Genomic DNA, 72,089 nt, shown 5'->3' on the forward strand with positions numbered 1-72,089 from the left:
CAACTGAGTATTAAATAGTATTAAATACATCCATGCATTGTTTGAGAAAGTGAAGAAAGACATACCTGACAAAAACCATTCACAGGCCAACAGAACATGCAAAATTCCTCACTGTTAGGGTGTATGTAGCTTAGTGATTAAGGTACTGGATTAGTAATCGAAAGGTTGCTGGTCCAAGCCCCACCACTGCCAGGTTGCCACTATTGGGCCCTCGAGCAAGACCCTGTCACAGTACTGCAAGTCGCTTTGGATAAAAAGCGTCTGTTAAAAGCCGAAAATGTAAACGTAAATGTTCTCAGTAAGAGTACTAAAGGCCAGGACTAAGCCCTGAAGACACATATTGTTTTACGGTACTGGCACCTAACATATTATGCCACGGTCCCTTTAAGGGTAGCAACTACGTCACTTCCGTCTGGGCGAAGGTCCAGACTGACTCTGGAGACTCAGTAAGAGAGTTAAAGAAACGAGAGGCCTTCAGCAGCAGTCATGCACCCGTGTCTCAGGTTGTGGCGGCCAAGCGGGAGCTTGCAGGACTCCGTCCGGACTTGCTGTTGATATTTTATCGTGCGGGAGGTGGATTGTTGGGGAAGGAACGAGAAAAACAGGCAGATTTTGTTTCTGTTAATGCACTTTCGTTGCAGATTGCGTGCAGGGTGAGTAGAAATAGTTGCGGTTTAATTGCTGCTACAACAGGCTGTTGTGTGGTTATATTGTGTCAGATGGCTTGTTTACTCTCTGATCTGATCAGATCGGATGTGTTTCAGTTGTTGGCATGCTTTGCTTTAGCTGGTGCTCTTGTCTGTGAGTCTGTATCATTGGCGGCGCATCTGCTCAACATCTGTCACATTGTTCTATTCTGCTGTTGTTGTATGCCTGCAGGTGGGTTGGGTGTGATGTAGAGACTCTGGATATGTTTCATAATGAGCTAAATGCCAGAGCTCTGTTATATTGTCAGATCTTTAAATACATTAGCCTGTTGAATATCCTGGAAAGACAAAAGGTTTACAGTGGTTTAACATTTCACACCTGGTCTGATTGTGTTTATTCCTGCTGGACTAACAGTTAGTACCATACTCACTGCTATAACATCTGGATTCGCTGTAGTAAAAAAATGTACGGATTAAAACTGCAGACTGAAGACAGTTACTAACATTTTTAAGTATCTATAAATATTAAAAAAGGTGCAAATGGTTACCCAATAACCGAAAAGCTTGTAGCTTCCCATCAAAACATAAAACACATCACAGATTTATACCAACAAGTCACACATTATATATTTATTATTTGTGAACATGACAGTAATGTACAACAGTTAGATAAACAAGTTCAACATCATGAATGTAGATTTACTATAATAGTCTAATCAAATAATAGAAATACAGTCTGTATATCGTATGTTTTAACCTTATTAGTATAATCACTATAAAATAAGCAGATTTCTGTCTCTATACTGGAGTAAGATGCAAAATATCCATATAATGTTTGTTACAAAACAAACAAAAAAAACCTGAAACGTTACACAGAGATAAACATGCTGTCAGGCTCCATACTGATGCAAACCGGCTTCACTGTTTGTGATTTTACTGCCTAAAAGTCCAGTGTTCATCATGTAAATTACGTAAATGCATGAACAAATGTCTGTTTGGATTAAAAACTCCAAGTTCTGCTGCACACAGAGCTGGCGCATCCACACTGAGGGTTGGTCTTGGTGTATTTCAAATTGGTGTTCTTTCTCTCTAGCTTCGCTGTCATTTGGAATCAAAGGTCAGCAGTTGGAAATAAATTTAATGATATTTTTAATTGAACAGTAACTTTTGTTAGTTAATGTTTAACTGGTTAATTATTTATATCCCTAGTTAACAATCAAGTAAATATAAAATTATATTAACATGGTTTTGTAGGGCAGTGGTAGCTAAGTGCTTTAAATACTGGACTAGTAAGTAATCAGAAAGTTGGTGGTTCAAGCCTCACCACTGTCAAGTTACCACTGTCAAGTTACCACTGTCAAGTTACCACTGTTGGGCCTCTGAGCAAGGCCCTTAAACCCCCAATTGCTTAAATTGTGTTTGGTCACTTTTAGTTGCCTATAAGTATCTGCTAAATGCTGTAAATGTTTTCAAGCCAATCGAATAACAGCAGATATACAGAAAAGAAAGAAGTAGCTTTAATCGACAATTAACAAAATTTATTATTAAACAAAAAAGCTTTGGAAGCTTTTTTGTGACAAAAACATGTATGTACTTAAGGACACTTACTTAGGTTTACCTACCCTGTACACCTTGTAAATCTTTAGCCATTTTATTAGTTATACCTACCATAAAGATGCACTTTATGACAGTACATTAGTGACTGTTCCTGTTCATTACTCATATTCATATTTTGTCTTACCACTTTTTCCCATCCGTCAGTGAAAAGAGCCCTTCCACTAAACGGCTGTTATTTGAGTGGTGGACCATTTTTAGCACTGCAGCGACACTGACGTGGTATTGACAGGGTAATGGGTTGTTCTGGTATTAGTGTACCACATGCAGCAGGATATCTAAGGTTTTTAAAATACTGTTTATGTATACTGGCCTCTTAATGAACACAAATATCCCATTAGCACATGTTTCAGATGTACATTTAGAGTCTACAGTATAACTCTTTCATGACCAGTGTGTGTTAATCATGATGTATCATTTCATTTGTGAACAGTTTTCGATTACAGAATGCTGTTGGTTTTTTTTATTAGGACACACTTCTCTTTCTGACATCAGTCCCAACAACACTGCTGTACTTAGTCATACTAGTAAAACACACCACAATGTCATTTCCAGGTTTTTTTGCAGGCCTGAAAGTGACCTAGAACCCAAACATTATCTGGTCACTAGTGAGATGCATTTCCAGTACTTGATTGGGTTGAACAGATGACAAAGTGTACAAAGCAACCAATGGACTGCAGTCATTCATTATATACCCACAAAGTGCAACCCACAATGCATTCACATACAGCAACTGAGTAAAGTAAAATATGTATACATATAGCAACCATCTGGTAGATTATCTTAACCTAGAATACTTTAACTACACACCACTGCCAAGTTGTCATTGTTAGCACATGTGCAAGGCCCTTAATCCACAATTGTTTGTATTGGCTTGTATTGTAATGGCAATTGTATCCACAATTGTAAGTCAACTTACATTTTAGGTCCCAGGATCATCTGTTCAAATGATTCAGGTCAAGTAAAAGCTAGATGGAACAGTGGTCTCTCTGCCAAAGTTGTGGAGAAAACCTCAGATGTCAAGTTATGCTCAGAGGATTTTTTTCTGCAGTAATTTTGGAACTTGTTTGCTTTTACCCTAGTAAAAAGCATTAACAAATGTTTATTTGTTGGTTATAAACAGTGCCCCTTGCTAATGAAGAGATTTTATTCTATTCCATCCACTATTTTCACATTAAAGGGTTCAACATAACCTGAAATAAAAAGATGTCTGCAGCATCAGCAGCCTTTTATTGGTAACATTAATCCACACTACTAAAAGCCCATTAGAAACTAAAACCTTCAAATACCTCACAAATGGTGATTTCCAACCAAAACTTCTCATATCTATTAATAAGGTGTGTGTGTTTGTTTACATTAAAATAACAGATTATATCAATATTCATGATAATGTACTGGTGTTGCATTGCGTTTACATGTGTATGTGCATGTTGTACTCAGTCATTTAGTTAAATAAAGTACTGGTAGTAACATCTCCAAAAATTGCTTAGACCAACATGTGGAGGACAACCAAAAGCGAGTACTCAGAAGCAACCCATCATGTAGTAGGTGTAGGAAATTAAGTTTTGGGAGAGTTCACATTAACTGATTCAGCCATTATGTGAAATAAATTACGCTCTTCACGATTTGCAAATATTTTATATGTAACTCAGATCTGCAACATTAAAAGTCTGAATGAATGAAGTCAAAAATTCAAAAAAGTCAAATACCCTGAAGAACCCCTGTTATAATATATAATTATTCTTATTATAGAAACTAGGAAATAAATGCATATTGATGAATATGTGTTGGGATTGCATTTATTTAGTATGCATTAAGATGTATTTATGTAATTTGTGTTCTGTGTTTAATTATTGGTCCACTGCTGCTAATATTTGGATGCCACCATAGAGAAAAAAAGTGTATGTTTATCTGTATTAAACACATGCTGATGAAGTGAAGTAAAGTAAGTTTTGTACCATGTTTATGTTAGTATCTGGCATCACTGGCAAAAGCTCTTTCTGAGATCCAGCCTTTTATTGGCAACATTTATCCACACTAATCAGAATCAATTAAACATTGATTCAAAAATGGAAAAGCACCAGGTTTGTTCAGAGTCTGTCCAGGAGTCAGATGTGACACCACTTTGCCACTGAGAGCTTATTCACGTCTTCATCTATATTTAAAAAAAGCTTCTGCTGAACCATTGTGGCTCCAGACTGAATGACCACATGAGTACAATCAAGTGTTCACTGTCAAAGATTGTGCAATAAAAAGAAGCTAATTGATTAATTCTACTGTAGCACTGAAATAAATGAAACATCAGTGCATGTGGTTAAGAAAGCTAAGTTTATGTACATGTACAGGAGGAGAGCCGTGACTAACACCGACACGTGTGCAGTAGCCGACTGCATCTTTTCACCTGCACGAGACGAGTTCAGCACAAAATGTTTTCACTGAGAGTCACACACTGATCTTCATTACCCCTCGCTTCTGATGCTGGCGCCATTAATCAGCAAAGGTAGTAATGGCATTAGTTATAAGGAGTCCCCTTCAGCATCCAACTCTGACAAATGAGCCAATCAGCTTGCCGGTAGCAGGGCTGAGATTTGAGATGTCAGCTCTAGTGTGCTAGCGTGTTTTACCGCTGTACCATCTGAGTGCTGGTTATCCTGTTATCATTATGATTATTGTTATAATGCTAGTGGTGGTGATTCTTTTGATTGACAAACTGAGTACAATAGGGTGACAAAGTGTACAGAGCAATATAATGTAATCTATCAAATATATTATCTAATATAATCAATAAAGTATCTCTGTGATGCTTGTTGTGGTCAAAATAATGGAAAAAGAATGGAAACAGTAATCATTAAAGAAGTCTACAAAGCAGAATCCTTTTTACAGACTGAGTGCTATGTGGTGGGATAAAGGACCTTTCTTTCATTTCATTTTTTCACACTATATTTTCATATTCGCACTCGAATCTCAGTGGTGGTGATGGTAACGTAATTGACTGCTGTGCCACCTGAGCACCTGGACCCTTCTCTTGGGAGTAAATATTGCCCTTGATTTCTTAAAGAATGGTTAGATGGTTCGGCACGGTAGCTCAGTGGGAGGCACTGTCACCTCTCAGCGAGAAGGGTTAGATTAATATCTGGGTTAGATTAATATATTAATATGCCTGTACCCTAGTGTCCAAAAAAGGACACTAGCTGATATTTTAATCTGGTGATTAAAATGTCATGGACAGAGCTTTCAGTTTAATCAGGTTCATTAAACAGAGACATTATCATCATTTTGGGGCATGTATCAACTGTTCTGTAAATTTCTCTTTCAGCTTTCAGATCTGACCAAATATCCAGTTGTTTGATACAGAAACCTTTAAACCTATTATTATTTTTTAGTTTTTGTAAAAGTCGACATCGGTTATTTAGTCACCTTCTGTGAAACTTTGGCTGCTTCTGTTTGGCCTTAATTTGCTTTCAAATCTTATATCAACATGCATCTGTGTTTTAATTCCTATTTAGGCACTTTAAAATTAAGTCCACTCGGTCTTTCAATTACTTGGTTTATGTATGTGAAAGATCCAGTAAGACGGTGACTGGTCTATTCTAGGAGAACAAAATCTGATTTCTGTTGAGTACAGAACAGATAGCTATTAATGAAAGTGATTTATTTTAAGCATTTTCATAATCAATTATTTCAGTCTTCATTTGCAATTAATAAATAAAGCTTTGCAGCATCTGCAGGCTAATATTGGCATCATTAATCCAGATTAGTGAGAGATGTAAGTGGAATGGGCACCAGTGCATCACATACATTAGTCTGATTTTGGAGATCAAGTATCTGCTGTTTAACTGTATTAGGGAGCCTCAATATGTAATGTTGAATGTTTTTGAGAAAACAACACTGCAAAGGATTGGGCTTTAAGTGTTCTTATTTTTATAATCATATAAATTGATCATTGAAAGGGAGTGTGTCAAATAAAATCATGGCTGTAATTTAGCTAGGGCCAAAGGTCACTACAGCTGTGGTATTTATGTGAATGGTAACAAAGTAGGACAAGTAAAATACACACCATTTGGTTTGCTATAAGTGCGTAAGTAAGAATAATTTTGTTTTTAAAGAATGTTTTTGGTTGAACGAAGCAGAAGGTGTTCGCTGTTTCATACATGAGACAGACTATGAGCTGTAGATTGTTTATTGCTCATGCAGCAGTCAGGTTGTACTGAAAGGTCTGTTCATCTCTGTATATTGTATCTGTCTCTTTTTACTCTTTTTATTGAACCCGGTTCCAGTTTTAGTAGCATCAGGTAAACTCCAGGTGCTTCTGTTTGTGGTTAGGTAAAGAAAAAATATTTAATCTATGGTAGTTTTATACTTTAAAGGTATGTACTGCATTGTCTGGAGATAAAGTCTTATAATGCTGTATAGTTGCTAGATTGGAAATATGGAATTATGTTACGGGAGACATTTTTAGATTGTGATGTGTATAGTTAGGTGTGAAGTTTTAGGTAGTGGTTAAGGGTTAAAGAGGAGGCCGGTTTGTTGGAATTAAGCATGGCAGGATAAGTGGCTTTCATTAATTATCCATCAGAATTTGAAACCGCTTTGTCCTCTTAACAAAGAGTTTAATCACGCAAGTAATGTTGAGGTGTTACCATGGATTCTTTGTCTGTTTTTGTTTAGATACTCTATTTAAGCAATAATCAAACGTACAGTGTGTTCAGAAACTTTTCAGTTTCCTTGAGGTTTTGTGCACTTGGCTGCAGTTTATTTGAAATAAACATATTCACCCATAATGATGTAACACAGACATGTTTTAGTGGTTGTCAAAAATCAATTAAAAATAAAAAAACGAAATTTACTATAAGTGAGTATTCAGACCTATTGTTTAAGGAACCTAGTTATCCAACATCTGTACCACTCAATCAGCCTGTTAACAAATTAAATCTGTAATGCTGTTTGGCTAAATGAACACGGCCAGTCGTCATGATATAAATTATACTCAACCTTACTATCAAATAAGTAAAAGGAGTCATCTTAAAGTTTTCATCAATTTTCAATGACTTGTTGATATGTTTTGATGGGGGGTTATTGTTATCTGTTATGTATCATTGTCTGCTGAGGTGATTAATAATCAGGTTTCGTTGTCAGTATTAAAAGGGGACAAAATGGTATCAATGCATCATTAGTTTTTGAGGGAAAAATGGTCAAAACAAACAAAAACACATTTTAAATGGCTTTATGATAGACTTCAGATTATACAGAAGTGTTTTAGTAGTGCATTTGACATATCCTGCTTGTTAATACCTTGTTAAATTGTGTTCTGAAGTTCTGAAGTCTACACTAATACTTCTCAGTCTTATCTCCAGAAGTTCTCTCTCTTTCATTTTACATATCTGTGTAAGAAACCTGTCTATAAACAAATCTGAATAGCTGTGCCTCATCACCAAACTCTTTTCTTATTCATGAAATTCCAGCAGCCGTCCAGTACTGAATAAGGATGTTGCTACATTGCACTAAGTTCTCTCATTAACATGAGAAGCACGATGTTCCTGTTCAGGAGGAAAAAGAGAGAGCAAAGCCAAAGCTTTGTAGCATACGGGCTCCGTCCCACATGCTTTATTTCCCGGGTTCGGGTTTTTTTTGCTCTGAGGTCAGACCTCTGAGCTGAGTTGTGACTCGGCACAACAATGCCATTTTCATTGTGGACTTTTGTTGCTGAAAAGGATTAAATTTTTTTTTCCAAGCTGTGTTTGGATTTGTGTTGCAACATGACTGAAGCGATCACGGAAACATCTAGAACATTTCAGATTTGCAGTTTGGTTATGAATTCTGTGGCTTCTAGAAAATAAATACAGATCCTTAATATCTTGGTTTTCATACATGAGGAACTGAAAGGTTTGATTGTATTGTTAATGTAGCTGTGTTTAATAATTAACTGAGTGCTTTTCTGTGTTTAAATGATTAACTTCTGTTCAGTCCCACAATGATTTTTTTGGCCTTTTTGTGATTGTACAGAGAAAAGTGTTAGTGTTAACCTGCACCTTTTTTGTATATTCTCATCACTATTTGCACATTTGTCCTTTGGGGAAATGATTGCAACTAAACTGTGTAAGTAACTGTTTGTAAGTCTGATAATACTTTTGTTTATTTATCTTGAATATTCTTTTCACCCTGATCAGGATCACAGTGTCTACCACCAGCTGGAAACATTGTCATACATTATTTGTGAGAATATACAATAGTAGTGTTAAACAGTAATTATTTACCTCCTGATAGCTTCAGTAAATGCACATTTGTACCATTTTAGTGACAATGACTGCAACTAAACACTTTAATTTTATATTAGTCTTTTCCTTTGGTGTGGACACATTTCAACCCATTCCTGATTAAATTCACCATTATTTCAACCAGCCATAATTTGAAGTTAATTGCTAGCAATGTGGTTCAATTTAATTAGATCAGAAAATAATGATTCTGAAACAACTCTAAGGTGACTGATTGAGTTTGATATTAAGTTTGAAGATGAATGAGATTTCTGTTCTAGGCTGGCTGAATGAAAGCCTGACTAATCAATTTTATTTGGTACACTAGTTGTTTGAGTAACCAAGGGGGAAACCACTTTTTCCATAAGGGTGATATGTGTGTTGTTAATGATTTTTATTCTTTTAAAGAGCAGTTTTATGTTTTACAAAATGTGTTGCTCTTAGGATCTGTATAATGATATAAAACATGAGCAGATTAGTTTTTACACCTGTGTGCACAGCTTTACTTTTCTTATTATTATTATAACTGAGAATCACTGTTGTGTATTTCATATTTCTTTTTTGGGCTTTCCTACAGGGTTGCAGTTCACCATGTTAAGATAAAGGTGTGGAGTCGTGAACTGAAGATGCTAAAGCGACTGGATAAGATAAGGTTTCGAGGACAGAGGCGAGATGATTTCCTGGACATCGCGGAGTCGCCCAACGTGTCGGATAGTGAGTGTAATGACGACCTCCTGATAAAACCTTCGGCCTCCATTAAAGATGCAGAGGAACTCCGTGACCCTGTAAGTGTCTATAAATGTCAAGTGGAAGCTAATCAGGGCAGTTTGCAACACATTCCTTCTGTAGCTTTGGCAGGCAGGGACTTAACTGCGTAAGTGCTGTGTGGGAAATAAAATGTCTTCTCATTGGTTTAGACCCGTTGACCTTGGCTAACAGAGAGCTTGATAAAGCCTTTAAAAAAGATAAAATGGTTGTTATATTAATATTTGGTTTGTGTGTTTTGTGTTGAATAAGGAAATATATATTCTCATATATATGATATATGTAAATATATATGGTAAATATACAGTATATTGTTATTTATGTTTGTCTGTCATTGGTTCTTTTTTTAAAGAAGATGATAACACCTCTGTGTGTGAGAGAGAGAGAGAGTCGTGAGAGTCAAAGAAGGAATCTCTCTACCTTTTCACATAACTTTTAAAATTATTTTACTGATGGACACAACAACGTCATTTCACTTACTTAAAGTATTGGTTACCATGACAATCATTTGTGTTTCTGCTCAACAGCAGCAGATGACGATAATGTAACACAAGTTAAAATGTTTTTTTTCTACCACTGAGGACAGAATTTGAATTTAGGGCTTGTATCTGCATGGATAGCGAAGGGGTCAACCAAAAAGCGTATGCACTGATTACACCATAGCTCTAATTCAAGAACTGCTGCTCAGACCAATTGTGAAAATGATCATTTCACAAGGTATTGTAGCTACTCGCCTGAGGTGTGGTGAGCAATATAATAATCACTTTGTTGCAAATTTAATTCTGAACGGCCAGTGATAGCTCAGTGGTTAAGGTACTGGACTAGTAAACAGAAGGTTGCCGGTTCAAGCCCCGCCACCACCAAGTTGCCACTGTTGGGTCCCTGAGCAAGGCCCTTAACCCTCAATCGCTCATCGTGCTCCGCTCATTGTGTAAGTCGCTTTGGATAAAAGCGTCTGCTAAATGCTGAAAATGTAAATGTAAATGAACGCAACAGTGAAAGAAGTTGATACAAATGGATGAAAATTGATCCCCTCACAGTATGGCCAAAATCAGGGGTGGGCAATTAAATTTTCTGAGGGGCCACATAAGAAACTGGGACTGTTGTGGAGGGCCGGACCAATAGGGTGAAGTTAATTCTGCTCAATATTAATTTGATCTCTTTATAAAAAAGCAGTAAATTGTACAGTTTTGATAAACTGTTACTGTTAAAAGGAGATGCTACAATTAGGCAATGAAAATGAGAAGCAGGCAGAGTAAAAAACATCAACATTATTTCACTATTTAATCGTAATTTAAACTTTTTCGTAAATAGGTGTGAACAAAATTTGCAGGTTTTAAATAAACTAAACACAAAGTGCTATTGCTATTTTTTTTATTACCTTATTTGCTGTTTTTCAGTCCTTTGTTGTTGTTGGATATTCTTTTGGATATCACAAAGCTGATCGTGACTGTGAAAAACTTAATAAAATGTTCTTGTTGATTTTGCAGCGAAGCTTCAGATGTGACGCTCTGCATCATTCTTGTATTTCTCTGTGTTTAGTACTGCAATGGCGATAAATACTTAGAAGTTTTGTTTTGTTAAAACTTTACCGTTTCTATCAGTCGCATTTAGTTCTGTTCGTTTACGTTACGTTGAACCTGGATACACTCGTACACATGTACATGCGAAACTTACGTAAATGTAAAGAAATAGCGGTCCTGTCAAAATAAAAACAATCCTTATGTACTGCATGTGTGATGTACATTTATTTACGTCTGATTTTTAATTGCCACTGACCTCATGCAGGCCGGTTGGGGACAGCCAAAGGGCCGGATGTGGCCTGCGGGCCGTACAATGCCCAGGTGTGGACAAAATAGTCCATAAGCACAATATGGTGGAGTCCTGTTTGTGGTGTGTTACTGAAGCATGCGCAGTACGTCTGGTAACCTGACACACTGTAACCCTGACCAGGATTACGCAGTTAAACATGAAATGAAAAATATGAAGTCCATAAATAGTTTTCTCTAGTGGGTGATGCTAATGGTATCTTTGGATTTCCAGTTGATAAGCGTGGTTTCTCGGCGACGGTTAGTGCTATCAGAAGTGCCCGGGTGGTTTCTTTACTTAAATTAATATCTGTTATGTCTCCTGGCACAGTGATATAGGGGTGTTTAGACGCCGAGATAAATAATTTCCTTCCAAAAATATTGAACCGGATCAGGCTGACAAACAGAAGGTCAGCCTCTCTGATTGTTTTGTGTATTGATTGTTCTGCTTCTGTTTTGGCTGATTTGGGTTTATTGATTTTATAATGTATTGAATTTAGTTGGTGACGACGTGGTGGTGGAAATTTAGATGTTCTAATTGTCCTTGGCTCCCTGATTTCTGTAGTCTTGTACTGATCGTAGGTTGTTTATTTTTCCAGTAAAATGTACTGATAATAAGATGTGGGATCACTATTTCCACATGAAGTCCTGCTCATCATTTTAGTTTTTTGTGAGCACAGCCTGATGTTTTTTCTGGATTTTCCACTCTTTATCTCCCAGTCTAGTTATTTCCAGTTCCCAGCTGAGAATTCGCTGCCATTTGCACAACCCCCAGTCTGATCAAGGAGAGCCAGATCACCATACATTTCCTTCAACACTCTTTTTAAAACAAGCACAGTGATGTCAGGGGCTAGTTTGTCAAACGGTTATGATTTTCCTTAAATGCTCTGACAGTAAACAATGTATTTGTAATATAACAAAACAGCCAAAATGTACTGTTCCCCTTTAAATGATTAACTGAGTAACTTATCATGACCTATTTAACAAAGCAAACTCACTGTCCATTTTATCAGTTCCACTTACCATGTAGAAGCACTATGTAGTTCTACAATTACTGACTGTAGTCCATCTGTTTCTCTGCATGCTTTTTTTATCCTGCTTTCACCCTGTTCTTCTTCAGGACCACCACAGAGCAGGTATTATTTAGATGGTGGGTCATTCTCAGCACTGCAGTGACACTGACATGGTGGTGGTGTGTTAGTGTGTGTTGTGCTGGTATGAGTGTCTACTTACTGTCCACTCTATTAGCTACTCCTACCTGGTTGGTCCACCTTGTAGATGTAAAGTCAGAGACGATCGCTCATCTGTCGCTGCTGTTTTGAGTTGGTCATCTTCTAGACCTTCATCAGTGGTTACAGGACGCTGCCCACGGGGCGCTTTTGGCTGGATACTTTTGGATGGTGGACTATTCTCAGTCCAACAGTGACAGTGAAGTGTTTAAAAACTCTATCAGCATTGCTGTGTCTGATCCACTCATACCAGCACAACACACACTAACACACCACCACCATGTCAGTGTCACTGCAGTGCTGAGAATGATCCACCACCCAAATAATACCTACTCTGTGGTGGTCCTGGGAGAGTCCTGACCATTGAAGAACAGCATGAAAGGGGGCTAACAAAGCATGTAGAGGAACAGATGGACTACAGTCAGTAACTATAAAGTGCTTCTATATGGTAAGTGGAGCTGATAAAATGGACAGTGAGTGTGGAAACAAGGAGGTGGTTTTAATGTTATGACTGATCTGTGTAAGTGCAAATCTCCATTTTTCTTTCCAAACTATTAATTTCCTATTCTGTATTACAATTCCTCCTCACTTGCACCACCCCCACACTGGCCGAGGTGAGCCGCAGACAAGAACCCGTCCCCCAGTAAAATTTATCAAATTCTATCAATTTATAGTGTTTTTTTTACAGTTGTCAATGTCTCAAAGTGCCTTTACATAATTACAGAACCAAAACACTCTGTTTTACATCAACCAGCAGTGGATTCTTTTAGAAAGCCATAGCTCGCCCTGTGTGCCCTTCCACTACAGCGTGCAAATTTTGGCTTAACACTCACATTATGGGCACCACACAAACTAAGCCAAAAGGACCGCTGAGATCTCAGCGTTGGGTCTTAATGCTGACAGGCTAGCATAATAGACTGCTGCACCAACCATTTTTTCATTGTGTCCATGCTGCCCATGTTTTTCATTTTTAATTTAAATATAAATCAGTTGTTGGAAATGTATTTCAATGACCCATTTAACCAATAGCATTGTTTGTTCCATTGTTTATAGGTTAATAAGGTGCAGTTAATGATTATAGGTTAATCATTATGTGTTATTTTTGGCACCTGTAAGCCATTTACATGTATTTGTTTTCCATATCAGTGATGGTAGTGTATCTGCTTAACAGTAAGCTAGGATGTGTCGAGCTGTAAAAATAACACAGACTGACTCAACCCCACCCAAATATCTTTTCAGGTTACTAAACAGGTTTAACAGAAAATACATACAAGTTTTTATTGGTTCCTGTGAGCTGTCTGTATATGCCTGGATCTTTACAATCCACCCTATATTCACATATCAAAACGATATGAACAGCCACAGCGTCCATGTGACGGCTTTGTGTACATTTTCTTTCTCTGTCGGAATTACAACAGCTCCTTTGTTACTATTGCAGGGTAAGATATCGATCTTGTGTTTGAATAGCACATGCTTTGAATTTATGTAAAACAATTTCACCTGTTTACTTTTTGCGTTGTTGTCCTGCTTTCTGTACATAATATGAATCTTTTACTTTTACTTTGCTTTTAGCTTGTGTCTGGACAAGCTTCTAAAATGTGTTTCCTCTTGCACCAGTTGGCTTGAATACGGTCCCCACAGGAGTCTGTAATTGGTGACCTTATCACTGACCCCTATTAAACCTGGTGTAAAACATCTTGTACTTCCAGTTAGATGACTGTTTAATGTCCCAGCGAGTCTGGTGTTATAGAGCCTGGATGAGTTCCAGTTGATTCACTGCTTTGTAAATGGTGGAGTGTAACCTGTGAAGCAGGGCTATGGTGCTGTTGCTGGAATGATAGACTATGGGAAGCAATTTGTTTGCTGTGGAAATGAAATGAATTTGCAAACTGCACTGTAGTATCACTGTATTGATGCAAATCAGTGGAAAGCAGTGTTCCTTTCACATTTGCAAAAAGACACTTGGATGATTCCCAAAGCTTTTGAAAAACATCTTTAGGACAGGTGCATAAAATTGAACTTGTTAGACAAATGTTTAGCAAAAAATCATGTTGGTGGTATTTCAATAGTGAGGTTTGGAGATAATAATTTTTCTGTTTTGTTTAGCTAAATGTACCATTTTTTGTTTTGCTTTTTGGGGTTTTTCCCCTTCCTGTGTTTGCTTCTTTGGCTCTGACCTTTGGCTCATTTATCATTTAGACTGGACTTATGAAAAGAAACATATGTTACACTCTAGTGGTCAAGTGAAATCTAAAGTGACAACTCATTTAACCCTCTGTCAAAGGCTATTTTTTTTCATTATACTTTTCTGCAATAATGCTGCCATCACAGAAGTGTAAATTACCTTTGCCAAAGGGACTGACACAATCCCATAACATGATAGACCCTGGTTTCTAACTTGTTGCTGAAAACAGTCTGTACAGTCATTTTTGTCTTTGTTTTGGAGCAATTCTTCCAAAAATATCTAAAGTACTGGTTTAATACTGAATCGATCACATAATTATGTCTCTATGTAGTTGCCCAGCCAGCCTATAGAACTGCTCAGGGTTTAAACCCTGGTCCATGGCGGTAGTGGTTGGCTGAGGCCCTGTGATGGATTGGCAATTTTGGGGGAAACTGGAACCAGAATAATTTTTAGCTGGCAAAAATTACACCAAAGCCAAATAAATCAAACATTCCATCTATTTCTGTACCTATTAGTGAACCAAGTACTTGTTTTTCTACCAAAAATCTGATTTGTAAAAACATGTGGTTGATTTAACCATTATCAATACACCAATAGCCCTGACAAGCATATTCTGTGTTCATTACTTGATAACATATACTAACTAGCCTTAATCTACTATGTGATTGGGCTAGTAATCCTGTGTAATTTAACTATTCTTTTTTTGAATTGCTTCATTATCTCTACAAACAATTGATCATTGTTCTCCTATTTAGTCTGGACTTATGGTCTTCGCAAGCTTATTTACAGAAGAGGTGTTAGTTTTGTTAGCTAGCAGTTGTCTTTATTTCGAGGGGCTGTGCTCAGAATCTGTGGTGAATATAAACCTTTCTGTGTTCAGGCTGGTCCAGGGTCAATCACCATGGCTGCTACCATCCAGGACTACCAGAGGACAGAGGTGGACAGGCTCAATGAAGTTAAGGGTCACCTTGAGATTGCCTTATTGGAGAAACATTTCCTTCGTAAGTACTTTTTCAGTGTAATCAGACATCCTGTGCTTTGGGAGCTTGCATCAGATTTTGACGTGCAATCTTAAAGGAACAGTTCAGCCAAAAATGTGCCAGTGGGGCCAGCCCCTAGCCATGCTTTTGGGGGCCCTAGCCATGCTTTTGGGGGCCCTAGCCATGCTTTTGGGGGCCCTAGCCATGCTTTTGGGCCCTAGCCATGCTTTTGGGCCCCTTATGAAAATGGATGAGGCGTTGTGGCACTGCTCTGACTTCGACTTCTGGCTACTAGGGGTCCTAGGAAAGAGGGGGGCATATTTTTAGAGGGCCCTGGTTATGAGAGCCCCTACCAGGGGGCCCTAGAGAAGAGCAGGGCATACCATTAGAGGGCCCTTGATCACGAGGGCCCCTGCTATGGGGCCCTTGACTTCCATAGAAGTCGTTTACCATGGCTCCTTGACTTTCTAGGGACCTACAAATTGCCAGGCAAGCTACCATATTTCATAACACGTTTTGTTGCAAATATGCGATTCAGGCCCTTACTTAATGTTTCTGAATTTGTATTGTTTCAAAATTATTATGTTCAATTTCTCTTAAGCGCAGAGACACAAATTAATTTAGCTATTATTTAAATTTAAGACAAGCAATTTGTCTGATGAATGCTATCTTTGACACCGATTAAATTGAGTGAATTTGGTCAAGGGTGTGATTTCACTTATGTGAAAACAACAAGCCATTTGACTAGTTTCATGTTTCCCCTTTAATAAACAACAGTAAAGAGACCAGTGGTCACTCTAGCTCTAAAGGAATGCATGAAAGGAAAAGTGCCTTTTCATACAACAGAACTGCAAGCTAATTTTACTGAGTAGCACAATTTTGGTTTGGTGACAGATGATGAAACAGCAAGTAGTTTTGTTGTAGTAGCTGTGGCTGCGTATGCGTGTACCCCTGATATTTTGTTTGAGGATTATTTATTGGAAAACATATTTTATTCAGTTTGTTATTCAATGACTATTCAATGACAGTTTGACATGACTTGACATGTTTCAAGGCAGTGTGAAGGGGTCTCGACAATAATTAAACTTGATTTAATATCATTAACACAGCATTTTTAATATACTCAAAACCTTCCCCCTGTCTCCCTCTCCATGCCTCTCTCTCTCACACACACACACACACACACACACACACAAAACAGCATTTTTTGTAGTAGATAGTGGCTGCCCCTCCCCCACTCTCTCACTCAGTGGTGAAAAATTGTTACATTGCCCTAAATTCCCATGGGGGCTGAGCCAATCAGGTGTTGCGAGAACTTCCAAGTGAATATGCAAGATCTATATAAAACCCCCTGCCAGTATCAAAACTCCTCACATTCAGACAGTTCAGCTTGCGAACTTGCTCTGTGCTTTTACTACAACTTTTACCTTGCTATTACCAGATCAGCAACCAACAGCCTTTTTAAAGGCTCATTGCCATTTATACTGCATTATATTATTTTATAATATATATAAATATTTTTATATCATATTATACTATACTATATTGCATATATTCTGTTACATTCTTTTCATAGTCTTTTCAAAGGCTTATATATTATATTATATTATATTACATGATATAATATTATATTACTATATATAATATATTAAACTTTGAAAGGTTCACAGCCTTTTTCAAGGCTAGTGTAACGTTGCTAACTAGCAACTCACAGCTTTTTTTAAAAGCTTATTGTTATTTGCATATTACATTATTGATAATAGTAGAAGTAGAAGTGTAAGCTTTATAATATTAGTACATACATACAATACATTTACAATAACAACAATTTAGCTAAATTGTTATAGGTCAGCCTTTTTTTATTACATATTGTATCTAGTTCTACAATTTTGTGATTGTATTTTTTTCTTGAACATACAACATAGAAACAACATAGTAAGTATTGGATAGGAATAGGAATTTGCAAGACAAGCTTCTATATTTGCATCTTAAGAAACACTTTCCATTAATAACATGGATCCCAAACAAAAAAGTGGTGCCTCAAAAAGAAAAGCAAAAAAGATTAAGGAAGCAAATCAGGCAGATTTCCTGAAAAGCGTTCCTTTGATCTCAAACTTCTTTGAGAAACTGCTGGATATGAGTGAGACAAGTATTGCTAATGTTAGCAGTGATCAGAGTTCTAGCAATGAAGATGTGCTCACCACTGGCTTAGTGTCACCTGTCAGTGACTATGTACCTTTGCAGACCCAGTCAGGTGCAGAGCAGGAATGCCAGCCCTGCCAGGCTACCACAGACCAGCAGCAGAAAGACCATGAAAGGAAAGTTGCAGGTGTGTCAGACCCACAATCAGACCAGCCAGCTGCATCGTGTGAGTGTCGTTTTTCAAATGAGGAGGGCAAGGACCCCAACTCCTGTTGTGAAACGGTCAACGACCCTGCTTTATGGCCCAGTACCATTACCGACCAAGCCAAGTCGATTCTTGTTAGTAGAGGAGAAGCTGCATTTCAAAACAGAAGTGCTAAGTCCCCAGCCTCAGTCAGGGATAGAGGTTTACAAATGCTCTACTCAGTTGCTCTCTACCCAACGGTAAACTGTGACTAGGCAGTGGCTACTTTACTCTCCTTCAACTGGCTGTGTGTATTGTTTTGCTTGCAAACTGTTTTCCAGTAAGCACAATACTTTTGTTCATGGATTTTCTGACTGGAAACATTCAGAGCGGATTGGTGAGCATGAGGGGAGTGTGGAGCATAGGGCTTGCATGCTAGCATTATATAATCGCTCCAGAGGCACAGCAACAATTGATTCTGATATTGTCAAACAAATTGATGCAGAAAGACAATACTGGCGGGAAGTTTTGAAAAGAGTTGTTGTAGTCATCCAGTTTTTGGGGGAGAGGGGACTTGCTTTCAGAGGAGATGATGAGCTATTAGGATCAGCCCACAATGGTAATTTTTTGGGCATCATAGAACTCTTTTTTGACCCATTCCTAGCTGAGCACCTCCAAAGGTTTGGAGGTAAGGGAAAAGGTTCTGTGTCCTACTTATCATCGACAGTGTGTGAAGAATTTATCCATTTGATGGGACAGAGAACAAAGCAGGCAATTGTTAATGAGATCAAAGAATCAAAATACTTCTCTGTTATAGTTGACTCCACTCCAGACCTTGCTCATGTGGACCAACTTACTTTTATTTTCAGGTTTGTTAATAATGACGGACATGTAGTTGAGCGTTTTCTAGCTTTTGAGCCTATTGAAAACCATAGTGGGGACAGTTTGGCAGAGTGTGTCGTTGCTATGGTGGAGAATCTGGGCCTAGACTTATCCAACTGTAGGGGCCAGTCATATGATAATGCAAGTAACATGTCGGGAAAGTACAATGGAGTCCAAGCTCATCTTAAACAAAGAAACCCTTTGATTTGTTATGTCCCCTGTGCAGCACATTCACTGAATTTAGTTGGTGTCAATGCTGTTGACAGTAGCCCAGAAGCTGGACGTTTTTCTGACTTTGTACAGGCAATGTACACATTTTGTGCATCATCTACACACAGGTGGGGAAAGGTTTTCCGTGATACTGATATCAAACTCACACTGAAATCACTGTCAGGTACTCGATGGAGCGCACGAGCTGAGTCAACTAAGGCTCTTTGGAAATATTATGCACAACTGAGAGAGGCATTGAATGATATGTCTAAAGATATGGAGGAGAAATGTGTAACTCGAAGTGAAGCCTCTGCACTCTGTGACAAATTGGACACATTGGAGATGGCCTTCATGGCATACTTCTGGGACACAATACTACAGAGGTTCCAAGCCACAAGCCTGCAGCTGCAGAAGCATGATCTTGACATACAGTGGGGCCAAAAAGTATTTAGTCAGCCACTGATTGTGCAGGTTCTCCTACTTAGAAAGATGAGAGAGGTCTGTATTTTTCATCATAGGTACACTTCAACTATGAGAGACAAAATGAGAAAAAAAAATCCAGGAAATCACATTGTAGGATTTTTAAAGAATTTATTTGTAAATTATGGTGGAAAATAAGTATTTGGTCAATAACAAACAAGCAAGATTTCTGGCTCTCACAGACCTGTAACTTCTTCTCTAAGAAGCTCTTCTGTCCTCCACTCGTTACCTGTATTAATGGCACCTGTTTGACATTGTTATCTGTATAAAAGGCACCTGTCCACAGCCTCAAACAGTCAACCATGGCCAAGACCAAAGAGCTGTCGAAGGACACCAGGAAGAAAATTGTAGACCTGCACCAGGCTGGGAAAAGTGAATCTACAATAGGCAAGCAGGTTGGTGTGAATAAATCAACTGTGGGAGCAATTGTAAGAAAATGAAAGACATACAAGACCATTGATAAGCTCCCTCGATCCCGTGGGGTCAAAATGATCATGAGAACGGTGAGCAAAAATCCCAGAACTACACGGAGGGACCTGATGAATGACCTGCAGAGAGCTGGGACCAAAGTAACAAAGGCTACCATCAGTAACACACTACGTCGAGAGGGACTCAAATCCTGCAGTGCCAGGCGTGTCCCCCTGCTTAAGCCAGTACATGTCCCCCTGCTTAAGCCAGTACATGTCCAGGCCCGTCTGAAGTTTGCCAAAGAGCATATGGATGATCCAGAAGAGGATTGGGAGAATATCATGTGGTCAGATGAAACCAAAATGGAACTTTTTGGTAAAAACTCAACTCGTCGTGTTTGGAGGAAGAAGAATGCTGAGTTGCACACCATACCTACTGTGAAGCATGGGGGTGGAAACATCATGCTTTGGGGCTGTTTTTCTGCAAAGGGGACAGGACGACTGATCCGTGTTAAGAGAAGAATGAACGGGGCCATGTATCGTGAGATTTTAAGCCAAAACCTCCTTCCATCAGTGAGAGCATTGAAGATGGAACGTGGCTCGGTCTTCCAGCATGACAATGATCCCAAACACACCGCTCGGGCAACGAAGGAGTGGCTCCATAAAAAGCATTTCATGTCCTGGAGTGGCCTAGCCAGTCTCCTGACCTCAACCCCATAGAAAATTTGTGGAGTCCGTGTTGCCCAGCGACAGCCCCAAAACATCACTGCTCTAGAGGAGATCTGCATGGAGGAATGGGCCAAAATACCAGCTACAGTGTGTGCAAACCTGGTGAAGACTTACAGGAAACGTTTGACCTCTGGCATTGCCAACAAAGGTTATGTTACAAAGTATTGAGTTGAACTTTTGTTATTGACCAAATACTTATTTTCCACCATAATTTACAAATACATTCTTTAAAAATCCTACAATGTGATTTCCTGGATTTTTTTTTTCTCATTTTGTCTCTCATAGTTGAAGTGTACCTATGATGAAAATTACAGACCTCTCTCATCTTTCTAAGTAGGAGAACTTGCACAATCAGTGGCTGACTAAATACTTTTTGACCCCACTGTATGTACAGCTACACAACTTCTCTTGTCTTTACGAGACTTTGTGGCAGCACAGAGAGATAACTTTGAGGTGTTTGAAGGGGCAGCTTTAAATGTCACCACTGCTGTCTCCCAAGAGTACAGGCATGACCTCCAGCGTACAAAGAAGCGCAAAATTATGTCTGATGATAGTGCAGAGCCAGGTGTAGCATTTAACGGAAAGGACAAGTTTCGGATCGAAACTTTCAATGTTGTCATTGACAAACTTGTGTCCTGTCTCAACCACCGTTTGAATGCATACACACACTTAACTGAGCTATTTGATGTTCTTTTCATGCCTGACAATATGTCCAACAGTGAGCTGCCCAGGGGCCCAGACTATCCTTAATCCGTCCTTGATTCTACCCCCTATGGTTTTGGGAAACCTCTAAGTTCATGAGTCAGTCAGTAATCAGATTTTTTCTGGATGATTGACACCATATAGTGAAGCTGTACTTTCTAGTAGAGAGGTAATAACATGTATACATTTGAATTAATGTAGATCATAGCCATACAGTGCTTAACTGACTAAAACAACAAAGATTATTTGTGTTATTTTTTTATCATGTCAGTTCCATTGATCATGCAGATCCATGTCATGCTTGGAAATGCTGAGGTCGTCTCAGTTCATGACCACAGTCAGAGCAGTAGTTTTGGCTGTGACATTGTTTCCTATGGATTGATTTGTTTCTGCTTATCTTGCCAATGCGCTACCTTTGAGCATCGTGCACCGTGCACATTGACTGCTTTCACGTTCAGTTTTTACCACTTGCTGCTGCACTCAAGTCCAATCAGTTTGCTGCTTGCTAACCTTTTCAAATTGCTGCCAGTGAGACAAATTGTTTAAATTATGTTGTTTCCTCCCACAGTCATTCAGTCAGTTTAATTATAGTGTATAATAGTATTAATTTAATACTAATGTCCCTCTAGGTATGAATGAGTATGTGAATATGTGTATGTGTGTTTGCCCTGTGATGAACTGGCAACCTGTCGGGGGGGGTTTCCTGCTTTTCACCCAGTGAATCAGACCCTCTGCATCCCTAAATAGGATAAAGTGGTGGTAAAACAGACAATGAATGAACAAAAACCTTTTTTATTATTAGTAGTAGTTATATTTATACATTCATTCATCTTCATAGTCATCTTTGCTTTATATTATTAGCCAGTATTACCTGCAGTCTGCTGTGCCACATGAATTATCAGGCTTACACAGATCCAGAACACAAAACCCTGCTGAAAGGCTAAATGAGGGTGTTCATATGTCTTTGTGTAAATCTCAGTGAGGTTTATGAATAGGTTCTTACACAACACGGGCCTCTGTATTTTAAAAAGCCAGATATTGATAATCTGTAACTGTGATTCTCCATCCATTTAATAAAGAGCAGCTCCAAGCTACAGATGATGCCTGCTGTGCAGAAATAATATGATGCTGATGTGGTACAGCTGACCTTTTCTTTACTTATTTAGTGATAATGGAGATTTCAATTAAGAGACTGCTGATAGTTTAGCAGAAGGGGGATTGGATGTTGCAATCTGTCATACTAAAACCCTATTAGACCTAGTGTCAGTGAACATCTTCATCCTTATAATAATGTATTTAAGCTATAATTCATGCTTAACTCTTCTTAGTAAATTACTGGTGGCTTTTAGTAGGGATGTTAATGATTACCTGGTCATCGGATAACCAGCAAAGAAGTCTTTATTTAAACATTCTTTGGGAAATGTTTTTTTTCATGCATAGTTGCAAGCCAAATACTTAGGAACTTAAAGAACATTAAAAAGAAGGGAAAAAAATACTTTTAATTTAGGTGAATATAAAACTTGGCAGCCACACCTTTAACATACAGGGCAGAAAAAGAGAAGAAAAGGCTGCACTCCACCCTCATGTAAGAATAACTTAAAAAAAACAAAACTTGTTTTACAACTAATATGGAAGCAACTGTGTCTTTAAAAATAATACACACATTTCACGTTTTTAGCTCATGCTCAATCTTCAATAGATCCGCTTATAGCATTGTAGTAGTAGTAGTTTTCATAACTCTCCATAAAGATCCGGATTACAGGACAGGCTTTGTGTTCTCGTCACTGGTCTTCCCCGGTTCTTTTGGCAGACATGGGCGTGGCTTCCCATGCACTTAGCGTAAGCTTGCATTGTTAATGGCTGTTGAGCAGTTGGTTTCCTTGCACAAGCAATTAGATCATTCTTTAACATCTATTCAACTTCTTTTTTCACCAGCTGCGTAACAACATTCACAGAGGCCATATGGGTGGTAGTTTACTAAATGGGTTGTAGTTTACTAAATGGGTTGTTTACAGCTGAGTGACAGTACTGGTTTGCTGCAGGTATCATGGGAGATAACAGGACAAGTTCTGACTTGAGACATCACTATCAATCAACAGGGACAGAACAAACTCATTTACCTCAAGGTTATTCCTGATTCTTCATAATGCTTTAAATATTGAATGGAAAATTGAAATATTTAGCATTTTCATAACTGTAGCTTTTATTATAAAATTTACAGTGTTAGATGTGCTGAAGTAGCACTTTCCTGCAAGTTTCTCTTTAACATACAGTGCTCTTTGCTGCAACAATGCAGCTTGCAGTTATATGAAAATATGTAAAATATACCACACAGAAAGGACCCAGACCACTATGCCTGGGAATCAATCCCAGGACCTTTTTGTTCGTCAATATCACTGACTATACCTTTAAGTAGTGGTTGGTCTTTCAAATCTGTCATGTTTTTAAAGAACAAACTACTATTTGGAAAAGCCTTGCCTGCTTAATATTGACATCCTGTTACTCCAGCTGAGTCCAGCTTGTGTCGAGGTGCTGACACTTCCATCTGCTGCTGGTAGCGGGTCACCGTCCTCATTGAAGCACAACCCAGTAAGGTTAAATAGGCGTCTGACAAGAAAACGGATTACCGGGCAAGATTGCACACATAGCACCTCTGCCAAATCAATAGAGTGCACAGATAAAGAATTTTCTTGTTTGTGATAGAGTATAATAGTTTTTTGATGTGTATAATTATTTAAAAAAGCTTGCAAGTTTAGGAGCGTATAGATTTGTACATTTCCTGTTGCATGTTTAGGAGCATATACAGTGTATCACAAAAGTGAGTACACCCCTCACATTTCTGCAGATATTTAAGTATATCTTTTCATGGGACAACACTGACAAAATGACACTTTGACACAATGAAAAGTAGTCTGTGTGCAGCTTATATAACAGTGTAAATTTATTCTTCCCTCAAAATAACTCAATATACAGCCATTAATGTCTAAACCACCGGCAACAAAAGTGAGTACACCCCTTAGTGAAAGTTCCTGAAGTGTCAATATTTTGTGTGGCCACCATTATTTCCCAGAACTGCCTTAACTCTCCTGGGCATGGAGTTTACCAGAGCTTCACAGGTTGCCACTGGAATGCTTTTCCACTCCTCCATGACGACATCACGGAGCTGGCGGATATTCGAGACTTTGCACTCCTTCACCTTCCGCTTGAGGATGCCCCAAAGATGTTCTATTGGGTTTAGGTCTGGAGACATGCTTGGCCAGTCCATCACCTTTACCCTCAGCCTCTTCAATAAAGCAGTGGTCGTCTTAGAGGTGTGTTTGGGGTCATTATCATGCTGGAACACTGCCCTGCGACCCAGTTTCCGGAGGGAGGGGATCATGCTCTGCTTCAGTATTTCACAGTACATATTGGAGTTCATGTGTCCCTCAATGAAATGTAACTCCCCAACACCTGCTGCACCCATGCTGCCCCAGACCATGACATTCCCACCACCATGCTTGACTGTAGGCATGACACACTTATCTTTGTACTCCTCACCTGATTGCCGCCACACATGCTTGAGACCATCTGAACCAAACAAATTAATCTTGGTCTCATCAGACCATAGGACATGGTTTCAGTAATCCATGTCCTTTGTTGACATGTCTTCAGCAAACTGTTTGCGGGCTTTCTTGTGTAGAGACTTCAGAAGAGGCTTCCTTCTGGGGTGACAGCCATGTAGACCAATTTGATGTAGTGTGCGGCGTATGGTCTGAGCACTGACAGGCTGACCCCCCACCTTTTCAATCTCTGCAGCAATGCTGACAGCACTCCTGCGCCTATCTTTCAAAGACAGCAGTTGGATGTGACGCTGAGCACGTGCACTCAGCTTCTTTGGACGACCAACGCGAGGTCTCTTCTGAGTGGACCCTGCTCTTTTAAAACGCTGGATGATCTTGGCCACTGTGCTGCAGCTCAGTTTCAGGGTGTTGGCAATCTTCTTGTAGCGCAACAATTCGTCTTTTAAGATCCTCAGAGAGTTCTTTGCCATGAGGTGCCATGTTGGAACTTTCAGTGACCAGTATGAGAGAGTGTGAGAGCTGTACTACTAAATTGAACACACCTGCTCCCTATGCACACCTGAGACCTAGTAACACTAACAAATCACATGACATTTTGGATGGAAAATGACAAGCAGTGCTCAATTTGGACATTTAGGGGTGTAGTCTCTTAGGGGTGTACTCACTTTTGTTGCTGGTGGTTTAGACATTAATGGCTGTATATTGAGTTATTTTGAGGGAAGAATAAATGTACACTGTTATATAAGCTGCACACAGACTACTTTTCATTGTGTCAAAGTGTCATTTTGTCAGTGTTGTCCCATGAAAAGATATAATTAAATATCTGCAGAAATGTGAGGGGTGTACTCACTTTTGTGATACACTGTACATCTCCTGATGTCACACTTATGCATTGCAAAGACAGACATGTGCTAGTGCTGAAACTGCTGCTGAACTTTAAAGCCTTTTACATAGAAATGTCACATACTGCAGGATGCTGAGGGCATTCCTATTGTGCAGGATTGTTTTCAGTCTGTAGGAGGAAAATGATCACACCACTATAGAACGTGTCTAGGTCCCTAGTTCCCTTCATGCTCTCCCCCTAGTGGTACAGGCGCCAATCTTTGTTTGCCACTAGCATGCATGTTGCTGTTGTATATAGAGTTTTGGAATACAGAGCTTTATTTGTTCATGTGCAATTTGCTGCCAAACAATGCAATACGTCACCCTAATATACGTTTACCACACACACACACACTAGTATTATTTCATGTACCAGCACCACATACACTCAGTACTCAGTATATTGCCACCATACTACCGTCATACAAAGGGGTGATTTCATATTTAATTTTATAATCTTTATTTAACATCCATACATCAGCACCAGGGTATTTTTGATAAGGACAAGGCATGCCAGAGGATTAAATTATAGATGAGGGTGGTCTTGTGTTCCAGGTAACACTGAGACCGATACCGTTTGGAGAAGTGGCGTATTATCACAAGGCAAATGTACTGCTGGAAAAAAGTTATTTTTAGTAGGTTTGATGGCCTGTGTGTTTGAACAAGGAGAAAAAGGGTTATCAGTGTGTTTTTTTTCTTATCATGAAAGAGGCTGAGTAATAAATAGTAGAACTTAAAATGCACAGGAACATTTTGTCACAGTGGTTTTTATAATCCTAATTGTGTGGTTAGCTGCTGTCCTGTTATTTTACACAAGCTTTAGTCAGTTTTAAATGCAACAGTTTTTGTGTTTTCACCAGGTGAAGTCTGGTCATATTACTCCAGTCTGATTTAGTTCACACTGTTAATTTCTGAATTGACTACAAAGCAGCTTATGATCTTTAAAACCATAAATGGTTTAGCTACTGTATATCTTGCTGATATTTTAAAGCCATATGACCCATTCTGATTACTTTATTAATCTGGCCACTCATCTGAGAGTTTATTTTTTTGTGTTACATCTAAAAATTTGTCTTCCAGAGAATTTTACAAATGCAAGCTCTGTAATAATTTTTTGTACTACAGTATACTTATTTTATATGGCCTTCTTTTGTCCTTACTGTACTAGAGCATGTTGCATCTAAAATACACGCTGCTTCCAAAACAACTATAGAGTTTCGCTAAAAGATGTCATGTTGCAAATTACTCTTTAAATCCCAATCAATAGTACCTTCACACATATGCAAGTTACCCATACTGGGCACCGATGCACCTCCATACCAACAGAGGTGCAGATGTTGACTTTTGTACCAATTGTTCTGTAATGTAAAACCATTTTTCCCATACTTGGCATAACACTTAACGTCTGTTTTTCCCAAAAACAAGTTGAAAAATTGACCTATCTGACCACACCACACATCCCTGTACTTCAGTCCATCTAAGATGACCTCTGGTCAGAGGACTCAGGCATTTTTGCATAGTATTGATGTACATCTTTCTCTTTGCATAACATAGTTTCAGCTGCATTTGTTTTTAATGCAGTGGACTGTTAAGTTATAGGTCTTCTAATGCAGTGTCGCCGTATGAGGGCTTGAGGGTCATGCACAATTCAGCAGTGGTTTCTAGCCTTGCCCAACATGTACTGAGATTTCTTCGGCTTTCCTTAATGTTTTTACAACATTATGGATGGTAGATAGTGAAAGAATTATATGTAATCTTGCTTTAATTAATGATATAATACCCAATTATGATACCCTCATCTGTAAACAATTAACTTGCTTATTGTTGAATATTTAAAAAATTGTGTATTTTGAATTTTTACTCTTTTTTTCCCATGTCCCAACATTTTTTGAGTGTGTTGCAGACATCAAATTTAAAATGTGCATACAATTAGTTTGGTCAGTCAAAACATTATATGTTGTTTCTATATACTGCTGTCAGTTAAATATAGGTTCAAGAGAATTAACTAATGACATAATCTTGTTTTATTATATTGTACAAAATGTTCCAACTTCCCCAGAAATGGGGTGTGTTTTAAAACTGAACAAATTGCATTTTGATTAAGCCATCATTCAGAATACTAATGGGCTTTGGGCTGTTTTATTTTAACAGAATCCAGAGAGGAGACTCCTGCACACCAGCTTCACCGTTTGCATGTGAAATTCTGCCAGAGCATATAAATGATAATCGGTCACTGTTCTTAAATGGTGTCAGGAATTCCCTCATCTATTCTCCCGTCCCGGCTCACGTGAAACTGTGCTTTTGTGTTGCTCAGAGGAGGAGCTGAGGAAACTTCGAGAAGAAATGAATGTGGAGACTCTGAAGCAAGAGCTCGAGAAGGAGAAGTCAAAAAGACTTGACCTTGAACAGAAGATGAATGAAGTTCTCAAAGCCAGGTACGTGTTTATGTTTGTGATAGCAGCTTGTTTTAGCTTGATGCTAATTCTGTAGTAGTATTGATTGATTTTTGTGCTACTTATAGACCAGAGGACTCACCACCCCTTCCTGCTAAAGCACATGGTCCTGCTGTCAATGGAACAGGTGAGCTGATGGACAAGTCCAGTGTCTTTAAGGATTGTAGAAAGACATGGTTCTGTATGCTTGTGCAAATTCTCTTTACTGGGTATATTTAAGGATTTAAGAGATAACTAGTCAGATGTAATGATGCAAGAACAGTTTACACCCACAGACTTTTTAAATCCACTTCTGTTTAGCATACAACCTTAATCTTCAAAATAAGTGTTGCCATTTCATTTAGTTCTTTGAGTTTCTTATAGATAACAGGGTACTATTTTGCCCCTAGTCCTCGAGTTCATATTTTCCCTAGTGCAGAATACATTTGTGTTTAATAATACCACTAATGAGACACTTTTTGTATTATCTAATGCTGTATTTGTATTTTGTATTATCTTACATTATTTGTACTTAGCTATACATGGCTTACATGGTTATATCAATCAGGACATTGCTTTTAAAGCACACGCAAATACTGTTCCTTTTTGCTAAATAGTGTGTAACTTAACTGTTAGTGGATTAATGAAATATATGATTTAATGTGGTATGGAGTCCATTGGAATGCAGCTTGTTGTGTTTGGTGCTGTTACTTTGTTCTTAGGCTTTAAAAAGACATGGTTCCTGACCGCTGTTCACCAGTATAGCACAACTTTCAGCTTTCAGATATATTTTTTTCTTTTTCCCAAAGACACCCAATTGTATTGATTTAATTGAAATGATACCGTGGACACCAGTCCCTTATGGCAATGTTTATTTTTTACCTCCTATACCTTGCTAGACTGTACCAGCTGTATGGACAGATTTCTATGTAATCATACAGGCATAATTGTTTTAAGTTTCAATAATTTCCAGTCCTCTTTTCCCCTTCGTTTTCATGGATAACCACCATTTTATATAAAATTGGAACAGAATGCAGACATATTTGTATTTGTCTTGAGTTTTTTTTCCCTTTTGTTTTATTGTAGTTAGAAAAGTATAATTTCATTTTACTAGTTACTTTACTTTTTTCCCCAAACAGTAAATGCACTGATTTGACTCAGTTTATTTCATACACATACATCACTTGTGTTTTAGCAGGCGAGAAGCAGTCGATACGTTCTAAGATGTGGAAGTGGTTGTATGAGCGCTTTGGTGTGTACATCGAGGATTTTCGCTTCCAGCCTGAGGAGAACACAGTGGAGACAGAGGAGCCGCTCAGTGCTAAAAGGTGACGAACTCTAGGACATTTTATAGTCTTAAATTAACAGCAACTGCAGGTGATATAATTTGTGCAAAAGGCCTGTTTAATCTAAGAGAGGGCTGTGGATCATTTAAATGTGGAAAAACTATCATTTTGGATCACTGAAGAAGAGGACAGTTCCTGCTGCTTGTAGCTGTTTCTGTCGTTTGTCCCCTGGTGATTTGTTTGATGATGCATTTAAGTGCTTGGTGCCCACTGCTGCCCTGGTAATTTATTAATCTTTACCTTCTGCTCTCATCACAGATTAACTGAAAACATGAGACGACTCAGTAAGTACTGTTGTGACACTAACAGTTACGGTGTACATTTTATAACTGATTCTAAGAAATATCACTTACAGGATGGTTGGCAATGATTCTAATTGTTTTTGTGTGAATGTGTTTGTAGAACGGGGGGCTAAACCAGTCACTAACTTCATGAGGAACCTTTCTGCCTTATCCAGCTGGCACTCTGTGTACACATCAGCCATCGCCTTCATTGTAAGCAGCACACACTGACAGGGCGATGTGGAAAATTGTAGTGTAGCAAATGCTTAAAGGAAGTGGCAAGAATTTACATTTTATGTCCGTGTCTTCTCGTGTGCCTTGCCACCATTTTTTGTCCATTCAGATTTTTTGATGTAAGCAGAATCAGTGTTATGAATCAACTCCAACTGTAAACCTGACTTTCTGTTTTTAATGGATGCGATCAAATAATGCAGCGGTCCCTAACCTTTTTTGCACCATGGACTGGTTTCATATAAGATATAATTTCACGGACTGGCAGGGGAGGAAGGATTTAATTATTCTGCTCACAAATTATCTATAATTAGCTTTTTTTTTGGTCTAACGAGACGCTGCTTCCACCTAGTGGTGATATGAGACAATAACACCCGAATAACACCTGAAATGGAAGCTGTGAAAACTGCTTTTCTAGCGATCTCTAATTAGTCATTCTTTCTGTGCGACCCGGTAATAAATGACCCACGGACCGGTACCGGTCAGCGGCCTGGGGGTTGGGGACCACTGATGGACTTTTTTGGAAACGGTTCAGTCCTAATTTCAGCCCACCTGCAAACTAAACATCCTTAACTGATTTAATTCATATACATGTAATAACTGATTAATTCATAGGCATGGTTCAGTGTTAGGTTTAAAGGTTTACATTCACTTGTATAGACAATGTCATGGCAGCCTTGAGATTTCAGTCATATTACAGCTGTTCTTTTTTCAGAGACTGAATAATAAAACATAAAACACATTTTAAAAAGTTGAATTTGAATGTTGTCAGGCACTCAGGTGGTGCAGTGGTTCCACGTGCTAGCCCACCACTTCTGGGATCTCGACCTCTTAACTTTGAATTCCAGCTGTGTTATCAACCGATCGGTCGCCTATGTAGACATATGATTGGCTGTCTGTCTGTGAGGGGAGGGATAATGGTCGAAGCAGGGTTTCTCTTCACTGCTGCAAGTACAACCTCTGATTGTAATTTGACTGAGGCAACTGCACAGGTGACAGTTGATCACGGATGGAAGTGCATGTTTTTCCACGACCCTCCTTGAATATGAGAGGGTGTAGCCGCAGCAGCGGTGAGAGAGAGATAGGTTCCAATTTGTCAGGATTGGGTTAAAAAGAGGAAAAATAAATAAATAGAAAATAAAATTTAAAGAAAAAAGAGTTATTTTCATAATGTTATAGTTATTGTAAGTTATGCAATATAACAAAAATATACTCACACCAACTGAAATTATTAAATTAGTGGTGTAGACACCACCACCATTTATTATTGTGGAATTACTTCCTAAATCTTTATCATTGATGGTTACTGTTTTTTAGGGATGCTGTAGGGTTTATCTAATACCTGATTCCAATCCCCCCCCCCCCCTTCTTTTCTCTGATTTATCCATAGATCTATATGAATGCTGTGTGGCATGGCTGGGCCATTCCTTTGTTTCTATTTCTAGCTATTCTCCGCTTGTCCCTGAATTACCTCATCGCAAAGTAAGTTCAGTACTAGTTCATGCATGAATGGAATTAATAAATCTTACTCTGCATGTAAATGGAATCTCTTGATTATACACACTGGGAATTGGGTGTGTCATTATTATTCAGTAACAGTTTGAGAGGTGGATGTTTTATTAAGATGTGTTATGGATAGGGATGTCCCGATCAAGTTTTTTTGTTCCCGATCATTAATTTTGATCCCGATCCGATACCGAGTCTCAAACCGATACTTGTAGATATTGTCTAGATAAGAACTAGATAATACTGTTCACAGAGTGCACACTTCAAGTACATTACAGTTATTCAAATTAATCCAATGTATATGTTTAACAACTGAATAGCTCTGCAGTGCTGTAGGAAAAAAATGCCTGCATCCAAGCTATTGCTTAATGTTCTTTTATTTTTACAAAATAAAAGTAAACAAACTTAGTGCAGCATTGTAGTAGTAAAACTAGAACACTCAAAATGAGTGAGATAATTACAGTTTCACTTTGAACTTTACATTCAAAGAACATAATTCTGTTTAATGCAGTGATACACTAAAAATGAACAGAAATCTCCACTCAAAAGTGGTGTAGCAGCTTAACTTGAATATAAAAAAAAAACAAATAAGTTACTTAACAGCATTACAGTAAAACCTGAATACCAAAATAAAATGGAAAGTCACTCTTTTGTTATGAATTAAAGTGCTTGTATTGTGACAATGGTTTGATGGACGTTTCTACGCGAAGTGAGTGTGTTTTGACCCTTTGGGGCTTCCATAGTGCATGGAATAGCGTTCTTGGCTCTAGCTGTCTACTATTCGGTACCGTAACAGAAGAAGTTAATAAAGTGTTCTGCTCCCGACATTATGTGAATATACCATGTATTTATTTCTTTATTAAGCAAGTGCATCACTACGACGCTCGGTTACATAACTAAGCCAATCAGAGTGCTTGATACTGAGATGTCGTTCAGTCTTGTAACACGTAAACTCGTAAAAGCTGTATGTTATGGTCCTGAAGTTTTCATACTCTGATTAAAAGTTATTGTTTTGTAAACCAGTGTGATCCTTGACTCACACACCATACAAATAGTAAAATTCTACAGTAATGAACGCAGCTCTGCTCCTACCGCCTCGTGAAACGCTCACAGTGCAGACATTACACCGCTGTTGCACTTGTTTCACTTTCCAATTTAAAGTATTTCCACACAGCGGACATGCTGACGTAAAACAAAAGATCGGATTATGATCGGCATATAAAGCAGTAAAGCCGATACCGATCAGTTAAAAAAATGCCTTGATCGGCCCCGATTCCGATCTTTTTTTTTTTTTTTTTTTTTTTTTTTTTTTTTTTAACCCTTTTTTCTCCCCTTTTTAGCGCATCCAATTGTTCAATTAGCATCGTGCTTCCTCTCTGTCTATGCCGAACCCTGCCCTGACGGAGGTGATTGAAGCTAACCCGTATCCCCTCCGAAACACGAGCAGCAGCCAGATGCATCTTTGCCACCCACACATTGACGAGTTTGGCACCACCTAGTGTTGCATGCGGAGAGACACACCCTAAGGGCACCCTCTCTCATCTCTGTGTAAGCGCCTCCAATCAGCCGGCAGAGAACGCAATCGCATTCTGACAGAGAGAGACCCACATCCGGTTCTTTGTCCCACCCCCCATATGAGCAACCGGCCAATCGTTGCTCATATAGCCACTCAGCTTCGAACCGGTAAAGCAAGGCTGGATTCGATACCACGTTCTCAGAATCCAGCCCTGGTTGCAGCGCGTTTCTTTTTACCGCTGCGCCACCTGAGCGGCCCCGATTCCGATCTTTGAGATCGGATCGGGACATCCCTAGTTATGGAATTAATTCGACAGCTTTTGATGAGGAAAAGTGCTATGAAAACGACTTTATATGACACCTGTCCCTCTTGTTAGGTGTTTGACATTTGCTTTATTAGATATGAACTGAGGTATGGCAAAAAATAAAATACCACCATGTTGTTCTGCCATCCAATAACATCAAGCAGCCCCAGTTCTTGAAATGACAACATCAATCATATTGGCTCTGCCCAACACAGTACTCACAATTACATCTGGACCTGTGTCCGCTTGGACCCAGAGTTCAGTACGTTTGTTTGTGTGTGAAAGCAGTTTTTAATTCTGGGTGTGGTCCAAGGTTCCAATATTTAGTGTTCTGTCTGAACACAGGGGACTATGGATTGTCCTGAGCAAGCTTGGGCACGAACCACACTTATAGTCATTGTGGTTTGCTTCTGGTTCTGGGCATCAGACACATCAGATAAAGTAATTTTAGCTCCTGTCTGGGTGTCTTCCAAGGTTCTGAGCTCTAGACTGCTTAAATACAGGGGTCTAGGGTTTATTTAACAAGCTTGGGTGTAAACTGCACCATGTGTAAATGTGCCCTGGAATCAAAATGACTTTTTAATGCATCTAGTGCAGATCAAGGTGTTTACAGTAAAAAATAACTAGCTTCTTGCAGCATAGTGGTTCAGCTCTGGTCCATTTACCTGGCATTAGTCTTCAAATGAGCGTCCCTTAGATGGACTCAAAATCTTGTAAAGTTGTTTTAACTAGATTTAAGTCAGAAGATTAGCTAGGTCATGCAAGTGACTTTTACTAAAGGGATGTGTTTTTTTTTTATTTGTCCATTTACATTGATCTATGACCTCTGTCATGTGATTCTCCAAACATGATGAGATAAATAGAAACTATTGTTTTTATTCATTGCATAAGTGGTTATTAAAGTTGGAATTGGTGCTTTGCTCATGCTTATATTTGCATCAGGTAGAAACTGTAAATAAGTAATATGTATTTTGTTACCATTTAAGTGGGTATATTTTAAATGTTATAGAGGCTGGAGAATCCAGTGGAGCATTGTGCCTGAAGTTTTTGAACCAGTGGTAAATATGAAAACTAATCTATTTGTACTATTGATAATGACCATGTGACTCTATCACAGAGAGATCATTACTTTTCAGATGTATACTTAATAAACAACTGATTTGAATACAGCATTCGAATGTTTTGTTTTCTTTCTGTTTTTCTATTAGGATCCTCCTAAAGAAGATTTGACGGTTTCAGAGAAGTTTCAGTTAGTGTTAGATGTAGCTCAGAAAGCACAGGTAAATGTTTTTCACACTTACAGATTGTATTAGAGCTGCTACCATGCAGAACAAGAGAGCTGTTATATCACACCCTATGTTCAGAATGTTTTGTTTACAGGCTGTTTGTTTTCACAGAACTTGTTTGGAAAGATGTCTGATGTTTTGGAGAAAATCAAAAAGTGAGTTCATTTTAACTGATATGATAGTATAACTATAGAGTTATAATATACTGTTTAATTATATTGACATTGCAAATGCCTGCAATATGCTATAGGCTATATGAGTTAAGTGCAACACGGCGGGGGGGCAGATGTTAAGAAAACTTTGTGGCGCCCAGGTGATGCAGTGGAATATTCAACTGGCACACCAAAGCTGAACTCACAGCTCAGATACCAGTCAGCTGGGCGCCCCCTAACAGCCCCAGTTGACAGTGCCTGCAGCAGACAAAATTGGTCACAAGTATGCTGGGTGGGAACAGACTGGAACAAAAGTGGGTGGGGTCTTCGAAGCTGTGTAACGATTTTTGTTAGTAGCCTTAGGTGCCTGTACAGAAATGGAGGAATGTGTCGGAGGGAGTGTGTGTCAGGCAGATATATCCTTCTCGGGCATGATCGGGGTCCTCAGCAGTGGAAGACTAATTAGCTACACAAAATTGGGGAAAAAAGAGAGAAAATGCATAAATAAAACAGTAGGTTGTAAATGTAAGCCATCACCAGAAATTAAGTATTATAGAAAGTATTATAGGCCAAAAGTATTTACACTTAAGCGTGTTGGACATCTGTTAGTCTTTTCACAAGTTGTTAGCATGTGTGTGAATTTGTGCCAGTTAAGTCAAAAGAGACTAAAAAAGACATGGCTTAAAAGCTCAGTCTATATTATTTATTTAACAAAGACTGACCCTTGGCACTGATGCCAACATCATCTTTGTTTCAGAACATCTGTACATACTTGTTTTCCTGCTGTCTCTTCACTGTGCTATTGATTTTATTAACTAACCTTAGAAGTTCTTGCGAGGCTCTGCTGCAGTTTGGCTGGGCGCCCTCTAGCAGGTATAATTGGCTAATGCCTGTAGCAGACAAATTGGCATCCAGTCGGCTATGGTGGGAAATAACCGGATTAAAAAAAAGACGTTCGTGCAAGTCTTATCTGTTAATGCATTGGCTAATGTTGAGTCCTCTAAGCTTTTTGTGATTTTCTGTGTAAAATGCATGTGTGCAAGAGGCTGTACAGTGCAGGAGAAAATAGCCATAGTACTGGATTATTCAGTGAGTATATTTATCTGTGTGTGTTTGTGTGTGTGTGTGTGTGTGTGTGTGTGTGTGTGTTGCAGTCTTTTTATGTGGGTGCAGCCAGAGATCACTCAGAAGTTGTACATGGGTCTGTGGCTTGCATTCATCGCTTCCTGTCTACTGCCATACAAACTGCTGGGCTTTATAATCGGTAATTTCATTTATATTTGTTCTATTTTTTTATGTGAAGCAAAATGTTGGTGTCAGTTTATCCACAACCACTTTATTTTTTCACATTACATTTTATGTTGTATTTTTTTGTTGTGCTTTTTGCAGTCACTAGAGTGCTATTTATGTGCTGTACACCATTACCTCAATTACACCTAATTTTTTATCCATAGGACTCTATGCTGGAGTCAAATTCTTCATCATCGACTTTATTTTCAAGAGCTGCCCAAAACTTAGGGACAAGTACGACACACCGCACATCATTTGGAAAAACCTGCCGACTGACCCCCAGCTCAAAGAACGACAGAGCTCCAACATCAGTCGACGGGTGAGTGAGCGAAGTCAAAGTCAGACCAAAGTTTCCTTCTTATTGATTTTTTTCAACCAGTTTAATCGGAGGATCTATAAAAGTGTGTGATAGAGTAATAAAGCCAGTGGTTTTATTTTTATTTTATTTAATAGTCTGTCATTTTTGTGCTTTGTTATTTTTCCTTCTCAGCTTTCTGGGTTTGAAAAGGTAGGGATCCAGTGTGACATTTAGTTTGACAGCAGGTATCTGTGTTTGCCACCACAGCTGGTGTGTTTGTGTGTGTGTGTGTGTGTGTGTGTGCAAGCAGATGGATCAAAAGTCTATCGCCTTAGAATATTCTTTTATGGTTCAGCAAAAAATCTGTATGTTCGGTGTCTGATATAGCTTAAACCTGTGACCTTCTGACCTACCTCTGACCCACTCATGTTTAGTTTTACATAAAACCCACTTCATGCTGCAGCAACTGGAAAGTTTATACATTGCAATATTCTTTTTTCATCTTGTTTTATATATTCACCACACCAAATCACATTTTGTGTGCTACGTATGTAAGTAGTTGGTTGGTAATGCGTGAATTTAGAGCACTATAGACATTCTGTTAGTTACAGTCAGATACTGTTTGGAACACAACCCTTTTCTATCACCGCTGTTTTTTTTTTTCTTATGAAGGATAGGTTAAAATTCTAATGTACCAGCAGATATTTGTTAAATCAGAGATGGTCTTAATAGTAACTGACGTACTGATTGACATACTGAATGACTGACTGACAAACTGACTGATGTACATACTGACGAACTGAATGATTGACTGACTGATGTACTTACTGACTGACTGACTCAGTGACTGACTTACTATCTTAAACTGAATCAAATGGTAAGTTGAAGACGCTGATCTGCTTGTGTTATGGATGTACTGTATGATTATAGCGTGTGTTAATCGGAACAAGAATCTAAAAGTCTGTTGGTGCAGCTGTGCTTATTTTAATTGCTGTCCATGCTAAACTTTAGCAAATATATAATTCCTTTAGACCCTGGACACTTAACATGTCCTGTCTTAGCAACTACATCTGGGGTGAGTTGAAAAAAGGATTTTTTTGCTGAACCATTTCCTTAAAAGGTTTGTTATAAAAACTATTGTATGTTTACTTAGAAAATGTTTTTGATCCACTGCCATTGGGGGCTACTAGATTTAACACCAATGAGTGTGTGTGTGTGTGTATTTGTGTAGAGGGGCTACAGTGCAATAGTTAATTCCTAAAGTATTGAGTAACTAAGACAAAATGCTTGATCATCAGAACAGCCAAGCTATGCTTTTTTATTTCTTTATGCATTTTCTCCCATTTTTCTCCCGATTTAGTGTAGTCAGTCTGTCTTCCGCTGCTGAGAATCCCTAATTGCATTCGAGGAAGGTATATTTCCTGATCACGCCTCCTCCGACCCGTGTGCAGTCTTTGCGGACCCTTTCATTTTCGCCCATGGACTCTGCACAGGCGCCTCTATCTGCTAATCAGGGTCCTTGCACAGCGTTGGAAGACCTCACCCACATAGTCAGGTCATCCCGCCCTAGCAGACACAGTAACCAATTAGAGTCTGCTGCAGGCACTGCCAATTATGCCCGCTAGATGGCGCCCAGCCGACCGGTGGCAATGCCGAGTTTAGAACCGAGAAGTTCAGAATCTTGGCGCTGGTGTGCTAGCGGAATATCCTGCTGCGCCACCTGAGAGCCTCCAAGCTATGCTTTTATACAGGTGATTAAAACATAGATAAAATAAACATTGTATGGCCATAAGTATGTGAACACAATTCCATGAGCTTCCTGGTCATCCTGTTTCAAAACCACAAGCAATAACATAAATTTGGCCTATCCCTTAGCTACTTAGCTACACATTAGCTACACATACATACTGTATATATGTACGCATACATACAGTACATACATATGAGAGATTTTTCCACACATATAATTGGTTTTATGCAGCTTTTACCAGCTGGTGTTGCTGAAACACCTGAACTCTGCAGTTATAATAGGTTTTAACACCTACACAATGCAAACTTGGCTTTTCTGGTGTAAATGTTCCACAGTTCAAGCATTTACATGATGTATTAGGTAAGTCAGTCTGTTTTGTGCCTTTCATACATAATAATTACAAAAGCAGTGTTTCATTACGTTTGTATTGATAACCTGTATACTTTTTGGGTAAAAAGATGTTGAATTGAGATAAAATACAATTTAGTTTTGAGTGTTGATTTGTGCACCAGTTATAATGATGTCATGTCTTTATGATTTGAATATTACACAAACAGTCTGTCTGAAAACCTAGTGAGCTGCTTTGCTGCCACTGTCTACCTTGGCAGCTGCCTCAGTAGAGAGGATTCTAACTGACATCGAACTTGAAAAGGTAGATTATTACGATATTGTGCTGCGCTGAATGCTGGGATTACCTTTGCAGATGAGGAAGCACTTGATGATCCCTTGTTATTCAGTCAGAATATCACTTAGTATAAGGCATCTCGGTAGGTAGCATTTTAAGGCATCTAAGAATTTAGGAGGAGATGTAAAATCCAGTCCATTAAAACCTATTTTTAATAAGCTGCTGTTGGTAGTTTAATCAAAAACATCTTCTTTAAGGCGTGGATGCTATAGTCCAAGTCCCGAGTGGTTTGTGGTAAGATTTTGGCGTGTTATACAAGAACAAACTAAAACAAGATAAAAGAAAAACAATATGAGATTTATGTTTACACCAAAATATTTTCAACACCTTGTAGAATCCATGCCATGTTGGGTTGTGTTGGTTTTTATGTAGTACTCTTAAATTAAGTGACCTTTGACAGTATGTAACACCTATACTGTGTACACTGATTACACAGCACACAACCTAATTGGTAAATCATACCAAAAATGCTTTGTTGAAGGAAAATTTTTATTTTATCTAATTTACTGCATCAGAATAACAGGTGCTCTAGTAATCAACACTTTCTCGCCTGTATCACGTCTATGATATGCTGATGTGTTAACCTGATCTTATTCCTGCAGCATATCCAGCCTGTCGTGGCACGTGGTAACCTGGCAGCTGGGGTGCCCTATGGCGTGGGCCGCGAAGAGGAAGGTGGCCGTGCCTACAGCACCAAGAGAGGACCATTTCATGAAGTCTTTAACCTGTCTGAGAATGAGCGCCCCCTATCAGGTAGTACCTTGCTGCTATTGACCTAAGAATGATCTCCTGTGGGAAATTTGAACAGAATATGTACTGTACTGTGTTTGATTGTGTTGCTCGCTTGATAGGGGTGTGCTGTTGATGTTTGTGTCCGTTACAGTGAATTAGTAAATGATTGACCTAGCTGATTCTAAATTCTGATTGCTTTTAGTTGTAGTATTTTCCTTCTCTCTTTAAAGAGACTGTATCGTCTGGACATGTCTGCTCACACCCTCCATTACACCCAACCCATCCATGTTCTGTTTTTATTACTTCTATTCTAATGTCATTTATATCATGCAATCAAATGTTTAGTGTATGACACAGAAAAAAAGCACAAACATAAATAATACAGTATAGCAGGGTTAACATAAATGTTGTGTTCTGTTCAGTGTGTGAAAATGGATGGCGCTGCTGCTTGATTAACAGGGACAGGAAGATAACCACTGACTACATACGCAACGGCATCCTCTATGTGACAGAAAAGTATGGTTCTATAGCTTTAATACTGCAATTGTATTACTTATTAATATTCATGTTCTCCTAGTATTTACCTTACACAGTGACTAATAAATTTCGTTATTGTGTGAACTAAGGTTATTTACATTTTACATCTATTCTCATGTTTTTAGCTACTTATGTTTTGAGAGCTCCAGTTCTCGTTCAACGTCTAAGAAGAACAAAGTCATCAAACTTCAAGACATTAAAGATATTCAAAAGGTACAAGTGTACTCATGTTTAATGGTATCAAATCTTCTGTTACTTCTTCCTGGACTTCCTGGACAATTTATTTAATTATTAATTTGTTTTTGTAGTGTAGACCTGTTAAAAACATTATGAGTCAACATAAATTGTGTATCATTTGGATACATAGTAAGTGCATAGTGGTGAAGTAAAACAACTTCATGCATGGCCAAACACATACATAACCGTGAAATCCCAAGCTGATAAGCCAAACACATTTACATAGTCATTCAGCATATGCTTATACTTAGAGTGACATGCAAAACTAGTGATCTAGTCTGTTGTAGGTCATGTAAAATAAGAATTGAATGCATATGTAGCAAATACAAAAGTAAAAATGTAGAACAACACAGTTTAGATCAGGGTTTTTTAAGCTTTTTTTCCCCCAAACAACCCACATTTTGTCCATGGTTTTGACCATGACCCAGGCAACACAAACAATGCATGAAAACAAAACACAAAATGAAATATACTTAATCAATAAAAATAGTGGTAGTCTGGTCTCACTGTGGTTTACAAGATGTAAAGTAAAGCCTCCATAGGGGGTGTTTGTGTACAAGTTTATTTTGTGTTTTTTGGCTTGCGACTTACTAAAGGTTTGAAAACTGGTTTAGACAACAACTCAAACATAGGGGGTACCCAGACGACAATGCAGAGAATAGAATATGAAATATGCTAGGTATTGTTTAAAGGATGTCACCACTAGTGGCAGAAGCTCATTCCACCACAGATGAGCCAGTAGATGTCCCAAAGCTTAACACCTGACTAGTGTGTAGTTCTAAATAACTAATATCCAATATCATTTTATTTTCTCCTTTAATATTTTGTGACATCAAGAGAACAGTTGTGAGACGTGTACAGATGAACTAAAATATTTGGACCGCCTGCCTTATATTCTTTGGCCTGCTGAGACATGGACCCCACAAGACATCTGAACCCCGAAAACATATTTTCACATTGTCATTAAGTGTGGATCATATTCGCAACACTGTGCAACAATTTAAGGGATCTGAATATTCTCTGAATCCACTGTACATCACCAGGGATTGTTTACACAGTACTCTAAAAAAGGAGGAAGAGTAAACCTATAATTAAATCAAATATGCTGTTTTTTTATGGACAGAGTTAATAATTTATTTATTTATTCCCTTTGACTTTCTGATTTATCCTGGTTACAGTGAAACATTGAATGTAAGGCAGGGTAACACACTTACACATTGACAGGCTCCGGGGCAATTAAGTGCAGCTTATTTACCTTTTGCAATTTTGGAAGATGGACAGAAACTGGACTATCCAGAGGTAACCCAGCTGAAAATGGAAAGAACATACAAAACATGCATTATCAAAAGTGAAGTTGGAACTCTGGACTTTAGGAATCAAGTTGCTGTGAGGCACCCGCTCTCCTAGCTTAGCCACTGTTCCGCTTTTGAGCTTCTAGGATTCATATATATTTAGTTTGCATGTAAACACTGGTATTATCTACCTAAATCTTTAAACTGTGCTTGTTTTTCTGTAACAGTACAAGGTTTTGTCAGTATTGCCTGGATCCGGGATGGGAATTTCAATAACCACACCATCCACACAAAAGGTAAGAGTCAAACTGGTCCATTATGTCCATTCCAGGCTATTTATTCATCTTATTTTATATATCAACCGTCTGTGTGTGAGTACCTATGCTGATATGCCCCCTGTGGTCCTCCAGCCTCTGATATTTGGTGCCATGGTTCATCGAGACGAAGCGTTCGAGGCTATCTCCAACCAGTACACCAAGATCATCGGCTCTACTTTACCCGTCACAGTGACGAACTCAGAAACGTAGAGCGTGCAGAGTAGAGATCACCTGGATCCCCAATTTCAGCTGGAGACTTCAGATCTGATGCAACTTTTCTAACATCTGCACAAGAAGACTGCCAGAAGAAAAAATAATCATCTCTCATTCACGTGTGCTGGAGTGATGCACCGGGGTTTTACAGGAGCTGGATCTCCTGGATCATTCTGAGTAGGTTCTTATTGTGTCTCTCTGTTTTTTGTTTTTTTTCATAACTCTTCTAACTGTGTGTCACTTAACTTTTAATCCTGGGGCTGGTTCTCCTCTCTCGTTCTGTAAGATTCTTACTGTTTGTGTGGCTTTCATGTCTTATTGCTACGTTTTGTTATTTAGGTTTAAACTAGGACCTGACCAATGTAGTTTAGGGAGCATATTTGATTTACTGACTCTGAAACAAAGAACATAATTCTCAAAATCAATATAAATATGAAATAAGCAACTTAAAAGCTAAGTTTGTCCTGCACCGGTTTTAAAAATGAACAGTTTATAAATGTGAACCAAGATTCTTAGTGTGAACCAGGATATTCAAGCAGTATTAATTATGTTTTGTTTTTATCATAGACTTGCATTTAAAAGAAGCAGCATTTTCATATACTTCATAATTTTATTCAGTAATTATTCTTTATTAATAATTTTAGTCAGTAATTATTTTTCTTAATTGTTTGTTTGAGATATTTATTTTTTTCCATTGGACCTAATCTGAGTCAAGTCCTCTTATAATCGTATATTGTTTACAAAAAAAATAAAAAGAAATTGATTGAAAAATGAGGAAATATACATTTAAAATTATTAAAAACTTCAAACAATACGACGATTTTGGACATTGAAGTTGAAAATGTAAAGGTCAGGGTGTATAAGTAGCTACCGCCCTGTCGCCTTTTTCATTAGAGCCTTGTTCTACCAGAGGGTCTAATTTAATATCTTATAACTGTCCAAATTATTCCAAAGTTTATTTAAAGTTCAAGACCACTGACACCTGCCCTCCACCCCCAAATACTTGTGAACAGAATCAAAATCAAAATCAAAAATATTTCCAAAACAGATCTGTATAAAATCTTCATACACCGATCATGCATAACATTATGACCATCTTCCTAATATTGTGTTGGTCCCCCTTTTGCTGCCAAAACAGCCCTGCAACTGAGATGCACTGTGTATTCTGACACCTTTCTATCAGAACCACCATTGTCTTCAGCTATTTGAGCTACAGTAGCTCATCTGTTGGTTCAGACCACACGGCCCAGCCTTCGCTCCCCACGTGCATCAGTGAGCCTTGGCCGCCCTTGACCCTGTCGCCAGTTTACCATTATTCCTTCCTTGGACCACTGCAGACCGGAAACACCCCACAAAAGCTGCAGTTTTGGAGATGCTCAGACCCAGTCGTCTAGCCATCACAATTTGGCCCTTATCAAACGTGCTCAAATCCTTACGCTTGCCCATTTTTCCTGCTTCTAACACACTAACAGGTGCCATGATGAGATAATCAGTGTTATTCACTTTACCCGTCAGTGGTCATTATGTTTTGCTTAGTCGGTGCATACCAGAATTACCTACATGCATTATCTTTGTGTATTATGTTAATTAGCTGCTATTAACTTCTAGAGCAGTTTGTTTGTTTATAATCCTCCCCCTGACTGTAGCATTTCTCTGCTTCTTCTCTGCTTCTTTTTGTCCTATAATAAAATCTGACAATGCTGATATGTTAATAGATCCTTACATTTTTATCAATCAGATGAAAAATCGGTCAGGTCTTTATTTTAACCTCTTCTTTATTTCTGCTGTCTTTACTATTTGAATCACTTTTAGGCCCTGTACAGAGAGACATGCTGTAGTTTTGGCTGCTGGTTTGATTTAGCAGAGGGAAAACACAGCAGACTAAGGAATCATCTCCTACAGTGTAGCTGCTACTATTTATTCAGAAGTGCATATAAAACCATGGCCTTTTGCTTCCTACACATAATAACAGTATAAATCCAGTTTCAAATGTGTACATGAAAAAGTGTACAAGGATAAACATCTGTCCTTAGTCCCTTAAACTCCATTATTTACTTTATCTCATGCATTCTATAATTATATAGATTTCTTTTCCATCTCTACCAGTTTCGTACCCAATATATGAAATATTTCATATAGCTTATATCACATTGCTTACTATTGTTATTATTGTTACTTACTATCTCCCTATTTTAACAACTACAGTATATGCTAAGCAGTCAAGACCAAGATTCACATGTCACAGTATTGACTTTATTTGTTCCGCCACTTACTGCACTGTATTTTGGTGCAGGTTGCATGATTAGTTACAGTCTTAATATATCAGATGTTAATTTTAATCCACAGGGGTTAGTTGTCACTGGTAATAAACCATTAAAAGCCTCTTCATACCAATAGAAATGTTATACTTCATATTTAGATCTGTCAGCTATGATTCCATTAACCAGTTTAAACCATTTACACAAAAATCATCCGCTTACATTAACAGGCCTTTTATTGACCATGACTTTTTAATGTCTCTCTTTGATTTAAAGGTACATTAATTTAGCATGTCTTGATGGCATTGATTTAGTAGATGATGTATTTTAATGCCTATAGAGAAATTTGGGAAATAGTATTGATTTGTGGTGTGTGGAGATTTTTGTTTTTAAACCCAATTTAAAAAAAAAAATTTTTACGTTTAAAGTTTTTATTGTAGCCACTTCACATGAATGAATATGTACATAATGGATATCTGAGAACGACTTGACTCACAGGTTATTGAGGGGTCTAATTTTTAGTAGACCTTCTAATTTTTAATTTTTAGCACTTTTGTTTACATCCATAAATGTTAATGCAATGCCACACATTAACATCAGCAGGCTTTGTAGGTGTCCATGTTTACCTACAGATTGTTTGTATTATTCCAGTTATAAATACCATTAGAAATACAAGCAGGTGCAGGGCATTTTATTTTATTTTAAAGAATTGTGTTAATATGTTGACTGGAGAATCTCCTCATTCCTGTGTACATTTATGGATGTCAACTACTGAAGAGTACACTCTTTAAATAGGTACATGATGCTGTGTAAACCTGCACTTTATACAGTAAAAGTAGCATTGTGTCTGTGTGTTTTGGTGTTGTCCTGATCCCACTGTTTTGCCACTGTTTTATTTTATTACTTTTTTGTTTAATGTGCTTTGAATTGTCTTTGCTCTGTTTTAAATGGTACCTAATAATTCAAAACTAATTGTTGTCCCCTTAGCACAAATGATGTCTCTCAGCAAAGACATGTTTTGTTTTATACTGGAGCTAAAGGGCTAATGTAATTAACAAATGATGTTGTATTTGACCAAATATCTGTTTTGAAGACGTGACCCAATCTGCATCCAGTTATTAAGTATCACACAAGACTTAGCTCTGTAGTTTAGAAATAGGAAAGGTAAATTATATCCCCACTTATCTGTAGTTGTAATACAAAAGGTGTGGTACCTGACCCCTGAATGGGCCTAACATGTTCTTAATAATAATAATTATACTAATAACCCTAAATTACTATGTGTACCAAAGTTTTCTCATACTAAAGAGAAATTGATGTTGCTTTGCAAAATCACTACTAATTGGAAGGTTAAGGTTTCAAGCAAGTTGCTAATGTTGGGCCCCTGAGCAAGGCCCTTAAACATAATATGTAATACATATGCATAATCACAATTTTATTTAAAATTATTAAAATTACTTCTGGGTTTTAGTGAATGTGCCTAGTGCTTCTGAGACCTTGACCAGGATAAAGTGGTGTTAAAAAAAGCTTTCTTTTTAAGCATTGTCCCCACTGAGCAGTAACTCTTCCAGAAAAGTCAATAATCACTAAAAATATCAAAAGTTGCTTTTTTTTTTTTAAATAACTCCATAATGTTTTAAGATTTGATAGGAAATGTAATTCTTTTTGAAGGCGAACAGGTACAACAGTAGTGGCAGGCCAATATCAAACTGAGACGAGTAATTGTAGCTTAATGATCGTCAGTGAATGATGATGTAAGCATGGATGTTGCATTAATTAACTACATTATCTTTGTAGCTCAAGTGTAAAACCAAACAGGGATTATTTTGAACACCAAATATGGTTGCATCCAGGGAAAGTGGAAACTGTTTGCTGAAAGTTGCCGAGTGTTAATCATTAAATGTCGGAGCTTGGAATAATTCATGTATTTCACACTTAATCACAAAGGAATCATTGTCACTCAGTGAAGAGTTAGTTGGCACATTAGAGAAAAGCACAGACTTTTTGAATCGTTTTGCCAAATTTAATGTCTGTATTGATGTTTGTGTTGCCCTTAATTTGTTCGGTTTACAGAGTTTAATTTAATGTTGGCTAATCTGATCCCTAGAACTGTCTGGGGGAATGAAAATTAGCTGCTGTTTTTCTGATAATTATTTTTGTTTTGTGACAGAGAGCTTGTTAACCTTGGCATTGTTTTCTTCATATTTTTAATCTTCCAATCTTTTACATTTTTGCACCCGTTGTCCCTAATGGACAGTTTTGTGTTGGGCAGTGTTTTAAGTGTTATTTTATTACTAAGTGTATGACATATTGATATGGTTATCCAAAGACTAACCGATTAAAGTTTTAGTAAAACCAAGGTTAATAACAGCCTGTATAAATCATTAATCTGTCAGATCACTTTTTACATAATTAATGTGATTATGCACAATAATGCTATTTTTTCTTTTTGCATCAAACTTAAATGTTTCAATTTTTTTTTAATCTGGTTGCTCTTTTATTTATGTCATTTAAATTGTTATCTCTAATCAGTAAGCTATAGAGCTGCCCTGTGATTACACACAAAAAAAATCATGTTTATGATAAACAAGCCTCTGGATAGTTTCTAAAGAAATGATCTAATCTAAGTGTATTGTACCTTTTCTATTTAAGTAAAAAGAATTTCATAACATGTGCAAGCTCATTTTTTTTTTTATCACTTTTGTTTATACAAACTTGTCAATAAATAAATGTTATGCTTGCTTTAAACAGGTACTTCAACACTAGGTGGCGATATTGTAAAACGTCCAATACTTCAATCCATGATCCAGTGGTTTACTAACTTAACCTTTTTAGTTTGTGAACTCAGATGTTTTTGCAACACCATCACAACCCCACTTCCATCTCAAAGAGCCACCCCCACATTACTGTATGGAATATTACAAAATTTTTAACTACAACTTAATTACCAAACAAGGAAAGCACTTCACATTGCTGCTAGCTCAGCTTGGAGCTGTAGGATAAATCTAACTTGGGAAAAGTGCTTTTCTTGTTCCAGTATGACTCCTGGAAACAGAGGAATGTGGAATTGTGAGTAAATCAGTAAAACATTTTTATAAAGTATTCCTAAGAAAAGACATGTTTTAACCTTAATTTTACTCAGATCTGTTGTTTGTGAGAGTGTTATACACTGTGTGTACTGGGTCAGCCCGAAATGGTGCAACTCCTTGTGAAGTCATGTGTCGATAAGGAAAAGCTGCATCATACTGGTAAAAGTAACTGTGTGCTCAACAAAATTTAAAGCATAAAAGCGGCTCTGATCAAATGTTCTGCATGGGTAGTGTATGTACAGTTACCACAAACAGTTACAGAAAAAACATACATATATGTCTCACTTTTAAAATCATGTGTCAACTTTTATGCAGAATGTGCCATGAAATTGTTAAATCCATGCAGAACTTAGAGATGTATCAGTCTCAGTCATTACAGAGTGGACATTTATAGAAGCTGTGGTTCCCAGCAGTCCAGATGGTTCTTATGTACAGATACAGTTACAGCTGGCCTGTCCTGAGCTATCAGGCTGTGATTTGTGTCTCACATACACACACCAGCTTGAGGGTAACTGTCAACATGATTGTAAACCAGCGCCAAGATCCGAGTTTGTATTTCAGATGAGATATTGACCAGCTGAGTGCCTACACGGGCATGACTGGGGTGAGGGCTCCTGTACAGAGATGGTGAATAATGGAGAGCAGTGCGGGACTTTTCATTTAAGATACTGCTTTTTGTGTGAACCTATCTCTGGCAGGTGAAAAGAAGTGGTTGAAAACTATTTACATGTTGAAGGGGTCTATCAAAGGCCTTCCTTAATCAGGGTAAGAGTCTGCAGCCGTGGAGGAGATACATCTAGGTCAGTGGTTCTCAAACTTTTTAGACCAAGTACCACCCATTATCAAAGCAAAACTTCCAAGTACCACCTATGTTTCTCATCTCAGAACCACATATGGCACACATTAATTAGGTGTGTGTGTGTATATATTAGTGATGGGAATTATGGCTCCTTGAAGGGAGCCGGTTCCTTTTAAAGAGCCGTTCAAAGAAATGGCTCTTCGTTCTTCGGGAGGCGCTACTGGGTAAACTATAAGACACCCCCGATATTAATATCAAATTTTGCTACTTTGCCTTAAATGTAGGCCTAATTCAAACAACACTTACATGAGAAAAAAAGATTTATTTTAAAAGGAATATAACTACAGAGAAGAGACAGACTGTGGTTACATTGCAATAAGTTTCAGAAAAATCCTCTCTTGTATTTAACACAATTAAACAAGTTTATAGTTTATTTCTCAATTATTTGTCATTATACTACTAGCTCTCTCTCTCTGTGTGTGTGTGTGTGTCTTGCTTGCTCTCCGCGATACTGAAAGTGATTTCGGATTTGAATTTCGACAATAAACAGCTCTTATTACGTGTTATGATTAATTCCCTCTACTGATGCGAAGCTGAATGGGTGGATTACAGCCGATAAGAACTGCGCAGAAATAAAAGACTCGGTTCCTTTCGTTCATTTTAAAGATCTATTCAATAGAATCGGATCATTCGCGAACGACTCCTCAAGTGAGTGCGCCTGTTTAGCGGAGCAGCCTTGTGATGTCAGGAACGAGATCAGTGAGATTCAAATGCAGATCTGCTCTGATAAAAGTGAGAGACCTACTGATAACTTTACTGATAACGTTTCGGAAATTCCGAGATGGAAACCGCGAACGTGAAGTATAGACGTAATGAAGTACGGTGGCTGCGTAGCCCCGAATATTTTTAAATATTTTATTAAAACAGAATTATAAGAACTTTGAAACAGAATTTATTAGTAATTTACACAATTTGTTTCATATGATTTTTTTTAATTCATAATTATTAAATTATTTATTTTTTCGGTGCATGTAATTACTTTTCCGAGATTATCTGGCGTACCACCTCGTGCTGCTTCACGTACCACCAGTGGTACGCGTACCACAGTTTGAGAACCACTGATCTAGGTAATTGGATATGACTAGATAGGAAGGAAAAAGGCAAAATTACATAAATAAATGTTTTTTAAATAACAATGCCCTAAAGAAATAGGATTTCAAGCCCCTTTAGGTCGACATGGTGGCAAAGATAATAGGCCACTTTTGGTTAGTTTAACCTTTCCATGTTTTCTCAATTTAAAGACTAAGTTATACCTAACTTATCATGTGGAATTTACTTTAGTGTTGCACATTTATAGAAGTCCCAAATATTATGCATATTAAGTTGTATATATTGTGAGTTTGTTGGCAGCTTGCTTTATTGGTCCCCATAAACAGTAAAAAAGCACAACTTAAAAAAAATACACCTTCTAATCCATCTGCTTAAGACTGACTTTTACAGCGGTCAGTGCTAGTTTAATATTTTGGTCATCTGTTGCATTGTTACTTAGTATTGTCATAAATCAGTATGTCATATATTCATTTAAATTTAGGCAAAATTCCTATTTGATTTCTGAGCCACATGTACAGCACTGCATATCTCTTTAGTTTAATCCTGGGAAATGTATTCTGAGAGCAGGTCATAAATATTCTGCATGTATACATTTGTATTAAACACCTATCAAAACCTAAAGAACTGGTTGTTGAAAAATACTGTTGAAATGAATATTGTATTTTGCATCCCAGTTTGCACCAACAATTAACATGAAAGTCTTCAGCAAGTTTTCTGGTTTGCAACAGGTCCATACTGGTATTAAACAGGATGTGCTGTGCAGACATTGCATCATAGTAGGGTGGCTGCATATACTAAAAAGGGCAAGGCCTAATCAAGCAGTGTAACCACAATCCAGAAAGAAGCTTTAGCCGAGTGGAGAATGTGGGAGATATTCAGAGGAGCCCAGCCTTCCGGATCTCTGAGCTTAGGTTTCATCCCCTTGCTTCATGCCTTGCTTACCTATCAGCAAAAACATGCCCATCAACTAAGATGTCAGCATTCTAAAACCGGTGGCAATCAGATGCCAAGAACTGGCATGACGCCACTCTGACGTGTCGGCTTTCTCAGGGTGAAGCCTTGATCTGCAGCACCTTAAGGTAAAGAAATCTGGTATGAATGTGCTGAGTCGTAACAGCAGGTGGTTTAAGGTTTGCTTCAAGTATATAAACACCTGGGTATTTTGAATTTGTCACCTGGGATGGACACATCTTCATTGAGAAGTAGACTCTTCAAATAAGCACACTTTTATGATTTAATTAAAATTGTGAATTTAAGATGAAAATTACTACACATCTGTGACACCAAACAGCACAATCATTTGAATCACCAATCCTGTATTCAACATCATGATTGGGATCATTTGCAAGCCATGTGCAGAAGGTGTTGATTGCTTGGACTTACACCTAATGAAATCTATTTAACACAGGCCTAAGTTTCTACCACTTCTACAAACCTTTCTATTTTATGAATGAACTCAGACCTCAGTGCCCTTACTTATATATAAACTTTGTGAAGTGAGTGAGTGAAGTAAGATACACAAGTTAATACCAGTGAGCTCATGAGCTAAATGCAGAATGAGGATAGATTTAGACTTGAATGATTTCTGGTAGTGTATCTTCAAAAGGTTTGCTTGACATACTAGCTGTGCTAAGTATATACGGCCTGAAAAAGTATTTTAACACCTCTTTATTTACATGAATGTTTTTCACAACAAGACCTTTACATTTATGTCTTTTAATGGAAAACCCTATCAGACGCTTACATTAAAAAGGACTTACAATTGTGACTGAATACAACCCAAACAACTGAGGGTTAAGGATCTTGCTCAAGGGCCCAGCAGTGGCAACATGACTGGCAACCATCTGATTGCTAATCCAGTATCTTCACCACCTCCGCTACCACTGCCTTTATTACTACAACTGTGAATACAATTCAAGCAATTAAGGGGCCCAACAGTGGCATCCTAACAGTGGTGGGGCTAGAACCAGCAACCTTCCAATTATCAGGCCAGTACTGAGCTACCACTCTTCAAACATGGTTAGGATTAGGTCTTTGAGGTCTTTTAATCAATAATTCAAAACCCTAACTACCGAGTTACAGCCCTAAAGGACTTTATCAATTTGACTAGAAATGACAATGTATTAAGACATTTATTTTCTCTGTAAATACCATAAATAATCCAACTACTAGCTGCTCTTTGACAGCTGTTACATTCAGACATAGTGACAAATTGTCTTGATAATATTGTTCTAACAAAGCTTTTTACAGTTGGAATTGTAGACTTTTTATATCCACTGTATAGAGTGAACATAGGAGAGGAAAACTGTTGTAGGAAACAATACTGGCAGATTGACAGATGAGTTCTTTTTGTGTAGTTTGCATGTTCTCCCCAGGTCTTCATGGGTTTCCCACAGGAGCTCTGGTTTCCTCCCACAGTCCAAAAACATGCAGGTTAGGTGAACTGGAGATACAAAATTGGCCATGGAGTTGCTTGATATTGAACTTGAACTGATGAATCCTATGTACCCTTTAATTACTGGTTATCATGAATGCAACCAAAGTGTAAAACATGACCTTAAAATACTAAAAAAATAAATAAACTGAGAACTGGGTCAGATGATCCACTGACTACCTTAAATGCACTCTCTGCAATAAAATGCTTTTCGGACTCAATACCATTCTGATGTTTTTGAGAGGACCTTGATCTCCATAATTGTTTTAGAAGGTTTTGTATCTATTTCCAGATTGTTTTAAATGTCACTTTAGATTTATTTTCCTGTATCATTGCATCATTGATGGAATGTTGTTGTTACCAGGTTGCCACACTTGAATTTGCACCCACAAGGCCATGCTGTACCTTAAACAGAGCATGTAAATTGATATTCTATGCAAGTTCATGTGCCCTGGGGAACTGGTATTAGCACACTGTGTATGTAAAAGGGCACAGCATCTTGTTTCCAATGGGGTGTCCTTACGAGGTTCCTGCAATCTTTTAGAATGGAATATTGCCTACTGTCAAAGTTTTATGGTTTTGGGGCATCACTGGCATCCTCTTTTAGTAACTGCAGACAGTTATGCTGATTTACAAAATGATTATGTCCTTATTAAATTTCTGTTTTCATACTTTAACCAACAGGCTATGTGATAATTCATTGTTAGGACTGTCAGGATGATTTGGGACTTTTTACTAAGATCTAGATAGTCTGTCAGTCACAGCAGACTGACAATGTAGAAGCAGGAACTGCAACTGATACTGGTCTAAATCATCATCTCTAGCAAAGCTTTTCAGATATGTATGGCTTAAAGATGTACACGATCTGTTGATTAAACAAAAACCCAGGCCACTAATCTCTAATGTATATATTACTTGAATAATTACCTGTTTTTAATCATATGTTCAAAGTTGTAAAATCAGAGCCTGTAGCTGACAGGAGTGTTATTTTGGCTTCCTTGACATATCTTTCTGAAATGCTGTTTGTGTCACTCAATCCAGCAGTTTCCACTGGCTTAAAGTTACAAGGTGCTTATATAAAGTGGAAACCAGTTGCATAGCTGCTGTATATGAACAAAATTGGATCAGAGATATTTTAACTTAAAAGTTAAAACACATGGAGGATTATTGAGATAAGACAGTCTTTCATCATCCCACAGGGGCACTGTTACATGCTGTTCTTCAATGGTCAGGACTCTCTCAGGACCACTACAGAGTAGGTATTATTTGGGTGGTAGATGAGCGATCGTCTCTGACCTTACATCTACAAGGGGGACCAACTACGTAGGAGTGTCTAATAGAGTGGACAGTGAGTGGACATGATATTTAAAAACTCCAGCAGCGCTGCTGTGTCTGATCCACTTATACCAGCACAACACGCACTAACACACCACCACCATGTCAGTGTCACTGCAGTGCTGAGAATGATCCACCTTTAAATAATACCTACTCTGGGGTGGTCCTGTGGGGGTCATGACCATTGAAGAACAGGGTGAAAGCAGGCTAAAAAAGAATGTAGAGAACTAGATGGACTACAGTCAGTAATTGTAAAACTACAAAGTGCTTCTATAGGGTAAGTGGAGCTGATAAAATGGACAGTGAGTGTAGAAACTAGGAGGTGGTCATAATGTTATGCCTAATCAGTATATACTGTACAGTAGATAGATAGATAGATAGATGGATGGATGGATGGATGGATGGATGGATGGATGGATGGATGGATGGATGGATAGATAGATAGATAGATAGATAGATAGATAGATAGATAGATAGATAGATAGATAGATAGACAAGTTTTGCTCTAAGGACCAGGGTCAAGTGAGAGCTCAGTGACATGGGTATTTGTTTTCCTGAAGATCCTGGCACAGGGTGGGTGTCAGTTTACCAGGGTTGAACTAGGGTGGGCTTAACTTTAAAAAGCTCGGCAGGACCAAGACTGTAGATCTGTCAGGTTCTCTTTGGCTACACACCAGGTTGGAACGGTACACGCTGTATGGATTCAACATCAAACAGTTCAGGAAAGTGTTCAGAACGCTTTAGTCACGTCTTAACGTGTATCTGTCGCTGTATTAGTTCTAGGTCTTGCACCCACCGTCAGGCTGGATTTGCCCGACCCGAAAAACTGGTGGCGTGGGAGGAAATCGTGGAGAAGCGAGCGGCGTTACCCCCGAGGGGGCAGCATGGTTGAGGACGCGGTTGAACCGGTTCAGACGGCTCACACTGTACAGCTGCCCCGGGACGCGGATCTTCTGAGAGAGAAAGACGTGAGTGAACGGGTGGTTATTAATGTCTCCGGTCTGCGGTTCGAGACGCAACTAAAGACTCTTGCGCGCTTTCCAAATACTTTGCTTGGCGACCCGTACAAGCGCAAGCGCTTCCTCGACCCTGTGCGTAACGAGTACTTTTTCGATCGAAACCGACTAAGCTTCGATGCCATCCTGCACTATTACCAGTCCGGTGGGAGGCTCCGAAGACCTGCCAATGTACCTGTAGAGGTTTTCGCTGAGGAAATAAAATTTTATGAGTTTGGCGAAAATGTCATCGAGACTTTCATGCAGGATGAAGGACTGGGCAAGGAGGAGGAGCGCCCGATGCCCGTCAACGAGTTTCAGAGGCAAGTCTGGCTTCTGTTTGAGTATCCAGACAGCTCTGGACCTGCCAGATGCATCGCCGTAGTTTCCGTGATGGTCATCCTGATCTCCATAATCATCTTCTGTTTGGAGACGTTACCAGAATTCAGAGATGGAGATGATTTCGGGGGTCAAGCACCAGCAAACGAAACGAGCCAGGAAGGTGAGAAAGTTAATCCATTCATGGATCCGTTCTTCTTTCTGGAGTCTGTGTGCATTACGTGGTTTAGCTTCGAACTGCTCGTGAGGTTCGCGGCGTGTCCGAACAAGTCTGCTTTTTGCAAGGACATGATGAACACCATTGATATAATCGCAATCTTGCCGTACTTTATAACCCTAGGACTGGATCTGGCAGAGTACGAGGGGAACGCGTCTCTAGCAGTGCTCCGAGTGGTGCGTCTGGTGCGAGTGTTCCGTATCTTCAAACTCTCAAGGCACTCAAAAGGTCTACAGATTTTGGGACGGACCCTGCATGCAAGCATGCGCGAACTGGGGCTGCTTATCTTTTTCCTCTTAATTGGCATTATCCTGTTCTCTAGTGCAGTTTTCTTCGCAGAGGTGGATGCTCCTGAAACTGGGTTCACCAGCATCCCAGAGTCTTTTTGGTGGGCAGTGGTTACCATGACTACAGTAGGATATGGGGACATGAGTCCAGTCACGCTGGGTGGCAAAATAGTAGGGTCGATGTGCGCAGTGGCAGGAGTGCTGACTATCGCCTTACCTGTACCAGTCATTGTGTCAAACTTTAGCTACTTTTACCACAGAGCGCACAACAATCAGGACAACAATAAGTACACGCATGTCACCTGTGGTCGACCAGAGCCCACCTTTGAGGAAAACAATAAAGATGAATGTAAAATCTTTTTTCTTACATCAGAATACTTAGAGAATAATGATAATGATGAGTTTCATTTGTCCACATACTGCAATTTTAATCCAGGGGAATACACAGGTAAGCTGACAGACTTGTAAGTTCCTAAACACAACTTGGGCTGTGCCATTGGTGTGAAGCACCAGTATGAGTGGTCTTGGCTTAAAAACGAATACAGTACTCCTTCCTTTGGATGAACTTTTACCTTCTAAAATGGAAGAGTGAGTCAGAAGCCAGATCCTTAAGGTGCTGTGCACCTCAAATACCTCTCCCTCTTTGTGACTGGCATTGGCATTTCATATGCTTGGCAAACCAAGGTCATTCCCTGGAACATAGTGTTCAAGAAAAAAGTCTAAAGTTTGTATGTCAAATAAGCAGTGGTGCTAATACAAATGGTAGGCTCAAATGTGAGGTTAATGCAGTGGGCCCAATACCCCATTAAGTGTTTGTCTTTATGGAAAGTTTCCTGTTCTTTAAAATAAGCTAGACAAGCAGTGTTTACACTGATACTGATTAACCCAGGATGGAGTATGCCACTTTAAAGAATGTTATGGTGAGAAATCTGGGTAGAAAAAACCTGAATAAACAAGTGGACAAACATGTCAAGTGCAGATGATTCCAGACAGGTGAACTGTGTAATCCAATAAAGCAATTAAATCCTACCATGCTCTTTAGCATTTATGCTGAAGCAGGCCCAGCTGACCTAGATTTTGAATCAAGAAAACAAGTAAAAACTGAATATAAATCAAATCTGGTTATGGTGGCAAGTATGGCAGTAGTTTCAGTTACAAAAATGAACCCGCTATGTGTTTTATGGCAGGAGCGCTTTACAACTAGTGGAAGGTACAGGCCTGAAGGCCTGATCCCTATGCTGCACAGGCTTTTACTGGCATGAATTTTGTTTGAATCCACTTTGTCGTTGAGACAAGGATCACTATAAAACAACATGGTTATTCTGGCTAATCACCTAATTAATACAATGGTACTTTTTATCCTGATGAATGTAGTAAGATCCTAAAGGTCCTCATCCTAATTGTGTGACAGTTCTCTTATCCACAGAACAGTAGGCATCATGGAATTGTTTGATGATTATTAAAATAATAAAAATCATTATCAATCATTAATGAGTAGTTCTCATCACAATAGAGTACTCAAAAACAAGTAGCTGTGCTTTCATTTTTTGTTGTTGAAAGAATAGTTTTCATCCCTTCTTTATGATTCCAGTCTATTGACTTTTGGTAGCCGTTCACCTCATTAAAATACAGTTGTTGTTTTTTGGTTGTTGCACGTTTATATGAATCTAAAAAAAAACTTGTGTCACTCTATAAAGAAAGACAATGTAAATATGACTATTTATTGCAGTTTGACACTTTACATCCATTGTTTACATGTACCATCAATGTCTACTATGTTGCAACAGTACATAGAGCATAAACCACTTTTATAGAGTAAAGTTGTGTATCATTTGTGATCTTCTGGCGCCATCGTGTGATTCAACATGAGTACGTTCCGTAGATAATTTCTTTGTTTTTTCATACATTAACCACTATGGTAAATAACTACTGTTTTTAATTCTATTAACAAAGTTGAGGTGGTAAGTAATTATGTCATCAGTAGTATCAATCTGTTATTTTAAGCCTTTGTGCCTTTTTGATTTCACTGCCAAACATTGTGCTTTCAGGATTGTTCAGAACTGTTTACATAAACACTAAATGTTACATAATGTATAGTCTGTGTATTTAAATTATTTTGTTATAATAACAGTTAAGCCACACACTTAAAAACCTATGGCCTTTGGTAACATTTTTACCAGAATTATTTTATTATATAAAATGTCGTTATGACTTGTTTAAAATGGGCTACTTGGCACAATGCCTGTGCACTTTTGTTTTTGATAAATAAAATATAAAAATATTTTGATAAATGTTTTACCAGTTTATTGAAATTTTCAGTAACATCTGCATTTGGTTTTCCAATGCATCTGCCTCGAGCTGGTCTGTTATAGACAGGGTACTGTACAGTATATTCCTGCCTTGTGCCCAGTGTTTACAGAGTCACTTGACCCACATCTACACTTATCAGAACAAAAAGTTACTAAATATGATTTAAAGAATGAATCTGCTTAGAGTTAAAATGATCAATTAAAACATGTTTATATCTAAATTTCCTTTAAATGCAACACATTTATTACCATAATACCTTTTAAGGTGAGGAGGGTTGCATCCTTCATACATTATGTCTGGTATCTTGTAGGTTTACTTCAGACTGGCTAATGTAAATAGCAGGTAACTCGGTGAACATGGTGTTGTTCCAGTCTTTCATCCAGTGTTTCCGGGTGGCGCTGGACTACGGTGGTCCTAATCAATTTAAACCACTATTGAAGATAAGTAAATACAAATAATGTAGTATACTTGAGTTCTGAAAGGGTTAATATTAGTTACTGTATTAAATGCTTCATAATTACTATAGAAATCAGGTCTAGTAAACAAGTCTGCTTTTCCCTCGTTGTCAGAGAAATTAATGTTAAGGTTAATTTGTCTTTTTATTTAAAAAACAAATACTAATATTTTTTGCTACACTATATTAATTAAGTACATTATTTATCACAATAGCTACTAGGTAAGTATTAAGAAACATAAAATTACCACAGATTAGCTTTACATGCTAAAGCAATCTGTAAGCTAACAAATTTGTAAAGTGAGAAAAATACAGCATTTACATTTACGGTCAGTGACGTTTTGCAAATAATAATTCACAGTTATATTCCACAATTGTAAAAATAGAAAAATATATAAATTTACATTTTCCTATAAGTATCAGGTTAAAGTAATTCATTGTGAGTGTTGAGATATGATTAGGATTATTGTTCTGTTGTAAAAGTTATTGATTTATTAGGATTTTTTAACGTCTGTTTTACACACTTTGGTTACATTCATGACAGAAACGGTAATTACTCGTTACACAGGGTTCATCAGTTCACAAGTTTAATGTCAAACACAGTCATGGACAATTGTATCTCCAATTCACCTCACTTGCATGTCTTTGGACTGTGGGAGGAAACCGGAGCACCCGGAGGAAACCCATGCAGACACGGGGAGAACATGCAAACTCCACACAGAAAGGACCTAGACCACCCCACCTGGGGATCGAACCCAGGATCTTCTTGCTGTGAGGCGATAGCGCTACACACTGAGCCATTGTGCGACCCCTATTTACAAACTCTAGATGTTGAAGTCTCAGAGAAAGTTTCTTTCATTTTACTGATCACTGTGGGCATGCCTACAGGTGGGCTGAGGTGGACCGGGCACCAATCCAACGCAGGGCTTCGGCCATCTACCGTGTCGTTCTGTGTAGCGCCAGTATATGCATTTACTATATAAGAAATTAAGTAATTTACTTCTGCAAGGATTACATCACAAGCCCAATATCTACTAAAAACCCACAATAACAAACATGAGTATGCTAATGAAAGGATGAAAAACAGCAGGAGGTGGATTGGCTACTCTTATTGCCCCCAGGTTTGAGTGAGTAAGTGAATAAATGGGTAAGGCAGTATTCCTGTCTTGTGCCCAAGGTTTTTACTGCAGTGCAGAGTGGGGCTGGACGCACTGTGACATAGACAGTGTCAATTAACTGTTTTTTAAGTGCCTGTTAACACTGCATGTTTCCTGAAGGGCCAGGAATATAAATGATCTCTTTGTACCCATATGATCTTTGTATTTACAATTACACCTCATTAAGTTAACGTTTATGTACAGTACATCTCAAAGAAGACAAGATCGAGCTCTCAGTACTCTAGCTTTCTTTCATTAACCAGCAAGAACAATTCACAGCCTGGACTGTCAGCTTACTAACCATGCACAATTATAAAATAAAGGGTGGGAATCTCTCTATAGAGTTATCGGCTAATGTGAGGCCTGTTAATAGCAGTTCAGCTTCAATACCTTCACCCAGGTCTCAGTTGTTGTGAATACTAGAGGCAGCAGAGGCTAATTGCTCCACAAACCTGCAGAGCTCTGAGGAATCATCTCTTTAAGCTGCAGTACTGTCAGACATCAAGGGCAGACACAGTAAGTAGCTAATAGGCCTTCTTACAAAGATTTTAATAGTTCAAAATAGTTATTCAAAGACTAATCAAACATAAACATTTGTAAACATTAATAACAAATAGTACACATTCTCATTGTTATTCCTTGGACTTCATTGGATCCAGTGTGAAAAGGCTTTTTACTCAAAAACTGATAACACTATTAACAAAGTGTCTTTGTTTTGAGAAAAAATTAACTTCAGATATTTCAGTTAAAACAGTGACTTATCATTGTATTCCTGAAAGAAAAGCTAATCAGAGATGTTTAAGATTCAGGAAACCAATCAAATCCGTTTTTAAATGAATATTAGAGGATACTTGCCCCACTTTCAAAATGCTGTACAAACTTTGGTTTAATTACTTATGACCCTGCGTCTGACTTGCATTAAAAGGATATGATATGAGGATATGAGGACGCATTGCAAGAAACTACTGGACAAAGAGGCGGCAGCAGTTTTTCTCCACTGGCATTGCAGAAAAAGATAAATGGGCCAGAAAAGAAAACAAAGTGTTCACCATCTACACCAGGAAGGTTTCCGGCATTGGGCTCTAAACCAAACCTAAACAAATTATAAATGTGGCACTAAGGAGACCAGGCAGGATTTACACTGTTTCAAACAAAGACAACCTTGATTTCAACATTCTGGGTAATGAAGGCATTAGAAGACCTCATCCACCACCCTCAAAGAAGTCCTTTTCAGCACTGAATGGGCTCTCTGATGTATCACTTTTACAGTCAAGCACCTAAACAGCAGTATGGTATATTGGACAGTTCAGGATAAAGTTTTAAAATATTTAATAAATTATAATGATTGTGTGGTGTAAGTCAACTTATATGATTTTAACATTTTTTACTCATACTGTATAATTTACATACTGGACCTTTATCTATAGTCTTTTATAAGATTGTAAATTGTAAATGGTAAATCTCTCTTTACCAAAAATGTGAATACATTTTATTATTGATGTAATTCAGGTGTGATCAATGCCACTGCTAATAGATAAGTGAGTACTGACACACTGAGGAGAACTGAGTGAGCTTCATGTCTTAGCAAAGCATAAGGAGAGGAAGTGATTTAGATGCAGAGTGCAGGGTGGAAAAGCCTGCTTATTTCTTATTCATGACAGCAGTTAGCAGTTAAGCGCTCCCCTTAGCTGCAACTGCTGACCAAACAACATCAGATGATAAAAAACTGTTGTCTCAAAACACAATCTAGCTGAAATTGGCATTGTGTTCTATACTGTCAACACTTTCATATTTTACTTACTCTTACACTTATGTATAATTTTATTTAGTAGCCACTAACTAGGCCTGCCTCGGCGTGGTTTACAGGACAGGGTTTTTGTAAAGGTTTTTGTTTACTTGTCTCATGCCTAAAATGATATGTCTAAAATGCAGTGATTACTGTACACTGTTGGCATTTTAACTATGACTTGCCATGCTCTATTTAGTAGCATCAGACATAGTTTGTACTTCAGCTTTATTTATTTTACAAATTGTAATGCTTAGACTTGTATGTTCGACAACAGCAAAGCAGAAATTTAATTAGATACAATCCTTTTAATGAACTTCAGTGAGGGGAAAGTATTCAACCATTTGTTTTACAGTATTTTGCGTTATACTGTACTTTCAGGGTATATATCTGCTTAAATGTAAACACAGTGTCTTTTATTTTTGTACATTAAACAGAAATCCATTTTAATAAGCATACACAAAAATGTTTTTTTGCACACCGTCCAGAAAAATTAATTGTGGTTTTATGAACTTGTTTAGAATGTTTACAGGGTTTGCCATGGCTTTATAATGTTTTTCTTTTTAGGTGTTGATTCATTTCAACCTTGAGGACTTTGGGAAGCAACCTTTTCTGTCCATATAAATAGGGTTAGTTTGACTGCACCCTCTTTGTCAAGGTCCTGGAAGAGAACTGTTTTGTTTACAAATCAGTTTTTACAGAACCCAAACTGTCGTCTTATGCTGAGAGCAAAATTTTCGAGTGGTCAGATGGAACCATCTGAGAACCTTTAAAACACGGTTTGTTTTTTTATTAGGATTTTAACGTCATGTTTTACACTCTTTGGTTACATTCATGACAGGAACGATAGTTACTCATTACACAAGGTTCATCAGTTCACAAGGTTACATCGAACACAGTCATGGACAATTTAGTGTCTCCAATTCACCTCACTTGCATATGTTTGGACTGTGGGAGGAAACCGGAGCACCCGGAGGAAACCCAGACACGGGAAGAACATGCAAACTCCACACAGAAAGGACCCGGACTGCTCTACCTGGGGATCAAACCCAGGACCTTCTTGCTGTGAGGCGACAGTGCTACCGACTTAGCCACGTGTCGCCCTTAAAAAGGTGGTAACAGTGTCCACAGTCAAGCATACTTTACATTTTTGTTTTGAAGCAAAGAAAGCTTAGCTCCAAAAGGCACCTTAAAACTATTCTTAATATTGTTGCTGATCCCATTGACGAAGAAGAAGCAGGAGCTCCTATAGTTGCTAACAACGTTTAAGGTGGCCACTGAGTAGGATGATAATGTAGAACTTTCTACACCACCAAATCAATCATCCAAGTTGCTGTATGTGTATAACTCCTCTCCACTGTGTCCAGAAGTCCAATTTTGTTCCAATCAGCCTGCCACAGCAAAACAACAGTTGCAGAAATAATTAAAATACAAGATCCTTACAAGTGTGTGAGCTGTACATTGGTAATCTCCAAATAAGTGATGTGTACATTTTTCTGTAGTTAAAATTAAGTGCAATAAGGTACTGAATTCCTACTTTAAACCAAGTCCTTTAATGTTCTTGTCTTGTTTACCCTTATGTCACTGGTCCATTATCCTGGTGGGCTGATAGATGGTGTGAAATGTTATTCAGTAGGTTATGGTACTATGCGGTTTGGATCTAGCTGTATGCTCTTGTGGTGTGTCTGTGGCGGGGCAGCCTGCGATATAGAGTCGGTCTGCATTGCGTCGAACTCCCTCCCCCACCCCATCTCTCTCTCTCTCACTTTCTCTCTCTCTCTTCTCTCTGTGTACAGTCCAGCGCACCAGCATGCTGACTATTATTAAGAAATCACTTTCTATCCCCATTGATCCTGCTCTCCCCCTGCTTTAAGCACTCTTCCTGCTCCATTCTCTCATACTCGCTTGTCCAGATAAAACAGACCTCTTGTCCTCTCGTCTACAAGTAAGAGGGTAATTTCTGCTGATTCAGTGATGTCTGGAAATGGCATGAGCTTCGCGTTTGCCCCCACCCCGCTCCACACACACACACACACTTTAATGCACCCCCCCACCCACCCTTCCTCCTACGATATGCAGCAGCATGATCCCTCCTGCAGCACAAACCGGATTCAAGCACCAAGCTGCTGCTGCACGGATGGATGCTGCAGCTTCTCTTTTCTGTTGCCTCGTTTCTCTCTTTATTTGGTTTTAGTGCCATTTTTATTTATCTTACTTTTATTTATCTTACAGCTGAGGTGCTGGCTTTTTTATGAAACTTTATGAAGTCCGAGTAAAGCCTCTGAAGATGAGCTGTCATACAGTTAAGGATAAAACAACTGCAGCCTCTGTAAACTGTGAGCAAATTAGGTGCTGATTAATGAGCACAAAGCAAAAGAAGAGCTTTGCTGATAGATGACAAAAAGCATTTCTTCAGTTGCCATCTACATCTACAAGGACCAGGTAAGGACCAGATTTTTATAGCTCATGTAAAGATCATTTGCTTGTCAATCTCTTTTAACTTCTACTGCAATGTGCTGTTTTTCTTTTGGAGTGAGAGCTAGTGTTTACTGCATGTGTGCTGAGAATTAATGGTTTATGGTCATGTCAGATAATTTTCACTTGGAACAACATCTCAAAGTATAACTGTTTCCAAATTTAGTCACTTAATGCAAGAAATTACCAAAATGAACAATTACAGAACAGTTGGGTAGCTACATTAATAAATAAGTAGAGTGGAAATTGCTGACCTGGCAAATATCTCCACTGTTCGATCCAATGTTTTTCTCTGACTGGGTGGCAGAGGCAGCAGTAGCGGATGCAGTGGAAAGAAGCGATGGTGAAGACAGCGCAAGTTGCAGTGGGACCACACTGAAGAGAAGCCAAACTAGCCAGATATCAAGTAAAGCATTCAGAAAAAGGAGTTTGGAAGCATACTACATGTCTGTAGCATCACAATAACCGCAGTCCAGCAACTCCTGCAGTGCTTTGACTCAGAGGTGCAGGATGACAGTAGTGGCTGGAGATAACATGGATGAAACATCAGCTGTGCCGGGGCATCCACAGGACACATATTCCCCTGATCATGATGACCATGAATGCTGTGAAAGGGTGGTCATCAATATTGCTGGGTTACGCTTTGAAACCCAGCTAAAAACCCTGGCTCAGTTTCCAGAGACACTGCTTGGGAACCCCAAAAAGAGAATGCGCTACTTTGATCCCTTAAGAAACGAGTACTTCTTTGACCGCAACCGTCCTAGCTTTGACGCAATCCTTTACTACTATCAGTCTGGTGGGAGACTGAGGAGGCCAGTGAATGTCCCATTGGATATGTTTTCAGAAGAAATTAAGTTCTATGAACTTGGAGTTGAGGCAATGGAGAAGTTCCGCGAGGATGAAGGATTTATCCGTGAGGAAGAACGGCCACTTCCCGAGCAAGAATATCAACGTCAAATCTGGCTTCTGTTTGAGCATCCTGAAAGCTCAGGACCAGCTAGAGGAATTGCTATCATTTCTGTTATGGTTATTTTAATTTCTATAGTCATATTCTGTTTAGAGACTTTACCAGACCTGAAGGCGGACCCTCGGGGGAGAATATGGACGGTAGGAAACACCACCTACTACTACAAACCAAACATTCTCACTGACCCCTTCTTCATTGTTGAGACCCTCTGTATAATCTGGTTTTCGTTTGAACTTATAGTACGATTCCTTGCGTGTCCAAGCAAGGCAGCCTTCTTTAAGAACATGATGAACACCATAGACGTGGTAGCAATCATCCCTTACTTCATAACTTTAGGCACAGAGATGGCAGAAGAGGACGATGGCAAAGAGAGCAAAGGGGAGCAGGCAACATCACTGGCCATTCTCAGGGTGATTCGTCTGGTCAGGGTGTTTAGGATCTTCAAGCTGTCTAGGCATTCCAAAGGCCTGCAGATTTTAGGGCAGACCCTAAAAGCCAGTATGCGGGAGCTTGGATTGCTCATCTTCTTCCTCTTTATTGGTGTAATCTTGTTTTCAAGTGCTGTCTTCTTTGCAGAAGCCGACGAGGCTGAATCACAATTCACCAGTATTCCTGATGCGTTCTGGTGGGCTGTTGTATCAATGACCACCGTTGGCTATGGAGACATGGTTCCTGTGACCATAGGGGGCAAAATTGTAGGATCTCTGTGTGCAATTGCTGGTGTGCTGACTATTGCTCTACCGGTGCCTGTCATCGTATCCAACTTCAACTACTTCTACCACAGAGAGACTGAAGGTGAGGAGCAAGCCCAGCTCCTGAATGTGAGCAATCCCAACATTGCATCTGACTCTGATTCTAGTCGCCGCAGCTCCTCAGTTGTCAGCAAGTCCGAGTACATGGAAATTGACGGAGACATGAATAACAGCATGGACAACTTCAGAGAGGCCAACCTTAGAACTGGCAACTGCACAATAGCAAATCAAAACTGTGTTAACAAAAGTAAGCTGCTAACTGATGTCTAGAGACTGTGAAGATTTAGTCAGATTTGACTGCTTCAGTATTCAGATGCTTCATTCAACTCCCTACAGCACTCCTGCATTACAACTATTAGTCTCTGCAGATGAAAGAAGAACAAACAAAAAATATGCTGTTAGTTAGAATACATGTTAGTTACTTAGTAACTTAATTAGTTAGTTAGTTTAATAAATTTTCAGCAGGGCCCTGCACATAGGCTATGCATAAACAACTGAATGTATAGGAACATGCATACTTAACCAACAAATTCTCTAGAGACCCTGGAGAGAACTCTGGATGTCTGTTGCCAGCTGGCAGCATTGGGATGTTGAAACATTATGCATGGAATACAAATTACATATCAGCAAGTTGCACAGTGCATCTAAAACAAACAGCAACATTTTATTTAATCCCACAAAGACAAGTCAAACCACCTGAGATGTTTGGCCTATGTTTGGTCTTCGCCACAGTACTCCAGATCTACTGACCAGCAAAGCACCTTATACGAACAGAAATAATCTCCAGCTGGGAAGCTATGAGGGACAAAATCACCTCATGGACATTCGCAATGCTGCTATTTTCCAGCAAATGCTGTAATAGATATCACCAAGTGATTTGATGCCATGCCCTTTAGATGCAAGACAGCACAATGACAGGGGGAAACTAGCTTATTAGTAAGCATGTTTAGATTATTCACATTTTGATATTGGCATGTATAAGATGTTACCTCATTCTGAAAGGTAACCTCTTTTTTCTTGCCTTTTATTCCCAATAGTTCGTTTCCAAGGAAAGTGCACTGGTTTGATATGATTTGAAATGCTTTATATCTAGGGACTGAATGTGTACATGAAGGGAAACAGAATCTAAATGGGATCATAGCATGTTAAAATAACTTGCATTATGGCCTATTCAAACTAAGGTACTGTGTATCCTAGTATATTTAATGCATGACAGCAGTATTATACAGCTTGTTGCAATTTAGCCCCCCTTTTGGGGTGTTAATGTTACCAGGGAAACGAGGGACTTTAAATCCTGAAATTTTCTGAAAAGTGACAAAAATATATGCAAGCCCCAGCACAGGGATGCAGAGTTTCTAATATAAAAAGTAGTCTAAGAACCAGAGAAAACAAACAAATAATGCTAATAAATTGCATATACTCATACTAGTATCTGATAAAATTAATATAACTTGTGCATGGGCCTTTTGTCAAAAAGAATAAAAAGATAAGCAAAATAAAAGTCATGCTTCCATTTTTGCAAATTTAGAACATCATGAATTTAATTAAATGTAATTCAACAGAAATATGACAGATTTTCTTTTAGTTCATAGTGCCTTTTGACCCTCAACAATAGGACTGGGGAAAGTGCCTCGCTAAGAAAATCTTTATAGAATTAGGGCAGAGTTGCCATAAATTGCATTTTGAGAATGGAAGTGTATGTGTAGTACAAAAAGAAAATGGTACAAAACAAATCTAAAAACACATGGTTGTCAGGCACAACTTAGCCGTTTCTGTTGACATGCACTTATAGCCCTAGTGGTGTATTAACAAAGGGCCACATTTAAATGGGATAGGGTGAGAGACAGTTCTTAGAGCTTTTAAATATGCCTTGCATTGTAGTTTTTACTAGTGTTGTGCCATAATGATTCTACCTCTGTGAGGTCAGCACCGTAGGGTGCGTTTTGGAGCAGAACAGCTCTTTGGTGTAGAACCTGTATGTGGGAAAGCTATGGACAGAGGTACTTCAGTAAAGAAAACTCAAATTCAAGAGTTCTCCAACAAATAGCCTTTACGGAAGCACTTAAAACCAGAGCAACAATGCAGCCGCTCCCTAACCCTTAGACTTCTCTGTTCCCTGATAGCTACGCACAATCATTTAGGTTTTGTTTTTATTCTGTTTTTATTGCAATGACTATATAGTAGAAAAGCATAGTATGCACAGATTTACATCTACAATTACAGGGTTAAAAAGTAAAAAACAGTTTACTTTTCAGACTTTTAACTGGGATATGTATTTAAATGAATGTCTTCCATGTGCTTTTAGGAAAAAAAATTATTGGTTTGAGGAATGGATTGTCTATGTTTGTCTATGTTATTTCATCATAAGGTTAGAGTTAGTAAAAATAGACAGCTCATGTTAAGCTGTTTAGAACAATAGATAACAGGAGCAGTAACAAACTGTAATTAAATGCAAACCAATGTAAAACATTCAGCAGTGACCCTTTCTTGAGTACCACAAAATTTTAGCATCTAAACACACATGGGAAGTGTGGTGAAATTTTGTTTTTATACAAATTATATCATTTTTAAAAAAGTACAACCGCTAACCCCACCCCAGCTTTTATACAATCAAGTTTAGGAATGTGCAGTGATTGAGCTATCTAGCTAAATCCCTGTTAATTATTATGAATCATATATAGAAGAAGCCTAAAATGAGCTTCTAATATGTCATTTTAGATTATTAGAACTAGATGTAAAAATGTAATTTTGTAATCAAGGTGAAATGTACATTGACAGCAATTGAGCCATATGGTGCTATGCAGACATATAATACTAACAAATACTATGACAGCAATAGTAATAATCAGCTCCATTTCAGCTTAGTATTTATACCTACGAACACAACATTTAAGGGCTGTGAATATCTGATAATAAAAGGTGTTGGGTTTTGGTTTGTATGTCATGTTGATGAAAGGACTCTTTCTGGAACAGGATTACTAAATACTTAGCTGCTATGTTACGTGTTTGTTAGAATGTGCTGTGCTGTTTCTAGGTTTCCTAAAATGATTAACACATGGTTAAGGTCCAGGCCAAAGGTAAGAATTTAGTTTGAAATGATTTATTTCAGCCTGTAATCCAAAGTAATTGGCACTGATTTTATGTAAGAGTTAGCTAGCAATTTTCACCAAGACAAAATATGCACAACTGAATATGCTACTACGGAGATAGCGCAAAGCTTTAGAGCATCTAATGGATTTAATGTGTCAAAATAGATTACTGAGAAACTCGGGTCTTAAAGCCTGGAGAGTCACAACCCTACAGTCGATCATCTTAGGTGATAACTTAAACTTTGCAGTGCTGCAGCCCTTCAGGATTTTGACGCCCACGCTGTAAAGCCAAAGTAAAGATGCTAGGTGTGAGGACATGTTTGGAGAACAGGTTATAGACATGATCAGTTCTTATGATCTAATATTGATAAGATTTTGAGGTCTGTGGCACAATAGATAAATGTGACCTTGTTAAAAACATTAGAAGAATTAATAAGTTTTAAAAGCCATTATAAAACATAGCTAGTGTTGTCAGAACCACCAAAAATTACATTGTTTGCCAAACTGTAACATGAGTTGTTTTTCTTTGTTAACCTCATGTAATAGTACCAGACTAAAATCACATTAAATTACGCTGTAAACAACTGATCACAAAATCTGCATGGTCTATGATTGCATGAGCTTAGCCTTTTAAAACAGATCAATTACATTCTAGTTGCATCGTTTTTTTAAAGCCCTTGCTCCTGAACTATTATGTTTTAGGGACATTTAATTAAATATTTAGATCTGTTTTCAATTATTGCTAATAAAAACATATTGTACTGTACTAAAGATCTAGAGTGAGCAAGGCCAGTGGTAGCCATGCAACTCACCTGGACTTACAGGAAGTTCCAGTAGGAATACAGTATGCTCAGAATACACGCAAACATTAATGACCCTACATGTTTAAGTTGTTTAAATGCTTCCAACTATTTTTGTTCAGTGTAAAACAAACTTGTACTGTCACATTAATGTATTTGTTTTTATGTTTTTTTACACTTCTGTTACAACAATTGAGCTTTAATGCTTTTATTTGTCAGATATTGACAAAGGCATGGCCTGTGATCTATGCAAGGTTTTTTTTTTCCTGTCTTATATAATTTAATCATATATTTAACACAATAAATTTTTAAGGATCATTTCTCTGGTTTGCGTGTATTATATTTTAGGTTTGATACATGTCAGTCAAATATGGGGGAATGCTAGTTTTATAAAATAATTATAATTAGATAGATAGATAGATAGATAGATAGATAGATAGATAGATAGATAGATAGATAGATAGATAGATAGATAGATAGATAGATAGATAGATAGATAGATAGATAGATAGATAGATAGATAGATTCATTTATATAAATTATGTCTGTGGGAATTTGTGCCCATTCAGTACACAGATCTGGACTGCAGACAGGTCAGTCAAGCACTCATATTCTGTGTCTATAAAGCCACACTGTCATAGTGTGTGTAGAGTAATGCCCTTCACTGTCTTACTGAAATAACCATTCAATTCATTGGAAAAGACACAGCCTTGATAGAAGAATGTGTGTTGCAGGAATCAAACATACCACACCAAAATACAACAAAGCTGGTCAGTCAGAACATGAAAAGTAATTTCTTTGTACTTTGTCGGGTCAATAAAGATTTAAGAGAATGGACTAATTGTTTCTTGATTTTCTTACGTTTTTTACAAAATGATTTATTGAAACTCAAATCCACAACAAAGTCAAGAGGTCTGAATACTTTATGAAACCACTGTGTAATTAGTATATAATTCTAGGAATTGACAATGAAATACAGTTAAAGTCAAAAGTGTTCATAAACGTGTAAGAGTCTAACAGGATGCAAATTGAGGGATGTCAATCATTTTTGCAACTGTTCTTTTTTGGGACTAAACACACATACACTGTGAGTACACATACACTGAACACACAGAATCTCTTGTTGTAGCTTTTAAAAATAATTAAATTTGCCCTGATAATAGTCGCCTGTTTATAAGGTGAAAGCTGCCTATTGAACATGAACCACATGGGCTCAGAAATACTTCTAAATAGAATACCTCTTAGTCCTTCCCTGTTCTTCCATGACAGTGACCCTATGCAAAAGGTGAAGTCCATAAAGTCATCATGATTTGATGTGGAAAAATCCTAGTAAATTTAAACATAGTTTGCAAGCTAGACCTTGTCCAACTTCAGCCTTTGACTGTTTTTAGTTTTGACTGAAGAGGCACAAATTTCCACAGTTACACTACAAAATCTTGTAAAAAGCCTTCCAAGGGGGCTGTTAGTTGCAAAAGTGGCATTTCATATTAATGCTTATAGTTTGTGGAACTGGATATTTAACAAGCTTTACAATATAGTGTACATGACCCTACAAGTGTTTGTAAAAGATATTAAGAAAAGTCAAGTGTCAGTCAATGTTTAATAAATTAGCACAAAAGGCATATTTCCTATCAAAATCAGCGTGCATGTATCTGTCTCTGAGACTTATTTTTAGAGATAACACGGAGCTACCTAAGTTAGTTTGAGGTGCATTCTAATGTCAAACCTTCGGCAAGGTGAATAAATCAAGAAGTTATTGTCTAGTGTCATGTATGTTTTGTCAGATTTCATCAATTTATATTAGAGTGAGGCATGAATCAGGTCGACAATTTAATATAAATAACATTTTTATTTGAAATTGTAAATAATTGAAAATGAATTCATTTATGGATTGGAGGAATTTGACATAAAAGTCTCCAAATTTGCCCAAATAAAAGATCGTTGTGCATCATTTCTTTTCAGGCAGTGAATGAGGTGAGTCTATTTTGCATTATTACAAGATGTGTTATTTTGGCTCTAAGTTATAGCACAGAAATCTCTGAAATCTAGCTCTATTATCTAGTTAGTTTGTGTGTTAGCACAGTTTTGCACCAATATAAATATGGTATAAAATCAAAAAAGGGTAAAAAAAAAAAAAAATGCCCATAATCCATAATGTCGGCGAAAGTTGATCAACATTTGATTACATTGAAAATAAAATTTACCATGAAGGGATTATTATATTGCCCACCACACCTTAAGTGTGTAGCTACAATACCTTGTGGAATTATAATTTTCATATAAACAATACATGACAACTTTAAATGTGAACAACTAAATGATCAATTTATGACTAAATTAAACATTAATTATCTGTTTTTATAATTGCAAGTTACACAAGCCACAAAGTTACGAAAGCCTCTGATTGTGAAATAACTTTGAAAATGAATATATATATATATATATATATATATATATACAGTGTATCACAAAAGTGAGTACACCCCTCACATTTCTGCAGATATTTAAGTACATCTTTTCATGGGACAACACTGACAAAATGACACTTTGACACAATGAAAAGTAGTCTGTGTGCAGCTTATATAACAGTGTAAATTTATTCTTCCCTCAAAATAACTCAATATACAGCCATTAATGTCTAAACCACCGGCAACAAAAGTGAGTACACCCCTAAATGTCCAAATTGAGCACTGCTTGTCATTTTCCCTCCAAAATGTCATGTGACTCGTTAGTGTTACTAGGTCTCAGGTGTGCATAGGGAGCAGGTGTGTTCAATTTAGTAGTACAGCTCTCACACTCTCTCATACTGGTCACTGAAAGTTCCAACATGGCACCTCATGGCAAAGAACTCTCTGAGGATCTTAAAAGACGAATTGTTGCGCTACATGAAGATGGCCAAGGCTACAAGAAGATTGCCAACACCCTGAAACTGAGCTGCAGCACAGTGGCCAAGATCATCCAGCGTTTTAAAAGAGCAGGGTCCACTCAGAACAGACCTCGCGTTGGTCGTCCAAAGAAGCTGAGTGCACATGCTCAGCGTCACATCCAACTGCTGTCTTTGAAAGATAGGCACAGGAGTGCTGTCAGCATTGCTGCAGAGATTGAAAAGGTGGGGGGTCAGCCTGTCAGTGCTCAGACCATACGCCGCACACTACATCAAATTGGTCTGCATGGCTGTCACCCCAGAAGGAAGCCTCTTCTGAAGTCTCTACACAAGAAAGCCCGCAAACAGTTTGCTGAAGACATGTCAACAAAGGACATGGATTACTGGAACCATGTCCTATGGTCTGATGAGACCAAGATTAATTTGTTTGGTTCAGATGGTCTCAAGCATGTGTGGCGGCAATCAGGTGAGGAGTACAAAGATAAGTGTG

General features: G+C 38.2%; 3 protein-coding genes across 3 annotated transcripts; all 3 read left to right on the plus strand.

The window, feature by feature from the left end:
* The first annotated feature begins 601 nt into the window (after positions 1 to 601).
* gramd4b (GRAM domain containing 4b) lies at positions 602 to 42,595 on the plus strand. Its single transcript, XM_063000033.1, has 19 exons — positions 602 to 653; positions 9,090 to 9,297; positions 15,380 to 15,500; positions 27,972 to 28,092; positions 28,179 to 28,237; positions 29,288 to 29,417; positions 29,694 to 29,719; positions 29,838 to 29,929; positions 31,338 to 31,429; positions 34,283 to 34,331; positions 34,482 to 34,553; positions 34,671 to 34,714; positions 35,866 to 35,975; positions 36,166 to 36,320; positions 39,337 to 39,487; positions 39,889 to 39,982; positions 40,129 to 40,216; positions 41,760 to 41,828; positions 41,943 to 42,595. Exons 1-19 carry the CDS (start codon positions 625 to 627, stop codon positions 42,057 to 42,059), a joined length of 1,827 nt encoding a protein of 608 aa, XP_062856103.1. The 5' UTR covers positions 602 to 624; the 3' UTR covers positions 42,060 to 42,595.
* Positions 42,596 to 53,971: 11,376 nt separating this feature from the next.
* LOC134319047 (shaker-related potassium channel tsha2-like) lies at positions 53,972 to 55,393 on the plus strand. Its single transcript, XM_063000034.1, has one exon. The coding sequence runs from the start codon at positions 53,972 to 53,974 to the stop codon at positions 55,391 to 55,393; it is 1,422 nt and encodes a 473-aa protein (XP_062856104.1).
* Positions 55,394 to 63,009: 7,616 nt separating this feature from the next.
* Positions 63,010 to 65,170, plus strand: kcna1a (potassium voltage-gated channel, shaker-related subfamily, member 1a). Its single transcript, XM_063000035.1, has 2 exons — positions 63,010 to 63,074; positions 63,415 to 65,170. The coding sequence occupies exon 2, from the start codon at positions 63,618 to 63,620 to the stop codon at positions 65,094 to 65,096; it is 1,479 nt and encodes a 492-aa protein (XP_062856105.1). The 5' UTR covers positions 63,010 to 63,074; positions 63,415 to 63,617; the 3' UTR covers positions 65,097 to 65,170.
* Positions 65,171 to 72,089: the final 6,919 nt, after the last annotated feature.

Source organism: Trichomycterus rosablanca, chromosome 8 (genome assembly GCF_030014385.1).
Source record: "Trichomycterus rosablanca isolate fTriRos1 chromosome 8, fTriRos1.hap1, whole genome shotgun sequence".
In the NCBI taxonomy this organism is placed as follows: Eukaryota; Metazoa; Chordata; class Actinopteri; order Siluriformes; family Trichomycteridae; genus Trichomycterus; species Trichomycterus rosablanca.

Excerpts from the sequence above, each read along its gene's own strand:
- kcna1a (XM_063000035.1), top strand. The coding sequence starts at position 63,618 with ATGACAGTAGTGGCTGGAGATAACATGGATGAAACATCAGCTGTGCCG.
- gramd4b (XM_063000033.1), top strand. The coding sequence starts at position 625 with ATGCACTTTCGTTGCAGATTGCGTGCAGG. Across the intron at positions 28,093-28,178 it reads AATGAAGTTCTCAAAGCCAG|ACCAGAGGACTCACCACCCC; the intron begins GTACGTGTTTAT and ends TGCTACTTATAG. Across the intron at positions 41,829-41,942 it reads CCACACCATCCACACAAAAG|CCTCTGATATTTGGTGCCAT; the intron begins GTAAGAGTCAAA and ends GTGGTCCTCCAG.
- LOC134319047 (XM_063000034.1), top strand. The coding sequence starts at position 53,972 with ATGGTTGAGGACGCGGTTGAACCGGTTCAGACGGCTCACACTGTACAG.